Source organism: Alosa pseudoharengus, unplaced genomic scaffold, assembly GCF_046254945.1.
Source record: "Alosa pseudoharengus isolate Yale_2024_CS ecotype anadromous, Long Island Sound unplaced genomic scaffold, YU_APseudo_1.1 YU_APseudo_1.1_scf_19, whole genome shotgun sequence".
Classification (NCBI taxonomy): Eukaryota; Metazoa; Chordata; class Actinopteri; order Clupeiformes; family Clupeidae; genus Alosa; species Alosa pseudoharengus.
The window spans coordinates 7,578,343-7,644,332 of NW_027468657.1; the positions used below are offsets into that span (position 1 = coordinate 7,578,343).

Sequence of the window (65,990 nt, forward strand, 5' to 3'; positions counted from 1 at the left end):
TGTATATTCACTCCAAGTTGGCCTACCATAACTTACCAACTCTGCACTGTAGACCCTAACTGGCTATTTATATTTTTCTGTGAAATAAGCAAATGTATTTGTTCAACTTTATGAAGCAGAATTACGCATAGGCTACTTGGAACATAACACATTTGACAAAGGACAGATGTATGTTGCTAGTGACAAAATATTAACTTTCAGTGTTTTACGATGTCTTTGTCATGAGGAAGTGTTTTCCCCCATGCATTTATTCTAGGCTACTGTCAGTGACTGCCGTGAGAGAAGCGGGTTCTGTGTTTCGTTCATGTCAGTGACTGACGCGAGAGAAGCGGGGTCTGTGTTGCGTTGCGTTAATTTATTTTCAATTGGGCATGCCGTGTCGTGTCGTCCATAGCTCAGTTCTGACCAAGCCGAATGTACTCCTTTTGAAACAATGAGTGCCCGCGTTTGTATGGTTATATTGCTTGACGGGGGGGATCCCAAGCAGCTTTCAGCCATAAGGCTACTTTGAGAACATTTCCTAATTCACCCGACACTAATATTCAAAATGTTAAACTATTTCGACCACCTGATTCACGTTGACTGGGGGGCAGGGGGGGCCATCAGACATTTGTGCCCAGTTAATCTGGCCCTGCCCCCAACAAACCACACCTTCCCACCAGCTGTGACAGCTCAAAAGAAGTCAAGAGGACTCCTAACTCACAGACCTATTCACAAACCGGTTTTGTGGCATTTCGCCTGTTTTGAAATCCTATGCGGCTACAGGAGCTTCCAATCGTGAGGAAGCAATTTTCCATTGTAGGCATGCAATAACACCACCAACAACAACCAAAACTAGGCTACTCATTGTCAACATGTAAATTAAATGTAACATTATTGTGAATCAAATTAAAATGTTCTCTTTTGCAAACGTAGGCATAGGCATAGTAACAGATTAATTTAATAATGTTACAAAGATACTACATCAATCCGTATGTTTCATTAGGCCACTAGGCTATTTGTTTTGCCTTACTCTTGATTCATTTAGGCTAGGCCTTTTTATTCCGTTATTCATCATCTTCTGTCCTTATAGCGCACGCATTCTCAGACCTATCACCTGCCACTCATCATAAGGGAGGTGTTTGGAATCATTCCCGTGTTACAATCATCAGCCAATCAAGGTGGTCACTTCAGTCAAGCTCGTGCATGAGTAATAACGTCATCCATAGCAACAAAGACTCACTCAATCTTAGACTGTTAGTCAAAGATTCTAGAGCGCTCAGCTCCAGAATCTGTTCAGGAGTTTTCATTTTCCCTTACTAAGAGTAGCCTAGGTCTGAAAGGCTTTGTGAATAACTTAAGAGAAACTCCTATAGCTAAAATATTTTATTGCTATTTAGGAGTAGCCTACTCCTAGTGGTAAGATAAAAGGCTTTGTGAATATGGCCCCTGGTGTCTAACCCAATGCATAGCCCATTTACACAAAATAATGGTCGAATATTAGGCTACTGAAGATCATTTTTATTTAAGAACATGCAGAGCACCAAAAACATCTTGCTCGTAAAAAATCATCATACCGCACATTGTGGCGGGTCTGTTATTTAACCTACTTACTGTAGGCTGCGCAAACCAGAGGCCTTTATTTTGGGCAAGACTGCATTCGAGGCAGGCCTTCTGTTGAAGAATTTTATATAAAGCCTGCGCTAACAGTAATCCTCCTGCCCCCGATACCACAGCTGTGGATAGTGTGGAATGCAAGTAATAACACAATCCAATGTGTCTCAATTGTCCCCCGCTGACCACCTCACACATTTCTCTAGATTTTGCAACGACCTTACATGACACAATGCCATAAAATGCCAGTGTTTAGGACACCGAATAATGTTTGTAATGATACCAGTTAAGCCTATGTTCAACACAGTGGCGATTGCTGCTCTTTGGAACAGGGGAAGCTCTGATAAAAAATGGTAAATTATTAAATTCATATTATTAAGGTGCTATATTGTTCTTTGAGGGCAAAAAGTATCCCAAACAGTAGGCTATAGAGTTGGCATGGCAGACATGGCATGTAGCCTACACACGCTACCTAATTTAGCCTAAATACACAACTGGAACAAAAGCAAGTCACAAACTCTGTAACTTCACATTACGGTTTTATTTACAGTATGCTATTTAAGACAAATAGAAACCGACTGTATTGCTCCCAAATTATGAGAATTTGAGCTGTAACTTGCCTTGTCTCTCGGCTTCACCTGCCAACACTAACGTTAACGCATCCCTGCCTTGAACTTGAACCACTTCCTGTCAGATCGCGACATATGCTGTCAATCAAAAAGAGTCCAGCCTCTATAACGGTTCCTCCAATCATCATACAGAAGCTCGGCGTCCGGGCCATCCCACTGTCCCATTCACTCCCAGAGACGCCGGGTTTCCCTGGAAATGACGATTTTGTGGCGCTTGTCCAATAAACGTGTAGCTTTTCTGCACTGAGATCAGCCCACTCTGTAGTGCCATTGAAAGCCAGTGAAGCCGAGCGTCTATGGGTTTTTTGCATGGTTTTTTGATAGATCGTGTTGTTACAGCAATGTATTACGGGTGCGAAATCACGATAAATGACCGGCAAAACCTTATTGCTGAACAAACTAGCCATGAAGTTGAACATTTTTTCAGCATGTTCTAGTTGGAATAGTAGGCTAGAAGCTAATGTAATAGTGTTATTTGATGCGATTTTCCGTGATATTTTAGAGGAGGCTGAGCTTCCCCTGTAGTCTTAGAGCAATCGCCTCTGGTTCAACAGTAACATAAGTGTAATGAGCTATTCATTGTCGAAGGTGCATGGTGAAGTGAAATTCTTACTTTGGAAAACAAACATTTGCCGATATCATTGGATAGGGAATAGGCCTACTTGTTTATTTTTTACGTAGCCTACAATGGCCAGTTCAGACAAAGCCGAAATTACTCATTTTGAAACATTTGTATGGTTATATTGCTTGACTTAAATCCCAGAGAGTAGGCTAGGCTACCGCACCCCACAGTGATGGGCCTAGCGGTCTTACGCGTTCAGTGTGGGGTATAAACAAGCTGAGAATTTAGCGGTGTCACGTCTGCCTGTCACATACGTGGGGAGCTGAAGCTTGGGATACAGTTACTATAGTAACAGTATTTTATTTTACTTCTTATGGAATATATATTTTTTCACTTTTATAAAGGCTTTGTTTGAATGCTGTTGGAACAAATAGTAGTTGATTATAAAGGCAACTTTCTGTTGCAATATTCTGTGTGTTTTGGACTGCAGGTAACTTGTTAAGCCAGTGGTTCTCAAACTTTTTCTTTCATTCCCCACTTTGATCAAGGAGGCATTGACTGATGATAGTGGAGATAACGTGTTATCCCGAGGCCTTTGCAAGTCAGCATATCTGACGGTAGTCTACCCTATTAAAAATATAAGTTTTCGATGTCCCAAACGGAGAGCCATACTTTATTGTTTTAACGATCTCTATGCTACTCACCAAAATGTAGGCATGGGAACATGATGAAGTATCCAACTGTCGTGTGTTAAATTATTGTGATTACGAGCCAGTGGTTTTCAAACATTATGCATGACTCAGACATCTATGCAACAGACTCATATCGTCCTCGCATTCGCAAAATGAGGACATACAGACTGCTCAGATAACAGGTGTACCTCCAGTTATGCACGGTTTTAGTCAAGTCATTTAAATGTGCTGGTGAAACAGTTGTGTGTTCTGGGCACAGTTCTTCCAGAGCTTCGTGCCAAGTAATAAGCGTTGAGTCGAGATGTTTGTGTGAATGAAACGAAGCGTATAGGCCATAGTGTGACATGCGTAAACCAATGGTGTAGAGATGACGCCACAGGGTTTTATTTTAGAGAGCCTACGTTTGTATGTAGGCAATTTATATTCACAATACTTAGGCCTACTAAAATAAATAGTATTTTATTTGTATTGGTTGTTTAGAGTAAAAAAAAATCGGTCGGTCTTAACGCAAGTTTACAACCGGCAAGTCGGTCGGACTAAAAGGGGAAAAATATATATATATTTGGGTCTGTTCTAAATTGACAGGGTCGGTCAGGTTACGGCAAACGAAAATATTTTTAAGGATAGCCTGGCAGTGTTTTTTTGCGCGTCTGCAGAAGTCAGCCAAATATTAATGTAATTCTGCGGCATAAAGCAGATGTATTTGTTTATTGTACAGAAAAATAAAAATGACATGTCAAGCAGTCAATTGACTACATTGCAGTCAAGAAGTAGGGCAAATTAATTTACGAAACCAAAACGTGGGTCATAGTTGTCTAAGCCTCTATTGCGTAGCCTGTTAAAAACGTCGCCAGATAGTATTAAATCGACAACATTGTTTTCTGCAGAAGCCTACCCAAGGCTACAGATTAATTCTGAACAATTATTTCTCTACTGGCTCAATTATCACACCACTGTTTTGATTTACGTAGCTGTGTTACCCCCAACACTGACAATAATGTGGACAGCAGATTTCGATTTTCGTTACCACCGTGTAGTCAAGCCTTAAGACATACCCAAGTAGCCTAAATCGAGGTAATGTTTAATTATGCATGATTTATTTTGTTATTGAATTCGTAGGCTGGGATTACTCTCGGCAAGTCCCCTGCTTTTTCAGTAGGGGCGGCAGGCAGATCGATGTACAGTGGCAGAGCGACGCACAGTGGCTGAAAGTGGTACTAAAGCTTCACGCAGCTTCACGCTTCGTAATGCGCGACTGAAGTGGTCATTTGAAAGCGATGCCCACTGTAGGGTTAGTCAGATTTATTTTTTTTTTTTTTCTTTTTCGCATGGCTAAATTTCCGTCAAGGATTCCCGGGACACTGAAAGACCGGGGTACACGAAACTTGGTGGGCATGTAACCCCACATGGATAGCATGGAACCATTGTTTTTCGTTTTGATCTGTAGCCCCCCCACTGGACTGGACCCCCCGAAAGGAGGGTAGGGCAGACAGTTTTCTGTGAATATCTCGAGAACCGTAGGGTTTAGGAGGACAACCTTTTTTTTGTATGTTGTTCTCAAGGGGCCATGTCAACCCATTCCATAACCACTCATTTCATGTATAGCGCCACCTAGTTAAACACAAAAAAGTAAAAATAAGGTGTTGTAATCGCAGGTGTCTGTGACCTAACAAAGTCAAAACTGCACGAAATTGGAAGTGTAGGATCATTATGACACCCTCTGAATGCACCGTTCATGGGGGGCCACACAATAAATTAATTTATGTTACTATACACCAGCGTTTCTCGAACTGTGGGTCGCGACCCACTACTGGGTCGCGGAGACATGCCAGGTGGGGCGCGAACTGACGTGAAAAACAGGAGTTTGTAGCCTAGGCCCAGGTAGCACCCGATGCGCAATGGACGCACTGTGTTATTCATAGGGAAGCGCTCGTGTCAAGGCAGCTTAGTTAGTCCCGACCTACATGAGATTTTGAACGTTGTTGTGAGTGATGAATTTCATCAAAACCCGGCCCTTAAAAGCGCGTCTATTCTCCGCACTTTGCGAAGAGATGGTAGCTGACCAAAAGGCTGTACTGTTTCACAGCAAGGCAAGGTGGCTTTCCCGAGGTAAAGTGCTGTCGCGCGTGTTTGAGCTCCGAGTCGCCTCTTCTTGGAGGAAGAGCACATGTTTGAATCTGCAAGCACATTCACTAATGAACATTTCTTGACGAAGCTGGCCTATCTTAGCGATATATTTGACATATCTTAGCGATACATGAGTTAAATGTCCAGTTACAAGGCAAAGACAAGCACCTACCTCACCTAGCAAATAAGATTACTGCATTCACCAAAAAAACTTGAGGTATGGGACAGGCGCCTCGATCGCGAAAGTATTATGCCTTTGAGATTTCTGAGCGAAATCGCTGAAACGTCTGATTCGGGAGCCACTCTCGTGATCCCATGTGTTAAACAGTAGGCCTACATCACATCCCTGCAAAGTTTATTTCAAAAATATTTCCCAACCAGCAGTGCTCAGTATGACTGGATTATGGATCCATTTAATGCAGCATGTTGGTATTTCATTGAATATATTTTACAATGCTGTAAAATGGCCTATGCTTCCTAATATGTAGCTGGAAAACAGAAATATGTGTGTTGTTATGTATTTATTAATTTATTATTATATCTGCAGCACCAGCTGATTTTAACTCTGTTGAAGAGGATATATTTAGAACGTGTCTGTTACACCCGAGGGTTCACCCTGCGACCCACAAACGCAAATTCCGCGAATGCCAAAGTCAAACGCGAAAACCAAAAGCCAGCCTACCTAATTTACCAAGATAGCTCGTTAGTCTAGGGGGGTTAAACAATAGCTAGCTAAATTAAGCCCTCAGTGCAACTTGCCCTGCGTGTGTGTGGTAACTTGAGTTGGGAGTCTATATCAGTGGTGTGGGTGAAGATGTTGGTATGTAAAGACTAAAGACTGCAAGAGGAACCAGCTTACCGACTTCCCAGGCGAGCGTGCGTACCGGGCCAGCACAGGTCTTGCTCTTTCCCGAGAGCGGCCAGCTCTCTTGCGGTTGTTCGGTTTTGGGAGTTCAAGTTTTGATTAGTAAGGTCCGGGTGCCAAGCGAAAACGTTGTATAAGCATAAACAGAAATCACAATAGTCTGAAGAGACATCGGAGAGACAGGTAATCCTAGACAGCGTTGGCGAGTAGCGTGCACACTTTCAAGTTCCTGCGCGAGACTGGCGTTTTCGCGCTTCTCCAGGTATCCACCTGTAATCAATTTTTAAAACATCGCGCCTGCCACGCCCAGCAGTCAGCTGGTCCTAAGGCAGCCATTAATCAGTGTGTGTTATCCCTCAACCTGACCGTAACATTCCTTCCCCCCTCAGACAAAAAAAAAAAAAAATTTTTTTTTTTAAAGTTACAACCTTTTCTCTTTTTTTATTTTTTTTATTATTTTTTTTTTTTTTTTAACCATGGCACCGTCTAACAAAATTATCTATTGGACTTATACATATATATACACAGTATTCTTCCAATTTATCATATTAAAACTACCATTTCCAGTTCTGCAATCCCTGACACAGGGGCAAACTTATAAAGTCATAATCTCTCCAGTATTTTTAGGCTCGTGACAGGGTGTCTGCAATGATGTTATCCTTGCCAGCTATATGCTGAACAACTAGACTGTAGGGTTGAAGCACAAGACTCCACCGGAAGACTCGAGCATTGGAAGTCTTAAACTTTGCAACAAAGGTCAGGGGATTGTGGTCTGTAAGTACCAACAACTCCCCACCTGAGCTTGAGACATAAACCTCAAAGTGACGCAGCGCTAACACCAGTGCTAGCGCTTCCTTCTCAATCGTAGAGTAGGCTCGCTGATGTTTATTGAGCTTCTTTGAGAAATATGCAACCGGTCTATCAAAACCCTGATCATCTACTTGCAGCAAAACGGCACCGACTCCCACCTCGCACGCATCTACTGCAAGTTTAAAGGGGGTGGCAAAGTCAGGCGCCCTCAATACTGGCTCACAAGACAAAATAGCCTTAACCCTGTCAAATGCCACCTGGCATGTGTCAGACCACCTGAACTTCACATCCTTGCGGAGCAAATTTGTTAATGGCTCAGTGACTGCAGCAAAATTCGGGACAAACCTTCTATAAAAACCACACATCCCAAGCACTCTCATAAGCTCTCTGCGAGTCCTTGGGACAGGAAGATCCAAGATAGCCTGGATCTTGGCCTGTCTAGGAAGCACCAAACCCTGTCCCACCTGATGTCCCAAGTAGGTCACCTGACCCCTGCCGATCTCACACTTCAGCAAGTTCACTACTAACTGGGCCTGCTGCAACCTCCCAAACAGCCCTCTCAAATGTCCCATATGCTCAACCCATGACTCACTGAATGCCACCAGGTCATCGATATAAGTGACCACATTGGTCAGCCCTGCCGTGACCGTATTCATTGCCCTCTGGAAGGAAGCTGGCGCATTTTTCATCCCAAATGGGAGTACTTGACACTGATAGAGGCCAAAAAGGAGTGACAAAGGCTGACACCTGTTGGGCTCGAGGTGTTAGAGGCACTTGCCAGTAGCCCTTCAAGAGATCTAATTTGGACACATACTGGGCCCTACCAATACGGTCAATACAGTCTTCTAGACGCGGGATGGGAAACGCATCTGCCTTTGTGACCTGATTAACCTTCCGGTAATCAATGCAGAACCGTGTTGTACCATCTGCTTTCGGGACCAGTACCACAGGTGAACTCCACTCGCTATGACTAGGCTGGACCACTCCAATCCTAGTCATATATTCAATTTCTTCCTGTACCCGCTTGAGTTTGGCTGGACCCAACCTATAAGGGTGTTGCTTTATAGGCAGGGCCTCACCAGTGTCTACATCGTGCACTGCCAGATTTGTGCGACCAGGCACGTCACGAAACAAGTCAGGATAGTCCCCAACCAAAACTCTCAGGTCAAATTGCTGACTCTCACTCAGGTGACCGAGATGTTTATCAAATGTTCGCAAAGCCTCATGACCGAAGACCAATTCAAAGGGAGTAAACCCAGTAGACTCGTTCACCGCATCTCGGAGTGCAAACAACAGGAAAGGGAGAGCCACATCCCAATCCCCAGGGTGTTGAACAGAGTACGTCTTAATCGCAGTCTTCAGAGTTTGATGGTACCGCTCAATTGCCCCCTGAGACTGAGGATGGTAAGCTGACGAAGTAATCTGCTCAATCCCTAGGTCACACATCACCTCCTGAAACACACTGGACACGAAATTAGTGCCCCGGTCAGACTGAATTTGCCTTGGGAGGCCAAAACGAGAGAAGAAACCAATTAAAGAGTCAAGAATAGCCTTTGCCTTAATACCTCTCAGAGGCAAAGCCTCGGGAAAGCGAGTAGTAACATCCATGATGGTTAACAAATACTGGTTACCTTTTTTCGTCTTTGGTAATGGCCCAACACAGTCAATAAGGACCCGTGAGAAAGGTTCGTCAACAACTGGAAGAGGACACAAAGGTGCACGGGGAATTTTCTGATTGGGCTTCCCCACCATTTGACACGAATGACAAGACCTGCACACAGCCACCACATCCTGATGCAACCGAGGCCAGAAAAAATGTCGGAGGATTTTTGCCTGAGTTTTCCGAATGCCCAAATGGCCAGCCAAAGGTGTTTCATGGGCCAAACGCAAAACCTCAGAACGGAAACTCTCGGGCAGCACCACCTGCTCTACCGCACTCCAGACCTCATTGGCTGGTCGATCAGAAGGCCTCCACTTTCGCATCAACACATCGTCCCGTATATAAAACCCCTCAGCCATATCTCTGCTTTCTTCGGAGCTAACAGCACTCTCTCTTATTGATGCTAACACAGGGTCCTCCTTCTGACCAGCAATAAGCGCTTCCCGGCTATACTGCTGAGCATCCGGCAGACCATCCAATGCCGCAAGGAATGTATCAGACAAAGCTACTGGCTCGACTTCTGCATGTGTTTTACTCAGTGTTTTCTTCACCTGAGAGCGGGTAACAACACACGCTGGGAAAACCCCAGGACACTCTCTTTCCAGGGCTAAAGTCTCTGGCGACTCACAAGGCTCCAAACTTACTAGAGGAGTCAGACACACTTGGCTGCCAGCCAAGTCATTACCTAAGAGCAAACCAACACCATCTATGGGTAGGGACTGTACTACACCCACGGTAACATAGCCAGTGACTAGATTGGATTTCAAAAACACTCTGTGTAAAGGGACAGCACCATACTCACCTCCCAGACCTTTAAGCAGGACAGAGGCTTTCAGGGAAGTTTTATCTGTCCAAGACATTAACCCAGCTAACAAAAGGGACTGAGCTGCCCCTGTGTCCCGTAACACACTCACTGGTACCTCAGGTTCTCCTTCCGAGGGCGCAACTGACCCCTGAGAGACAAAGCCTTTATAGACCTCAGATGTTACTCCTATGGGTGTATTCACTGGGGATGGCGGTTCCTCAGAGACATTAATGTTATCGTTCTCAGCAATCACACAAGCTACAGGTCGTTGAACATAATCATAACGGCCCCTCTTTTCCAGCAACCGGCAACGAGACTTCATGTGACCAGGTTTCTTACAGTAGTGACAAATGAGCTCACCTGACTGGACAGATTGACGAAAAGGCTTGGAACTAGGGACTGGCCTACTGCTAGCACCAGCTCTGATCTGACTCTGCTGATCCACCTCCTTACTACTCTCGAATCCCTGTTTCCTCACCATTCCTGACGACCTACCTTTCCAAGGATCTTGGTGAACCAAGACATAATTGTCAACCATTTCAGCAGCCTTTCTCGGCTCAGTCACCTGCTGTTCATTCAAATGCACCTCTATATGACGAGGCACACTCGATTTAAACTGCTCTAAAAGAAGCAATTGTTTCAGGTCCTGAAACGTGTGAACCTCACAAGCCCGCAGCCACTTGTCGAACGCCAGCTCCTGCTGTCTAGCAAGATCGACATATGTCTGCTCGGACTTTAACTTTAAGGTACGGAATTCCAGCCGATAAGCTTCAGGAACCCGTTCATAAGCCCTGAGTACAGCTTTTTTAACCACCCCATATTCACCACTATCTGCAAACCCGAGAGCAATGTACGCTTCCTGCGCCTTACCTGTGAATTCTCTTCTAACCAACGTCACCCATTCCGCCTGAGGCCAAGACCTCTCAGTTGCAATGCGCTCAAATGTCTCGAAAAAAATCTCTGGAGATTCTGCACAAAACCGTGGCATGATCTTCAAACACCTACCGATATCAAAGCGGCCCTCATGATCCCGCTGACGCTGATTATCTTGGCTCTCTCTCTTTGTCTGTTCCAGCTTTGTGCTAGCTACCTGCAGTTCAAGTTGTAAATCACGCTCTCTTTTCTCACGCTGTTCTTCTTCATACAGCCTGTCTTTCTCTCTGCGTATTTCTCTAGTGCGCTCATCTGTTAGCCCAAGCTGCAAAGCTAATTTATCCACAAGCCTGATTTTCTTCATGTCCTCTGTATGCTCAATCTCCATGAAATCAAACAGCTGCACTATCTGTGCCTTAGTGAGCTTTATGAGCCGACATCGAGTTACCTCCTCTGCCATAAACTCCTCCGCATTAAACTCCATTTTTACCAGGAGGCAAGACGTTACCAAAAGTCAATTCAAAAGTAGTCAAAAATGTCAGGCCAAACCAAAATGTATTCAAAATGCAACCTAGTTGCCAAAATTGCTCCACACAGAATATATTAACACTCGTCAATGCACAGAATGTCCCAGTATACCATTGACTGAACAAACATCAGGACGTTGGGTATCTCAAGCGTATAATGCAGGCAAACAAACACCTTAATTAGCCGGTCACCAACACAATAATATCACTCACGCACGAGATGGCGCTACAAAGCCTACCATTTAAACACAGAAGTTTCACAGTGTATCCGACTTGGCAAACAAAATAATTAGGCCTACTCCAAACAGGCACGTCTAAACACAGACCATATAACAGAACAATTTCACCCGAGCAAATTACACAAATCTGTTGGTTACCACCAACACTTCACAAACTGCAGAGCGAAAGCAAACAAAACGCCTCCGTTGCTTTTGTAAAGCCACACAAATAATGTCACAGTATGAAATCCAGTATGAAATCGCTAACAAATGTTTACAAAGCCTTACAACGAACACGGCTATACAAAACACACTTCGTAACCGAACTACTTACCACAATACACTACAAGGAACAAACCATTGATCCCGGACGAGCCCCCACTTGTTACACCCGAGGGTTCACCCTGAGACCCACAAACGCAAATTCCGCGAATTTCAAAGTCAAACGCGAAAACCAAAAGCCAGCCTACCTAATTTACCAAGATAGCTCGTTAGTCTAGGGGGGTTAAACAATAGCTAGCTAAATTAAGCCCTCAGTGCAACTTGCCCTGCGTGTGTGTGGTAACTTGAGTTGGGAGTCTATATCAGTGGTGTGGGTGAAGATGTTGGTATGTAAAGACTAAAGACTGCAAGAGGAACCAGCTTACCGACTTCCCAGGCGAGCGTGCGTACCGGGCCAGCACAGGTCTTGCTCTTTCCCGAGAGCGGCCAGCTCTCTTGCGGTTGTTCGGTTTTGGGAGTTCAAGTTTTGATTATTAAGGTCCGGGTGCCAAGCGAAAACGTTGTATAAGCATAAACAGAAATCACAATAGTCTGAAGAGACGTCGGAGAGACAGGTAATCCTAGTCAGCGTTGGCGAGTAGCGTGCACACTTTCAAGTTCCTGCGCGAGACTGGCGTTTTCGCGCTTCTCCAGGTATCCACCTGTAATCAATTTTTAAAACATCGCGCCTGCCACGCCCAGCAGTCAGCTGGTCCTAAGGCAGCCATTAATCAGTGTGTGTTATCCCTCAACCTGACCGTAACAGTGTCATTATTTCAATAAATTTGACAATTTTAAGCTTGACCTACCACTTTCTTAGAGCGATGAGGGACAGGTGGAGCTCGAGAATGCCCCCTTGATCAAAGTGGGGAATGAAAGAAAACGTTTGAGAACCACCGCTCTAAGGAGTGACTCAAAAAGTAGCTGTCTGACTCCCAGGGTACTAAGCTACATAATAACATAAAATTTGTTGTCTATCTCATTGGTTCCTTATACCTTATATAGCTTAGGAAAGCTAACAGCTTTCTATAGGATCTAGTTTGTTAACTACCACAGTCACGAGTGGGTCGCGATAGTCTGTCATTTTTAAAAAGTGGGTCCCCAGAAAAAAAGTTTGAGAAACACTGCTATACACCAACTGGCCTGTAGGTGGCTGGAGACAATTTTCTGTGAATATCTCGAGAACCGTAGGGCCTAGGAGGACCACCTTTTTTTTGTATGTTGGTCTTAAGGGGCCATATCAACCCATCCCATTACCACTTTTTTCATGTATAGCGCCACCTAGTTAAAAATTAAAAAGCAAAAAATTAGGTGTTTTCATCACAATATCTCTGGCTGACATGGTCAAAACTGCACGAAATTGAAAGTGTAGGATCATTATGACACCCTCCGAATGCATGCCAAGTTTCTTGAACTTTTGTTCATGGGGGGCCTTACAATAAAACAATTTATGTGTACATTTAGTGCCCATACACCAACAGAGTTTTCTGTGAATATCTTGAGAACCGTAGGGCCTAGGATGACCAATTTTTTGCGTATGTTTGCCTCCAGGGGTCATGTTAACCCATTCCATATGCACACATGTGCATAAACAGATACACACGCACACACATACATTCACAGTAATCATATGTATGAAACATACTCACACAGTAGACATATGTACGCATGCATGTACATGCACACACACAGGCACATACACAGGCACACACAGCCACACACATAAACATAAACATGTACACGCAGACATGCACACAATTCAAGAATTTCTCAGAATTATGAACAGGCAAGATGGGGGTGGGGTTGTATAAAATTGATTTTACATGTGAAATCTATGAACTAATCATGTTTTGGTACTTGTTGTCTAGCAGATGCCAGTGAGAATTGAGTGTGCATAATGCAATTTAGTGAGACAGTTAGAATCATATATGCCTTTCAGTGTGATTTATTTTTGTGGAAAAAATGTGCTGGACTGGGCGGCGGTCATATTTTATATTATCTAGTTTACAAAGACATCGTGCCACACTGAAAGCTAATATTTTGTCACTAGCAATTTACATCTGCCCTCTGTCAAACACAATTGCATTTTCAGCTCTGAACAAAACCGTTCACGTTCAAAAGAGCATTTTGTTTCATTCGTCCTTTCTGGCTGACGGGACCTATAAAGTAGGAATGGGGGACGAGAGACTGAAACGTTCAAAGCAATTATGCCGGAATTGTTTCAAGGCAAACCCTGAAGTGTAGCATTCGAGTTATGCTCGCATAGCACACCAATTCAAAAGTAGCCTATGTGTTTTCTGTCGGCTACGTGTCCAGCTACTATAGTCCTATAAATGAACAGAATATCAAACCGTTTTCAGTAGCCTACCACTGTTGCAGATATCACATAGATATCCCTTACGTACAATGTTGCATATTCCAACATAAGGAAGCAGTTAAACTTCTAACTCCCTGTCTTAAACCAACGTGATATCAGCTTCAAACAAGCGGCAGCAGCCATGGTTGATTTTTTTTTTTTTTTTTAACTCCGGCTTCTTCAACAGGGTGCGGTATCGTCATTGTGTAAAGCCCGCCTCAAGGGTTCTGATTGGTGCCTCGATCTAGGAAAATTGGAAATGGGCTAGAATGGGTTCTTGGCCAGACGGGCTTTCAGAGCGAATCTCAAATTTGCCAGAAGTACATCTGGGTTTTTCCCAGGCTAAACTTTCCCAGTAATGCCTTATAAATAATGCCTTAGTAATTAGTTTCCCAGTAATGCCTTATAAGTAATGCCTTAACAAAAAGGAGGCAGTGCCTTTCCCTCCTATCATAGAGGGAAGACCATCCTACATTTTGGTATAATTTACAGTGATGAGTTTTAAACTCATCTCTAGTTATAAAACATAGTGAACTGTGGTAAACTGCATCAAGTGATTTCAGAGTGGAAGGGGCTGAATGCATATACACAATGTCACCATAGTCTAGGACTGACATTATAGTTGCTTGAATAATGGTCATTCTGCTTTCTAAAGAGAAGCAAGACCTAATCCTGTAAAGTGGACCTAATTTAATTTTTACCTTTTTTGTGAGATCAAGCACGTGTTCTAAATGATAGTTTGTTATCTAGCCCAGCGGTCCCCAACAACCGGGCCGTGGGACATTCCTAACCAGGCCGTAGCCTACGACATGAGTTTAAAAAAAATGCATGCAAACTAAACTCAATTTAATTCGCAATAATGTCACGTTTTTACATGGCATAGGCCTATATGCAGTTGTTTAAATGCACGCATGTTTGCATTTTGCAAGGTCTATTTTCTTATGTCTGTCTGTCCCGCCTTCAACACTTTACATATTGGCTTCAGCGCTGTGCAGCCTCAGGTCAGCTCACTTCACTTGATTAGTTCTTGGCGAACGGTAGTGTCACACGAAGTTAGCTAAACTGCTAGAATGAGCAACAAAAAACAAGCATCTTTAGCAGGTCACTGGCCAGAGTGTTGGAGAGCCGCTGCAGAGATTTCTTACAGAAAAAAGTCACCGTTAGCTGCACATTTTAGTGATGAGGACTGGGTGTCAAAACTTGCTTGTGTGACATTCGGTTGCTTAATGACCTCAACCTGTCACTCCAGGGGAGAATGACGACTGTCTTTAACCTGGCAGATAAAGTCGCTGCATTTAAAGCCAAGCTTGATTTGTGGGGATGAATGGGTGTATTTGATATGTTCCAAACAGTAGTGGGGGTTTTGGGAGAGACTGAAGCAGGGCCCTTTCTCTCGCAGCTGGTGCGCGATCACCTTGTGAACATCACATGGAACCCTGAACCCTCTCCCCAACCCCCCCCCTCCCCGGTCCGTGAAAAAAAATGGGAATCAAACCGGTCCATGGTACATAAAAGGTTGGGGACCCCTGGTCTAGCCAAATGCCCAGATATTTGTATTGAGAAACTTATTTAGGGAACAAATGTTATAGGCATCAACGTCGCACTTTCTCGATCTAGTAAAGATCACATATTTTGTTTTTGCTTCATTTAGAACCAGTTTCAGATCTTTCAAGGATTTCTGCACACAATCAAATGCACATTGAAGATATGACTCTGCTTGCTCTACAGATGGTGCATAGCCATAAAGGATTGTGTCATATATATATATATATATATATATATATATATCATTCACTAGAAAATGTAATGTTATTACCATATTGGAAACTGAAATCACAGGTGCAGCTCAGCTCCATGGGCATAGGCAATAGGAGCATCATTACTCATTGCGAGAGTCACTCGCTGAGCAAATTCAAATTGTGCTCTCGCGAGAACTCCAGGGTAGACTGTCTCCAGAACACCTCTGCGAAATTACCATATCTATTCAGTCATGGCTCACTAAAGGCCATTTCCAGAGCTGCCAACCCTCACGCATTGGATAGGCGGGAGAGCGCGTGGAGCCAATCAAACATGGGCGGATTATGAACTTTCGGGCCCCTGGGCCCAGGTGTATTAAGGGCCCCCCACTTATTGTCGTATATGTGGGAAGGGGGGTTTGGGGGTCCTCCCACAGAAAATTTTTAATTAGTTTGATTATATTTCCTGTATTCTGGTGCATTTTCGGGATGGCCAATACTAAATTCAATCAGATTCATAGCCTACATCCTGATTTGTTGATATTGAGGCAATGATTCCATGCAAAGGCTTGGGCTTCAGGGCCCCCTGACCCCTTGGGCCCCTGGGCCTGGGCCCGGTAGGCCCGTGCAGTAATCCATCCCTGCAATCAAATGAATGAATCTCACGGTCAATGCGTGAGTTGTCAGCTCTACATTTCTTTTCCATTTCATGCCATTTCCTACCGCTCTAAACAAATGACAGTATCTGACTCAAGTAGTAGCTGAACTTAGTGGGCTGCATTGGTTGTTGAGGGATGTTGTACTGGAAGATTCCTCTCTAAACAAATAAGAACACAAAAAAACACACAAAATAAATAAGGCAAGGCAAGACACCATTGAAGCAAGAGGCAATGCAATGGCGGATGCGGCGTCAAGAACAGCCGCAAGAAAAAGAGGGAGGGGATAACGAAGCGACTAACAAGAATGGACACGGAAATGGAAACACGGACGGATCTAACGGTAACAGGAACATTTTTGAAAATGACGACGAGAAATGCATTATGAGAGTGACCAAGAAGGTCAAGGAAACATCTGAAGAGGGAAAACGGGAACGTTTGGCCAACATCATAGACATGCAGAACAGCTCAAGCCGAGAAGAAAAGTGGATTTGGATGTGAAAGTGTTGTGAATCAGCCTCATTTCTGTAAATGTACATACTGCCTACTTCATCACTTTAAATCCTACCTGTTGCCTTTCACCGTCCACTTATTTAACTGCTGTTGCATCCCTTGACATGCCATCTCCTTTTCCCTCTTTCTTTTTCTATTTTTAGTCATCAACAGCTTTTTTTTGCTGTATCCATCTTTTTCCATAGACGGCAACTCTACTCGTAGGCCTATCTGCTCGCCCAGCGCTCACGGCGCCCCCACTCCCTCTTCTATGTCAAAATTCTATAATGGAATCTTATGAGATAGGGCGCCTACTCTAGCCTGTTAGTCCTCTAAAATTTTATAGAACATTGAGAAAAAGTTGAAATGATTTAGAAACGGACAGCAGTAGCTACATATAGAAAATACCAAATATATATATATATATATATATTTTTTTTTTTTTTTTTTACCATTGCTTTGGCGCCCCTATGGAGCTGCGCCCCTATGCGCCGCATATAGCGCATACCCACTTTTTGCGCCACTGGTTGGTATATGATACTGATATGTATATGATATGATTCTTCAAATTGATAAAAGTACAACTAGTTAGAAATTGGATTGATAATGCAACTTTTTAAATGATGGAGACTTATGATGGATGATCAGGATACAAGTAATATTTGCCCCATCTGCAAAGATGGAGTTTTCTATGTTCAGTGTAACTAACATGATGAGTTTGTCTTGTCTTGTCTGTCATGCAACTTTTTAAATGATGGAGACTTATGATGGATGATCAGGATTCAAGTAATATTTGCCCCATCTGCAAAGATCGAGTTTTCTATGTTCAGTGTAACTAACATGATGAGTTTGTCTTGTCTTGTCTGTCATGCAACTTTTTAAATGATGGAGACTTATGATGGATGATCAGGATTCAAGTAATATTTGCCCCATCTGCAAAGATAGAGTTTTCTATGTTCAGTGTAACTAACATGATGAGTTTGTCTTGTCTTGTCTGTCTTGTCACTGCTATTGTCAACATGGGCCCTGAATTAATGAATGAATGAATGTGTGAGTGTATGTGCTGGCCAGCATGTGTGAATGTGGAAACTTAATTTCAATGGTAATAGCTTTGTACCAAAGGGAACTTTTTATAAATGTAACACAGATTTAATTTCTTTGGTGATCTACAATCACGGTCCTGTTTTTATAATGTTTTGAATATTGTTTTATGAATTTCTGCCATGTCAGAGTGGCTTTGTTGTTTGCTTTTTTTACCTTTGTCTTCCACACTACATGATTGCAAGTCTCTTACTCTTTGCTTTCTTAATATGCTTAAGACAAACTGATTTCCAGGTTGGCTGGTGATTTCTTTAATGGTGAGCTAATGTGTAATGCAATCAAGACTGACAGTTGTTGTTGTTGTTGTTTATTTGTTTTCATGTCTGGCATTCTGACCAGGGCAAGTCCAGATTACTGTTACTTTCCTTATCTTACTGTATTTTATTTCTATGGTTTATATGGGGAACACAATGGTAAACATTTGCAATGAGCATGTATCTAGTGTTATTGTCTGTTCCTTTACACACTTCCTTTTCCCCTCTGTAATACTAAGTTTGACTCATGATTACTTAGTTTATTTTTTCTCTAGTCACTTAAAGCTGAAGATAATAAGTTATGTATTGGTTTTTGTTGTATGCTCCAGTCTAAGAGCACTCTAAGTTTTTTTTGTTGCTTTAAAGCACCTAGGCTATACAGATGCTGGTAGTAACTAATATCATTTCTATTTCTTTGATTTTATTTTCTGTTGCACCTTTATTTCTTTATGTTACGGTTTATTTCATTAGGGCCCGAGCACCGAAGGGCGCAAGGCCCTATTGTTTTTGTAAGGATTATTATTATTCACCTATTATTGTTATTCCACTTTTTTGCTTTCCTGTTTTTGAGGTGGTTAACATGGTCGAAAACTCTTGAAATTTGGCACACACGTCAGGTGTCACGCATCGCAGTTAGGTACAAGAGCTTGACCCCGGGCGTGGCCCAGGGACTCGCTAGCGCCCCCTTAGGTGACTGATCCCGTGGTTGGCAAATATTTTGAGGTGGTTAACATAATCGAAAAGTCTTGAAATTTGGCACACACATCAGGTGCCACACAAAGCAGCTAGGTAAAAAAGCTTGGCCCCGGGTATGGCCCAGAGACTCGCTAGCGCCCCCTTACGCCCCCTTAGATGACTGATCCCGTGGTGGGCATATACTTTCAGCTACACACACCAAATTTGGTAGGTGTCTGTATCTCCCCAAGATGAACAACTTTCGTATGTACAATGCATTAGCCACGCCCAACAGAAAGTGAGGTATTTGGGATTTTGTGCAGACTAATATGTGAAGAAATATGTGATGAATCATGATGCCAAAAGAGGTGCTTCCCATGGGTGAAAACGCATGAAATTTGGCACACACATCAAGTGATGCAGTGAATAGACAGGGATAAAAGCTTGGCACCGGGCGTTGCCCAGGAACTCCATAGCGCCCCCTAATGTCACTGTGACTTGTGGTTGGCATATAGTTTTAGATACACACACCAAATTTGGTGGGTGTATGTAACTCCCAAAACCAAACAACTTTTGTATTAACATGCCATTAGCCACGCCCACAGGAAGTGAGGAAATTGAGATTTTGTGCGTTGTGGACATGATCAATTTTAACGTACTCCTCCTAGACGGTTGATCCGATTCATGTCAAAGTTGGTAAACATGACGCCGAGATGTTCCTGATTATAAATTGTGAAGCCTTTTTTTGATATGTTGTAATTTGACGAAATGGCGAAATTATTAATTTTAATACCCTTCCACATGAACATTAAATGTGTCATAATTCACCATGCATGGCTTGAAATGTTTTAAATTTCACAGGTCATTAAAGACCATGTTAATGATAATATTCACATGCCCATAATGCATGTTTGGCATAGCGCCACCACCTGGCAACAGAAAGAATGACAATTATACTGATTTCACATGATCAATTTGAACATACTCCTCCTAGACGGTTTGTCAGATTCATTTGAAATTTGGCAAACATTATGCCAAGATGTCGCTGATGTTAAACTGTGAAGGGATTTTTGAATGTTGTAATATATTTGATATGATTTTAATATCTCACCACATAAACAGGAAATGTGTCATAAATCATAGTGCATTGAATGAATGGTCTGAAACTTCTCAGGTTAATAGATATCATGATTATGATGATATCCAGACAACCAATGGGCCTGCCTGGCATAGCGCCACCACCTGGCCAAGCAGGAAATGTGCCAGAAATGGAGGATGCCTTAAGTGATTGATCTGAAACTTTATAAAATATTGGATATCATTACTGTGATTAATTTCACATGCATAATTCACAGGCCTAGCATAGCACCACCATCTGGCCAAGCAGGAAATGTGCCAGAAATTCTCTATGCTTTGAATAAATGGGCTGAAACTTCTCTGGTTAATAGATATTATGATTATGATGATATCCAGACACCCAATGGGCCTGCCTGGCATAGCGCCACCACCTGGTCAAGCAGGAAATGTGCCAGAAATGGACAATGCCTTAAGTGATTGATCTGAACGTTTACAAACATTTTGGATATCATTATTGTGATGATATTCGCATGTGTAATTTAAATGCCTAACATAGCGCCACCATCTGGCCAACCAAAAAGTGTGTCAGAAATGTTCTTTGCTTAAAATGATCTGAAATTTCTCAGGTTAATATATATTATGATTATGATGACACTCAATGGGCCTGCCTTGCATTACGCCCCCCAAGTGAGTAAATGTGGCAGAAAATAAAATACAAAAGCAAATAGCACACGCATCAAATATGTACATTTCACACACGCACCACGTCGGTGCTTTGTTGGATTCCGACATGTCACAGGTTGCGGCCCGCAGGTGCTCGGGCCCGCCATTGCCGCTTGCGGCTATATTTTGATTTCCTTTTCAGTTTGTCCTGACTAGGAATACTTGTTGCTCAGATGATATGGTTAAAGATTTCCCAATTCCATTATAGGTGCTAAGATAACAGAAGGATATGTTTTATATAATCCCCATTTGAGCCTTTCCTGGCTGTTATTACATTTTTTTCCTTGTTCTCGTTGGTTTATTTTTCTGATGGTCTGTGTGCTTGCTTTCACTGATGATATATTTTAATTTCATTAGAAAGCGGGTTGAAGTTTCATTTTTTATGTTGTTTGTTTGTTTTGTAATGATTTATTTCATACATTCACAAGCTTTGCTCCTAGCCACCCATCACCGGATGATATTTGATGTCTACAAGCAGAACCTTACCATGTTATTTCATACAATGACGTCTTCCTGTAGTTTGTTTTGTTATCAGTTTCGGAGGCGGATCTGGTGGACAAGGGTGTGCCACCGATCCGGAGGGGGATGGTTGGGAACAATGGATGGTTGACAACAATGGTGATGTGTGTAGATAGCATGTTACATTATAGGTTGAGGACTTGGGCTCCTCAAGAAACTTTACTTCTCAAGAACACTGTTTAATAGATTTGGACGAGATGTTTTGTTACCACCGTCATAAGAAATGTTTACATTATTACTAGGAATTCTGTTCTGAGGCATCACAAGCCTCAAAGTTCATGTACTGTATTGTTTGCGTGTTTGGAGGTATAACTGAGAGGTCAAGACAGACCTGACTGCAGCTGACGTCATCTTTGAAAAATGTTGAACTCCACTGAATGATCATTTGCTTATTAGTACTGGAATGACAGCTAAAACTTCTTGCTCCAAGACATGTATTTTCCAGATCTGTTAAAGACTCTGAAGTCGCAGACCCAGAGACATCCTAACGACGCATGTCTCACTTCCCCCGCTGGCTTCTCATGGTTGGGACAGAAGTGTGATGGTGGAAGACAGCTTATCGAAAGGAGGACAGCCCTTTGATCTGATATCCAACACCACCCATGAAGACCCCAGCAGCACAGTGTTCCTGGGAGAGCAGCATTTGGAAGCCTTGTGTACCATCCCACAAAAGGACCTTGGTCAGAACATCATGAGAAAGATTGGATCAATTTAGAATAGTGGACCTGCTGTGGGCAGAATAACCCCCAAAAACAGCAAGGATCCGAAGGTTCCAGGTAGTCGACCCTGACCTTCAGACTAGAGAATTTTTATTTTGTTGGTATACTTTAACTGGAGAAGGAAACATTGAAGAAAAAGAAGAGGAACACAGGGTGTGGGGGAACGCCCCCTATTAATAGAGCCAAGCGCCGCCCTAAGCACATTTTGCACACACATACACATTCTAAACATTGTGCACCACATGAAAGCAACCCACCTGTGATTTTATTCTATTGCATTGTGCACCACAAGAAGAATGGAAACTGGCTTTGGTTGCATTTTCTTAGCTGTTTCTATGGTAGATGATGTCAGTCTTTCTACTGTTGTTATTTTTATTCTCCCATGATCTGTAACCTCCTTCCACACCCTAAAAGTCCTCTGTTTGTTATAAGCTGATTCATATTTTATGTGAAGAGTTTAATGATTCAAGTCTTGAAAAGGGGGATGACTTGAAAAGGGGGATTTGAAAGTGTTGTGAATCAGTCTCATTTCTGTAAATGTACATACTGCCTACTTCTTATGGTCATCTGTGATTTTTGTACCCATGTGTACCCTGTGTGGGTCTTTGGTCTGTATGCAAGCATCCTTTGTTTATCCTTGAATTCAATAAAAGCTTGTCTAGAGGCCTTTTGCCTATCACCAGGTGTGAAATGTTAATGTTTGTAGAACAGCATGTGTCCAGGCCTCTGAAGGACTTCCCAGGAAAGTGGGTAGTTTTAATTAAAAGACAATAGAAGATGGCCAAAAGGCCACATCCCCCACACACCACACCTTTACCTTGCATATTCATACTAGTAGGTCACTCCTTCTCTGTGTGTAACTTAAATTTGGTAGACTGTTTCTGTGTAGTCAGAGAAGTCGGAGAATACTGAGATACAGGTGAAATCCATGATGGGGTGAAACAAACATGTACTTCTCTCCCTTGAGGGCCACTGGCCCCTCATTGAAAAGAATAAAGCCTGGATCCTGATCTTGCATCGTCCTGATTGAGTCTTTAGAGAAATATGGTAATAAAAATATACTATCAGATGGAAAATGCGGCGAAGCTCCATGATGACAACAGGTTTGGAACACTAACAGTGGCTCCAGAAAGTCTTCTACCATATCTGACGGCACAAATTCATTTCGCTTGGACACGTGGGAGTGGAGAAGATGAACAGATTCATACAGGTCTGGTGGTCACCGAAGTTCACAGCAACGGCCAAAGACATCATCAAGCGGTGTGTCACCTGTCGGCAAAACAAATCACGACAAGAAGGTTAAGTTGTCCATGCTGAAGACACCAGCTCCACCAGGACCGTTCTCCAAATAGATTACATCACTTTTCCCAAGTACAAAGGCTACCGAGATGTTCTGGTTGTCCTGTGCAAGTTCTCCAGGTGGATTGAGGCATTCCCTGCACGATCTGGAACTGCACTACACACTGCCAAAGCCCTCGTGAAAGACATCATTCCCCGATTCGGATTGCCGAAACAGATCTGCTCAGACAACGGAACACACTTCACTGGAGCAGTCTGCGCCGAGGTGGCCCGCATGCTGAGTGTGCACTGGTCCCTGAACTGCCCATACCATCTAGAATCGTTGTGACAGGTGGAGAGCGAACCGGACTTTGAAGGAACGGCTGGCCAAGAAACATCAAGAAGGCATTCCCTGGGTTGACGCCTTACTAGCGGTCTTGTGTAGCATGCGAGCTATAAGCAACAGAGACACTGGACTCATTCGAGATTGTGACTGGCAGGTCTTTCTCGGCACCAGGAATGATTGATTTGAGGAGAGACGACATCCACCTGACATCGGATGCGATGCTGACTTACTGTGTGCAATTGACGAAGGCGGTCCAAACAGCGGCTAACCAGGAAGAGGCCTGGGGAGACCCTCAGGAAGGAGGCCACTCTCTAGTGCTAGGACAATGGGTGATGATTCACAAGCCCCAAAGGTTAGCGCCAGGGGCAAAGTACGATGGGCCATATCAGATTTTGATAACAGTTGGCAGTGAAGGTCCAGGGTGAGAGAAAAGTGTATAGATGCGAGCCATTGCAAACTAATAGAACCGCCTGAAACATGACGCACTTGGGTAGGGTACAAATTCTATCTGATTTTCCGCCGATCTTCTTTTAGGGGTGAGGTGTGAACTACAGGGGGGGAAGATTCACGGGAGACTTTCATTATGACAGGGAATTTATGACGTCAGGAGAAATGAAAGGTTAGGGATCCGAGAGTAGAATCTTTTTTTGAGAACCTGAGCATGCTCAGAGTGTTGTGGTAGTTGACTCTTCTTGACACAAACTCATGCTATGAAAAAATGATAGTTAGATAAGTCTTATAATTGATTTTGATGATTAAATATGGGTGATCACTGATATGTGAAATGTTTAATCTGAGGATACAATTACAATTGCTGATTTTTGAGAATGATTACAATTAGATAGATCAAGAGGGGGGAGTAATCCTGTAGTCCTGGTTCTAAAGGTGGGTTTCTAAAGGTGGGTTTCTGACACCCGTAAGGGAGCTGAACACGCAGCAACGGGTTAACCGAGGACTCACTGGGGGACCAGGGTTGGGAGGTTGCTACACCCCTATAATAGATGATTATATATACTATTGTTTTCATGACTATCCTTCAACTGATACTGCTCTTTCTTTTCACTCCACATGAGGTTGCCGGGAGCCACAGACAACATCTGGGACAGAGACTTTGCCTTTGAACTGAACTGTTGCCGGACGCTTTCCTGAACTTCCAAAATACTTTGTTTTCCTTTTTCTTTTGACCCTTAGAATGTGAGATAATCATCAGCAACATAATCAGTTTATAAGGTTTCTTTCAAGGTGCCTGCACTTTCTTTTCTTTTCCTTAAAGTGCCTGAGAAGTAATGCTTGGTTTTATTATTTTTTCTATTTTTTGTTAGGACACAGACTCTGTTTTGTTTGATCTAGAAAAAATCTGTTTTTTGATTGATCAAGAGGGGGGACTGTAGAATTCTGGGGTATTCTCACTGTATTCTGATGTGTTCATATGTTACATCTGTGTGTAGTATACAACGGGGAGAGGTCCATATTATTGTACATAACTGTGCCTTAGGCCTGTGTACCAGCAGGAAGGACATACAATCAAATGAATGAATCTCACGATCAATGCGTGAGAGTTGTCAGCTCTGCATTTCTTTTCCATTTCATGCCATTTCCTACCGCTCTAAACAAATGACAGTATCTACGACTCAAGTAGTAGCTGAACTTAGTGGGCTGCATTGGTTGTTGAGGGATGTTGTACTGGAGTGGTGTAATGTAACGAAGTACAAATACTTCGTTACTGTACTTAAGTAAATATTCCACGTATTTGTACTTTATTTAAGTAGAATTTATAGTGCATACTTTTGACTTTTACTTCGTTACATTTTACAGCAATTATCTGTACTTTTACTCCGCTACATTTCTACAACACCATCGTTCCTTTTTACGATACATTTTATGATCAGATTTTTTTTCTCTCTGACAAACAAGTTTGTTTTACCAGGGGGCGGGGTTGCTACCACAGATTCTGGAGCGCTACGTGCCCAGCTTCTAAATCTTTGAAACATAAGCTTTTAGTCTAGACCAGGCAAAGCGTGAGCTTGTAGCCATCTGCATTCGGTAGGCTATATTCACCAGACCCATGGCTACAGTGGACATGCAACTGTGTTCTGTGCCTTTCTCTGTCTGTTATTTGCAGTGTTAGGGCCTCCTCTCCGATGAGATTGCTATCCGCGGATCAGCGAAGTTACAGGCTATGCCCATGCTTCTGTCACACGTCTGATCATTTGCGGCACAAATGAATGGTAGACTATTATAGAACCGCTGGCCGAAAAAAACGTAGCATTTTCCAGATTAGGAAATATTTCTTAATTGTGTGTGATCAAATAAAGAGGCATAGCCTACAATTGGGGGGGTAGAAATGTGAGCACTCATTCAATGTCTATGTGCGTCTGCGCAAGTGAAACTGAACCTAATCATAAAGACACCTTTCTCAGCAACTTTTCTGTTCAATCAGCAGAATTGGCATTACGATCCACCCGACGTTTCCCTGGTCTACCCCGTTAAACTTCAGGCTCTCGTGTTTTGCTGAATGATATACTCAGCAGATCACCCTAGTAGATAACAAGAATTACAGTCTCTAGAATTGTAGGTTAGAATGTAAACTGGGCCACAGATGGTAAGCACAATTGCATTAGCTTAAAACTATCTAGTCGAATATAGCCTAACCTAAAACTAGCTTAATTAAAATGCCACAGCCCATACTATTTTTTCTTTTAGAATATAGATATTAAGAGAATAAATCATAATGCAAATACTTTTACTTTTAATACTTAAAGTACATTTAAAAGCAGGTACTTTTTACTTTTACTTAAGTAGGGTTGTCATTGTGGTACTTTTACTTTTACTAAAGTAAATATTTCTCTGTGTATTTGTACTTTTACTTAAGTACTGAGATTCAGTACTTCCTCCACCACTGAAGATTCCTCTCTAAACAAATAAGAACACAAAAAAAAACACACAAAATAAATATAGCTGCAAGCAGCAATGAGGGGGGTCAAGCAGATAGGCTGGAGTTGCAATGGCAACTCAATGCTGTTACATCAGATATATGGCCGTAAGCTGTCAGAGCACGTTACATGTTTAGCGACCAAAGATTGCCTGAGATATATGGTCTCTTCCAGTTTGGTGGCTTCGCAGCGGATTTCGATTGGCTGTGTTGGACGAACACTTTTGAATATTGCTTCAAAAATCAAAACATCTAAGACTCAGTTGAGGATCATCTGTGCCAGGTTTAGTGACAAATGGACCGACATGGTACCGACATGGAACTTAGTGAAATTAATCATGGGACTGTTCCAAATCAGTGTGCCAAACTTTTTACCAGATGGTTCTATGGGCTGCCATAGACTCCCATGGCGGAAGAATAATAACAGGAAAATGTAGAAACACAATGGGGCTTCGCAGCTTCGCCCCCCAAAAAACACCTTTCACAAGCTCAAGTCTCATCCATAACAGCTAACTTGACATGGTGTAGTCAAGTCTTTATGCCTCTCCAATAAAATGGCAGAACAGATTCTCTAACCTCAGGTGGGGAGCCATATGGAGTGTGATGAGGAAAGTAAAGTAAAGTAAGCTCCCATATAAGCTCCAATCCTGGCTGACTTAATGTGGACAACTTTGATATGCATCGAGCATAAACTGGGAAAATGTACATTTTGTGTCTAATCATTTTTCTTTAAATAGCTTTGTGGTGATATGCATTTCACAATATAACCTAGATAAGGATATAACCATTAAAGCCAGAGCACATATTTATAATACTTGCCAACACATGAGTAATATCTTCCCTAATACCCGCAGGGTGCAGTATATAATTACAGGTAAGCAGCGCGCTGAATAGGGATCAGCTTCAGCATGCAGGATTAACAGGACTCTCTCATAATGGGAGGGAGGGAACTGTGCCTTGCGGACAGCCGAGTGTGTTACAGCGTGTCCAACAGCCTTCTCATTCTCCTGCTGGAAATTGGTCCAGCATTAAGACTTTCACCCGGGGGTTCGCCTCTCGCTCGCTTGTTCGCCGGGCCTCTATGGGGCTTCTGTGTCGACGGCCAAGCGAACTCCCCGTTTTGGGTGCCGAGGAATGTGCATTAGCCCCGTCCCGCGTGAGAGTCAAATTTACCTCAGGTGCTCTACCCCACCGAAAACGCCTAATCCTGAAAGATAAGGGTCTGTTTTCACAGCCCTTTCTCCCGTGCTGAATGAGGTGCAGAGGGAGGAGAGGTTAGGTGTCGTCCTCGGTTCTTATCGCACCAAATTGGTGGCAATTTAGGAGGAGCCTTTCAGCGGCGGCGGCATGTCTTGGCTTGGGGTGAGGAGGCTCACAGTTTCTTCAAAAGGGACACAATAGAGGAATCCCAAGAGATTCATCTAGCTCTTTGGAGTGGAAGAACCAGGCCCACCCGATTCCCGGCTCCTTTTAACATTCAAAGCCCATAGACAGACAGTTCATGACGCCACTTTGACCAGCATGACCTGATGACTCTTCTATTGAATTTAAATTTGTTCAAAATGAAGAAGCAAATGTGGTGGTTCTAACAGAACATTTATTTTTGTTACTAAAAACATTTCATGAGGGGGATTTTTGGAAAAATAGGTCTCTGACAGAATCATTCATGGGCAATGTCACTGAATGCCTACTTCACAAGTCTGACTTTGTCTTTCACAACCTTGAACTTGGGATTGCCGTTGATTTTCTTGTTGAACAGGGAGAAGATCTCTTCCTCTGATCTGAAGTTCCCATTACCACTGAATGAGTAATATGCAGCCAGAACCTGAAAGAGTGGAACAGGTACAGAAATGGAATGAGCAAATCAAGTAGTCACAATTTGGCTTCAACTTGTTCTTCAGAATGTCAAACTCTTCTGTATTGACCGTTCGCAAAACCCCACCCATCGAACGCAGATGAGCCAATGGCAGTCCAGTAGCTCCGTGCAGGCAGACATGGCCCGTCAACTTCACCTTACGGCTCCATAGAAATGTATTGGGAGCCTTGATATTTGTCCGGTTTTATGGGATTTTATAGTGATGTTGAGTGAGTTGAAAAGGACAGTCAAATGACATATGTGGGATTAACACAACACCGATACACAGAAAAATGCCTTTCAATCTTGATTACGTTTTCTGTAATTATGTTAAATTAGATTAAATTCTCTGGTCCCAGATCTCCACTATTTTAAAGCAAAGGGTTACTCCTTAGCAAACCATAACGAAACAGTGCTCCACCACATCTTTGTGTGGTGGTAGTGGTGTGTGTGAGTGTGTGTGTGTGTGTCATAGAGGGGAAATCAATTGTGCTCTGTGGTTTGGTTGTTAGGTTACGGGGACGCTGGCGAGACACGCCGCTCCGTCTGGCGTCATGTTTTTGTTTGTTTTTATGTAATGTTCGTAATTTTATGTAATGTCATGTTTATTTTTTGTATTGGTTTGTCTAGTTAAATGTTTTCCCTATTTATTTACGTTTTTTTTTTTAATATAGTTTTCGTGTTATTCTTAGTCCTTTTTACTGCTTCTAAGTCAGCTGATGTCGTTGACGTTTGTCCATTGGGAGCTTGCTATGGCTAGCTTTTGCCCTAGCTGGGCATCGGACATCCTTACATCCATCCGTGAGCGGTGCTGCACTTCACTGTCTGGTCGAGGGGATCTCTCGGGACAGCTGGACCTAGGCTACTCTGCGAAAAGATCTGCCGTGACCGCCGAGCTGTTGCTGACCTGTGAGCTGCCATGCCAACTGCAGACTAACGTTAACGGTGAAGAGCTACAATCTCACGGAGCAACAAACGGTCGCTGTTAAAAGTCCATCTGCACGATCGCCCACTACTTCAGACTGTGCTTCCAGTGATCTCCAGACTGCAGTCTACAAGGCCTAACGTTAACGTTATCTCCAGACTGCCAGTGAATTCACCGGGTTGGTCAGTTGCATGTGAAGACACAGCTCTGTGCGCAGTTTTCACGGATCATTATTGCCCTTGGACATTTTTCAGCTGGTTTGGAAATTGGACTAATTTAAGTACTTTACTTTTCCCACTTTTTAAATAAATATATATATATATATATATATATATATATATTTGTTTTACTTTTTATTTGTTTATTTGTTTTGTTGTCTGTCTTGTATGTCTTGGTGTCACGGGTACGCTGGCGACTACTCCGCTCCGTCCAGCATTTTTTGTATTTGTTATTTTTTAAATGTATTTATCATGTCTTGAGGTCATGGGCACGCTGGCGACTACGCCGCTCCATCCGGCATCTTTTGTCTTGTTATGTGTGTTGTTTGTGGAGCGCTTTGGGTTGCGCACTGTGCATGTTTAAATGTGCTTTGAAAATAAAACTGACTTGACTTGACATCTGTGGATTAAGCCACATAGTCAACTCAATGTAAGTCAGATAAATAAGGATGTTAATTGTTTTCAGCATTGCCAGGCAGCATTGTATATGATTGTCACTTGGAGGAGACTTGTAGATAACTAACGTTAGCATAGTTAGCTAACCGCTGCTAATAACGTGCTAGCTTCGTCACGTCAGAGAAGCATGGGGTACAGTAGTGTAACATTTATTCACCATATAATAATAAAGTTGAAGTGGCTCTGCAATGTAGGCTATGTTTCCGTTTTTTGGCAGCACCATGTTCCTTACATGACATGACATGGCCCAGTGTCCTTGTAACATGCATGCAAGTCTATCTAGCACTGCTAGAAGCTAATATTAATATCAGTGAATCACACTCGCCTCCCGTTTAAGTTTGTCACCCAACAAAGCTAGATATGAGTTTTTATACATGCGTCTCCATGTCATACTGCAGTCTTTCAACGGATTGTAAATGATTGTAAATTAATTTAGGTCCATGGCTCTCTAAAAGAGCCTCTTGTGCTGTAACTTTTACAGTCTTAACAGCTACTGTACCATTGAATTTCTCAGGGATTAAAGTGAAAATCGTTTGACTGAACTTTTTTCAGGCCATAAGTCATACGTTGTTCATATCTACCTATAGAGATAGCACCGCTTTTGCGGTCGCGACCTATTGGTTTTTAATGTACAAAAAGATGCAAACAGCAAAGTAAAGGGAGTATTCGCCTTATTCACACGGCGGCCATTGTTTAAACCAAAACGAGGCTACAGGGTACACTTACTATATAATTAATGCCACCTACAGGTGAATGCATAGAACATAACAATCCTATGGTTTGTGTACCCTGTAGCCTCGTTTTAGCCGCCAATGGCCGCCATGTGAATAAGGCGAATTGAGTGTTCTTGATTGAGATTGAGTTTTCCTGATGAACAAAAATATATTTTAGTACCATCCCTGACCATTGCTGATTAGCCATTGCTGTTCTTTTCTACTGCAGCAATATTGTAGAAAGGCTTTAACACACTCTTATTTAATTACTTCAGGCCAAAAGTGTTTAAAGGGGAGATTTTTTTCTTGTTAATATGCAATTCAACACCAAGTAAAATCTATAAAATCAAGTTTGCAAGACTTCCCATTTCCTCATCAAAGTAACGAATCAGAACATTCTAGATATTGTTCATATTTCCATTTGTTGCCTCATCCGCATTTAATGAAAACATGGTAATTTTGAGTTTTACAGACAACTCAGTTTTCCAATGAGCAGTCTCTCAGTCTGTGTGTGCTCATGCAGGAGGTCTGCGCATTTGATAACGACAATCTGGAGACGGTGCTTTTGTCTTCAGCAACAGATTGTATAAGGTTGACAAGAGGTTGCGATATGGTGAGGGACAGGTCGTGTTGCGCTATGAAAGAACATGCGTAGCCTACTTTCTAAACGTGAAAAAACGGTCAGCCATAGATAAACGTAGCCTACCTCTGTCGTGGTGGCTAGTTGCACCAGGTAGGGAAGATGTCCTGAAGTGCACGAACGTTAACCTTATGGCGGTCTTCTGATTGGTGGCGTGCTAAAACGTTTTCTATTGCATCCATAAACAATTTTCTTGCAGCGAACCGCGCAAAAGCAAACCCCTGGCACTTTAATTTATTTACACCATGGCTTGTTAGTTCTCCCCCGTTTCCAACAGCTGCCCATTTATTTTTTAACTTTTGACACCTGCCTTGCCTTCCTTTAGCAACAACGCATCCATGACAGCTAGTGGCCTTGCCAAATAGATGCACACAAATCATGACGCTATATGCGAGGTTCTGGTAGGCCTACTGGTTATGGTTTTGTGCTATAAATGAATAATATTTCATAGCAAAGTTTTAAGTTGACTATTTTAATTGTATGGTTATTTTTTGTCAACATACACTCACAACCTACTGTCGTTAAAAGTGAGGCCTAAGCAAAATAGGCTACAAGGCTGTATGTGCGTCACAAACAGACTGACCCCCTCACTCAACAGTTCGCGATGATGACAGAGATATTATTATTTTTTTTATGCTAACACGCTCAGTCAAAACCTTCCGTCGCAAATTGTGAAAAACATTGTTGTACATGTCATAACAGATGGGATAATAAATTACATAGGCTACGGTTCATATTGCGTTGCTTTACACATAATGTTAGTTGCATTGATTAAAAACTGTAACAATAATAGTAGCCTACATCGGGTGGCATAGCAGGCTATCTGTTCAAGTCATAGGTGACACCCAAAATGAATGACCTCCCCTGACAAGAGTTCGCGATAGTAAGAAATTGTCTACATTGATGCACGGAAAGAACACAGCCTACGCTTCTTCTCCGAATTCGCACATAGAGCTCACAATATCATATCCAAAAAAGGATTGGCCAACCTCATCAGCTGTCTCTAATGTGTCACTATAATCCAACTTTTAGACCGTTATAGTCCTCCATACGTGTTCTTTTTTTTTTTTAAGCAAACGCCCGAGACAAGTGTGTAGTTACAACATAAACAAAGCGAAACTCATGGCTGACGTAGGCTATCTTCTTGAGCGGTCACTGATTGAGACACAGAAAGTTCTCAAGAACACTATTAGGTCTTTAAACATTTACCATCACACACATTAATTCATCGGACCTAATATTTGTAGTTGCCTTAAAAAAGGAAAAGGAAAAGCAAAGGTGATCCCCCCCCCCCCTCCTATTTTTTTTTCTAATCGGATCTGCATCGATCTCAAATATGACATTTCTAAAATCAAATTGACGGAAATCCGTCCTAGGACGGAGAACTTTAATCCTTGATTTCTAGACAACTCCGTTCTGAGTTTGACGGGCGTAGTAACAATAACTAGGGGGCGTGGCTTTTGCGAACGGTCAATTGGAACCATATAAATGGAAATGTATTGTTGTGGCTAAAGTTCTGACTGCAAAGACACAAACTCTGTACAAATATTCTTTACAAAAAATACAATTACTATCCAATGCCCCTGATCCTTTCAAAAATATCCACACAGATGGTGAGTTACCTTCTTTCTGAGCTTTTTGACAGCAATGCCTTCATCTGGTGATTGTCTCAATACTGCTTTAATCGTCCCTTTCCAGTTGAATTTGCCTGCAAAGAGAAGAAGTCATCAATATTGCACAGCAAAAGTGAACAAGACATAAGCCAACATCTGGCACCACACCAACATATCACCTGCATGTAATTCCTTCTTTTAAGATTCACTCATCATGTCTGCCATCTATAATGGCTAAAACATATTTGGCTTTAGTACATAAAACCCAACATGATATCAATATGTAGACTGATTCAGCAGAGAACATTTTGCTGACATGCTTATCACAGGAAAGTGACTCAGCACCCCCATATAAACACAACACTGCGCCCTAGTGGTCTCCAGCTGCCGCTGCACCAAACCCATGCTGCTGTACAAAATCTTTTTTTCAAATACAGCACTTGAAAGATTGGTTGAGTGCACATAAAGCTAATGATTTTCTATCCAAGCAAGGCAAGTGTTACAAGACAGCTGATACTGTACCTTTGGCATTTGCTTCATTAGCTTCCTCCTCTGCATCATCTGCTACCTCGGAATTTTGCGTGTCTGGATGGTGGCAAATTCAAATAATTCAGAAATGTTCCTACTCAGTTGAATATTAAGTGAATGGCTTTCAAACTGTAACCTGTGCTCACCATCTAAATGGTCTTTTTTACTCTTCTTGGCTTTCCTCCCAGTATCTTCAGCAGTTTGTCCATTAGAAGTGCAGTCATCCTCCTCCACTTCCTCCATTTTCCTCTTCTTCTTCTTCCTCTTCTTCTTCTCAGAGGCTTCCACGCTGGGCTGTTGCTCCTCTTCCTCCTGGCCATTTGCGTCAGCGTGAGCTTTCTTCTGCTTCTTCTGCTGCTGCTGTCGCTCCTCTTTCCGCTCCCGTTTGTTCTTCTTCTTCTCTTTCAGAGGGGCCACCTCCTCCGATGCTTCTTGCGGTGCCGACCCATTCTCCTCAGCCTTACTGGTCCCATTGGTCTTATCTATAGGCGCTTCCTGATTACCTTGCTTCTCTGGACCCTTCAATGATCACAGAACAAATATTATGCCATCTTTCAATATTCCTCAACAGTGGTTAATAAAATTGCTGCTTTTGTTCCATTTTTGGCTAGTATGATATTGCTGAGAAGGCCTGAAAGGCTTGACAGTGGTTCACTTTAAAGTTTCCTTGCCACAAAAGGATATAATTAGTAACAAACAAAACCAAAGTAAACAAATAAAAAATATATCAGTATTGATATTGGTTATTGAACTAATCGTTATTTTAAACATTGGTACCGGCCCAGAATTTCACAATCTGTGCATGCCTAGACTAAACAGATTCTCAAATCACTTACATTGGTTGTGGCTGCAGAGAAGACTTCCCACACCTGGTCATGCAGGGAGGTATTGTGGATCCTCAGACTGTTCTGCATCCAGTTCTACACAACAGAAACAGTAAAACACACTTCAGAGACAAACTTTTAATTCATCCCAAGCGCAGAAACAAAATCATGCTGAAAATCTTCAATGCTGTAGGCCTATACCTGAAATTTTGCCTTCTTTCTTGGAACATTGTCATACGAACTGACTTGTTTGAGAATCTCCCTTAGCTTTGGAGTCACTCCTGGTTTGTCCATAGCTTCATGAATTCTCTGAGGGGGGAAAAGTGTCGTTTTTATCCTTACGTCTCACCGTGTCTTACATGCCATTTCATATATGATCTATAACCGAGCCACTTAATGAATAATGAATGATAAATGAATCAACTTACTTGAATCCATTGCTGTTGCTTGACATCACCTTTGTTGGACTTGGCCTCGTAGCCTTTGCCACCATATTTCTGGTCTTCGCTAATGCATTTGTTATGGTCCTTGTAGTCGTCTCCCCTGGATAACCATACAGGTTCAAATAAATTAGACATCTAGGGTGATAGCAAAGTCAGCTGATTTAACATAGCACATGCTCAGAACATTGCACAAAAATAACGACACCGAAACAGTCAAATGCCACGTACCAAAAGTCTTTTCCACAATCGATACACGAGAGTACTTCACAATTCCGACATTTCATTACATGTTTGTCCACCTGAGCTTTCTTCAACGACTCCCCGCACGCATTGCACGTGAAAAACACCATTGTTTCAAAGCAGTCAAGCTGTTTTCAACAGCAAAATAAACAATTTACCGCGTACGAACAATTATCTTCTTTATTTAATACAAACTCATGTACTCAAGTTTACCAAGTGAGCAAATGTTAGCCGCAACATTAGGATAAGTTAGTTACCCGACCGGTTAGTGCAAAAACTGAGATCTAAAGTAACTTAACGGGGCCAAACTACAATTACGTTAACACAAAACTCTAAGGCAAACTTCCTCACGATATAAAACACATTTTAAAAAGTTTCCGACCTAAATCTAACCAGTACACGATTACAGACTTTGAAAACGATTTTCTTTTCCTATCTCGTACTCATGCCGACTGTTCTCGTGTTGTGTAGGTTCCTGAATGCGCACCTACAATTCCCGCCGTGGGGAAACACTCACTAGAAAAGTTGTGTTCCTTTCCTTGTGCTTCCTCTTGCAGTAAAAGTCGGAGAGGGAGTTAAGTCATTTTCCGACGAATGACCGTCGCAGGAAGTTGCGTCCTATCAAAGGGACGCCAGACCCTCTTGTACTGGCATAGACATATACACTAGATGTCGCCTTGACTACTGCTGTTCATTGGAACGAATGCGTCAATCGAGACGCCATCTTGCTTCAGTGATCCACTCCTCTATAATGCATTAGCGTCAATCTGGGCAAAGATCTAGCGAAAATAAAATCACCATAAATCGTCAAAATCTCAAGCAATTATCTAGTTTTTTGGGTTGTTCCAACTGACAGGCATGTATTTATGGTTGAGTCTAGAGAAAACTAAGCTTAAGACGATCATAAAGATACATTTTACCCGTCTAGCCCCATAGACTCCCATTCATTCTGCACTAGCTAGCGGCGGCCCCTAGAGGAACAATGAGTAAACTGCAACCAGGTTCGATACAATGAAAATAAACAGGCTCTTCTAGACAGGCTCTGGTTGAGGCCACATACCCCTCGTCTCGTTTACTCATGTAAGTTGTAATCTCACCAGAAGTTGCTGTAGATCTGTAGAACATTTACCTCTGCTACTACATAGGCTACGCCAGTCGTTACTTTTATAATCATGGGTCAGTGCCATGGGCAAACGAGATGTAGCTGAATTCATAAATGACAAAGCCATGAGAAAGGTGATTTTCTTACGTTTCAACAACAAAGAAGCCGATCTGCCATCATTGTGAGAAGTTCCCAAATTTGTCGCTAATCGCTAAAAAGGTTTTCTATCGCTGGGGATGGCCAAACGTCGCTAAATAGGTAACGCTGACAATACAGGAGAACTAGTTTAGCGCTTCAGATCCCTGTACAAAGATGGCGGCGGTGTTGACGCATGCTGAGAAGCAGAAGGCGACATCTAGTGTATATATCTATGTTGTACTGGAAAGTCGGCTGCACCCATTTCCTGTTTGAATGTTCTTCTTCTTCTTCTTTCTTTTAATGACATATTACATCGTTTAATTGATGTATACCGCCACCTACTGTACAGGAGTGTGTAGAGTGATGCTATTGGAGGTTTTGGCTATTCAATCAGAAAGGTGTAAAAATAAATCTAGAGATAATAAATAATAACAAAACAGAAACCAACAAATAAACAACCAATCAAAACAAAAACAAAAATGAAATTATTTTCATTAACTCAGTGTTTTTCAGGAAAACAAATAAGGCTCTAATTCTATCTACTTGCATTCCTTGTTCCCCAAGAATATCATCTATGTTCTCATCCCATTCTTGCCATGTTTGCCTCTGTTCTCTGTACCTTCCACATCTAAACAAAACATGCCCCACATCTTCCAGTGTTTGGCACTCTATACATAATCCATCACCTTTTCCTATCAGTTTAAGTGTTGCATTTAGTCCTGTGTGTCCCATTCTTAATCTTGTGTACACTATTTCTTCTTTTCTATTTTGCATATTCATTCTTTTTCCTCCAATGTTTTTCTGATTGTTGTAATAGTGTCTAGCCTTAGGTTCAGCGTCCCATTCCTGTTGCCATCTCTTCATTATTTCAGATTTAATTTTAGTTTTTGCTTCTCCTTTCCCTATTGGAACATTCATTTCTATTTATTTATTTTTTAGTGCCTTTTTGGCTAATCCATCTGCCTTTTCATTTCCTCTAATTCCAATATGTGTTGGAACCCACTGTTTGAATGTTGAAAGTATTTTAGTAGTAGGCCCACATGTTTAGGTACTAAAAAGTATTTACCTGTATGTGCGTTTACTTATGAACGTAAATGAAAAGATTAATATTGTAATGATCCGAGCCTAGCTGTTTATGACTGTGCTCCCATGATGCTGTGCAGTGTGTGTATGTGTGTAATGTTCATGTGCTAAACCATGTGGGTTGACAACGTTGTATGTCCTGTCTGTTGTGTTTATGTTTGCAGCTGGTTACATTGTTCATAACTAGGGTTGATTGGTGTGTGTTTTAGATACAGCCTCAGATAGATGTTTAGTGCTGGAGCATAAGGGCCAGGTCTGGCCCGGAATTATGTGTTTGTGTGTTTTGGTGTGTAACCAATAAAAAACATTCTGAGACAACTATGTAGTTTGTTACATTGGTGTCAGAAGTGGGATGCCGACCCCTACTGGACGGGAGGAGAAAGCTGCGACCGATACTCCGGCGATGATGAGTTTCCTGGCAAGACGGCTCTTCGACAGCGCGCTCGCCCATGGCCACCTGCTGGGCCCAGCAGACGGAGCCAGCCTGCAGCGTGACCGTAACAAAGAAACTCGCCCCCGGCCACAGGAGGAGACGAACCGGGCTGATGGCAGCATCCCGCCACTGGAACCCGCTCCACGCGGGAGCGATGGAAATCGGCTGGTCCCCGGTGCGACGGCGGCAGAAGGGCGCTCCAACGCCAAATTGCCCCGCTACAATGGTGGAAGCCGCTGGCGACATACCTGGTGCAGGTCCGGCTGGCAGCCGAGCTGAATGGCTGGTCGGCGGAGAGAACGGGCGTACAGGTGGTGTTGGCTCTGGAGGGGGAAGCGCTACAAGTATTAGAAGACCTGCCACCGGCAGAGCAAGCAACCTGGACCGCAAGCGAAGCCGCTCTGCAACGACGATTCGGCCAGAGAATCTTCACCAGCGATGCTCGAGAACAACTCGCTTCCAGACGGTGACACAAGGGCGAGAGACTGGGCAAGTTCGCGGCTGACCTGCAGCTGTATGCCCGGCGGGGCTACCCAACGTACAGCCAGAGTCTACATGAAGAAATGGCACTGGAAGCGTTTGTGAGGCATCCACCCGGAGCGGCTGAGAGAACACCTTCGCCTGAGCGCCCCCAGTTCGCTGGGCGTGGCGCTCGTGGAGGCCAAACGGGTGGAAAACATCTTCCACACAACGGAGTCGAGGCATTGCGTACGCCAGACATCGATGGAGGAAGACGGGGAGGAGTTGGAGACGACGCGACAGACCACAGCACAGCCACCACAACGCCGCCCACGCGAGTGGAAGAGGCCGGCCAGCGGAGACAGATGGCACCGGTGTGGCGAGCCGGGGCACATCGCAAGGTACTGTCCCGCCCCAGCACCCCTCACGCGCGCGCCCCAGTCAAACTAGAGGGGGGTGGCATGGCAGGAGGGATGCCACCTTCAAGTTTCACTACCTCCCTGGCTATGGACTGCATACGACTGGGGCGGCTCGGCCAAACAAGAGGACTCTATGTGGACTGTACGCTAGACGGGACTCGGTGTCGCGCCTTGATTGATACTGGCTCCACCATCTCGCTTGTGCGCCCCGGTCTCTTACCCGGCACGCTGGTAGCCAGACCCAGAGGCTGGGAAGAGACAAAAACACGCATCACCACAGTTACCGGAGAGCGAGCGGAACTGTATGGACAAAAAGTGGTGTGCGTGTGCATCAATGGTGAGACGGCGAGCCGCCGGCTTTGGTTGGGTTGGGTCACCTTCATGGAAACGCGGACGCCCTGTCCAGGCATCCGTGTGCAGCAGACCAGTGCCAGCACTGCCACCGGAGGGAGGAGAGGAGCCTGGCCGCGGCTCAACCAGACCCCGCTCGTCGGCTACAGGCTGCATCACCGCTGGCAGAGAGAGAGAGAGTCGCTGTTTTCAACACTCGCCAGCGTCGCGCCAATGAGAGGGTCAACGCTCGCCTACAGCACACCAGTGAGGGAGCCAGCGCTCGCCAGCAGCACGCCAGCGAGAGACTCAACGCTCGCCAGCGCTGCGCCATCAAGAGAGCCACCGCTCGCCAGCTTCACGCCAGCGAGAGAGTCAACGCTCGCCAGCAGCACCCCGATGTCGTCTCGCCGCCTTCCGCTACCAGCTACAGTGATCGAGAGACCGGAGACAGCGCACCGCAGCCCAACACCACAACACAGCACTGCAGAGCGGCAGCTGGGGCCATGGACACGCAGTCGCCGGTGGATGTGATGTCGAGGGAGGAGATCCGGAAGGCGCATTCGGAGGACGCCACGCTCGGCCGAGTGTGGTCATGGATCGAAAGCCGGTCAGCGACCGCCATGGACTGACGTATCAGCACTCGATCCAGAGACCAAAGCGATTTATTCACAGTGGCCGGGAATAGTAGCACGTCAAGGACTGTTGTATAGACACTGGCGAGCTCCCGATAGACAATATGACATTTTCCAGTTGCTGGTTCCGGCTGGATTACGAGCCCGTGTACTGGAACATGTGCATGGGGCAGTGGGGGCAGCTCATGTCGGCTGAGAAGCCACTTCTATTGGCCGGGATGCAGGCTGGACGTTGAACTGCATGTTCACTGCTGTGACGCCTGCACAGCGAAGAAGGGCCCTACGCGACGCTCGCACGCTCCGCTGCAGCAATACGCAGTCGGGGCTCCCATGGAGCGGGTAGCCGTCGATATCATGGGCCCACTGCCAGTCACAGAGCGGGGAAATCGCTACGTGCTCGTAGCTATGGACTATTTCACTAAGTGGCCGGAGGAGTATGCAGTGCCAGATCAGAGCGCCCAGACGACAGCGGACAGACTGGTCACTGAGATGTTCTGCCGGTTCGGGGCACCGGAAGAGCTCCACAGCGACCCAGGACGGAATTTCGAGGCGGAGGTGTTTGCTGAGGTTTGCCAGCGCATGGGCATCCGGAAAACGAGAACGACACCTCTGCATCCACAAAGCGACGGGCTGGTGGAACGGTTTAACCGGACGCTAGCAGTGCAGCTGGCCATATTGGCCGACCGCCGACAAAAGGACTGGGACTTACACTTGCCCCTGGTGCTCTAGGCATATCGCACAGCGGTGCTAGAGTCAACGAAATGCACACCGGCAGCTCTGATGTTCGGGCGAGAGCTACGCACGCCGGTGGACTTGGTGTTCGGTTCGCCTCTGGAAGCGGAGATTGGAGGTAAGCCAGGGCTGGAATACTACAAGCAGCTACGCGAGAGACTGAAAGGAGTACACGAGTTGGCCCGGCAGGCTATGAGTGAAGCTGGAATACGTCAAAAGCGAGCTTACGATACGCGCTGTCGCGGCCAGACCGGCGATAAAGTTTGGGTGTTCTGCCCGGAGAGAAAGAAAGGCATTTCCCCGAAACTCACTAGCCAGTGGGTCGGGCCGTGCGATGTCTAAGAGAAGCTGTCTGACGTGGTCTATCGTGTGAGACTGATTAAGCGTCGGAGAGTTGTGGCTCTACACCGTGATCGACTGGCCCCGTATCGACCCCTGGCCTCAGCTGAGGGTCGTGGAGACTTTGACACTGACTCTGTGGAACTTGATGACAATGGAGCTGTGACTAAGTCTCAGGGGGCTGTATAATGATCTGAGCCTAGCTGTTGATGACTGTGCTCCCATGATGCTGTGCAGTGTGTGTATGTGTGTAATGTTCATGTGCTAAACCATGTGGGTTGACAACGTTGTATGTCCTGTCTGTTGTGTTTATGTTTGCAGCTGGTTACATTGTTCATAACTAGGGTTGATTGGTGTGTGTTTTAGATACAGCCTCAGATAGATGTTTAGTGCTGGAGCATAAGGGCCAGGTCTGGCCCGGAATTATGTGTTTGTGTGTTTTGGTGCGTAACCAATAAAAACCATTCTGAGACAACTGTGCAGTTTGTTACAATATGTTTTGTCATAAAGTGAGGTTAAAGGTAGGCCTAAACTATGCAGTATTGGCAATTTCCTTACTGTTTTCTCGGTTTTTGCTTCTTTTTCGCTGGCTCTGTCATGACGAATGTCTGAGAAACTCCATCGCTACCTTTTTCTAGCCGGTGCCTGGCGTGTATGTGTATTCGAATGCAGTAAAGCAATTCATTATACTTCCTGACACTGAGGCCGTCGGCCCGCAGTTGCAAGGGTGTTTTTTCCGCTCACAGGCGCTAGGGGGAAGCGAGACGGCCACCATTCAACCCGAAAAAAGTCATATAACCATTCCAATGACTCTGAAGCTGTTAAATGAAGGTAAATTAAGCTAAAAAACTTGCATATTAAGCTAAAAAACCTGCATAGTGTGCCTTTAACAGCATAATTGTGATTAGAATGATTTTAAACATGGACACTGGGTAAGCCTGCATAATATTATACCAAGGTGTATATGATATAATTAAAACTTCTCTGATAAGGCACACTGCAGTGAAATATGCAAGGTTTGGTCATTATAAGTGAGCACAAGATGGCAGCAAATATCTCAGATTCAAATGTGTGCTATGCAGGCTGCAGGGCTAGGCCAACATCAACTATAGAATAATTTCAGAAGCCAGTGAGGTAGGTGAAATATTTCATTTTAATGTAGATACAGTGTCAGTTCCAGACTGACTTTTTGTTAGTTATGTAGTTTGCTATCTTTTCCCCATTTGCCAGCAACATGAGCTTACGTTTGTGGTCATTGGTAGGCTGAGTCAATTTTATTTCTATTTATAACAATTTGATTATCCTTTCGCTCTCACTCACTCTTTTTAGCATAGTGAACATCTGTCTTTGGATTTGAGTTTGAATAACAAAAGTATCACAATGTGTTGGACTACCACAGCAAAAAATAAGACCCCACATTGTTCCAAGACCACTATGTCAAAAAGCAAAAATAGGCCTATCATGTTCTGCCTAACCCTGAGAACAAGACTAAATGTAAGTCTAAACACATTGATCTCCCTTTTGCATTTAAAAGCACACTGTTGCCTAGAATGGCAACCCGTTTGTTCACTAGATTACTGGCCCGAAGCTTGGGCCAGAGGTCACTTGGCTGCCTAGTGTTGGGTCTGCCGAGCCCGGCGCTGTGATTCCCGTCGGCGGTTGAGGGCTTTGGTGGTGGTGCGGAGTTTGCGCAGGCGTAGCTGCCGTAGTCTCAGCATCAAGTCCTTGGGGATCTTGCCACCCTTGGCGATTATCTCACGCAGCCGCTCCTTGGGGGTCTTGGTAAGGCGGAAGTCGCAGATGGTGGGGTAGTGGTCGTACATCACACGGCACTGCCGCTTGGAGGGGTAGTAACCCTCAGCAGTGACGGTGATGTCATATTCGCCAGGGTTCAAGAGTCGCCAGTAATCTCCATCAGGTGCTATAACAAGAGAAAAATAAACAACTCTAACTTCCTCTTACTTACTTTGTGTGGGTGGGTTAGTTTTTTGTTCAAGTCTGTTTATTTCCAATCCCATGAGTCAGTGTTGTACATACTGTACATCTTTGACACTGCACTAACAATCACCAAAACCTCACAAGTGTCCTCAAAAATTACCATACAACCACAAGACTGAGTGTGTGCTGGTAGTTCACCTGATCTGATGTGGTGATCAATGTCATCTACTTGGATGACTGCATCCGGTATTCCAGCTTCTGTGTCTTTATCTCTCACTACGCCTTTGAGTCCTCTGTGTACCTGTGTAGAAAGAATCCAAGACAAACGAGTCACAAGATGACTCACATATCTGAGAAAATGTGTTTTAAACCCTTAAAGGAGTACAAATGAACGTTCTAAAGAATATCTGGGTTCATTGAATTTAACAGAGAATTTTAGAACCTTTAATTGTTGTGGAACTTAGAATGTTAAAAAACCTACACCTTTAAGGGGTTAACTACGCATAAAAGGCAATGTACAGAAAGAGAAACCCCATTCAAGCTGCAGTGCAGAGTAATACTGCACCAGCCAACTCTTTAACAGCAGCATAAGAGTGCAGACTAGGTTATAAGTACTAGTCAAAGTGCGGTAGGTGGAGATAATGGTAGAAGGAGGTAGAGGAGGGAAGAGAGGGTAGTGCATGGTAAGGCCTGAGCTATAGAGAGGAGAGGGTAGTGCATGGTAAGGCCTGAGCTATAGAGGAGGGTAGTGCATGGTAAGGCCTGAGCTATAGAGGAGGGTAGTGCATGGTAAGGCCTGAGCTATATAGAGGAGAGGGTAGTGCATGGTAAGGCCTGAGCTATAGAGGAGGAGAGGGTAGTGCATGGTAAGGCCTGAGCTATAGAGGAGGGAAGTGAGCATGGTAAGGCCTCAGCTATATAGAGGAGGGAAGTGAGCATGGTAAGGCCTCAGCTATATAGAGGAGGGAAGTGAGCATGGTAAGGCCTCAGCTATATAGAGGAGGGAAGTGAGCATGGTAAGGCCTGAGCTATAGAGGAGGGAAGTGAGCATGGTAAGGCCTGAGCTATAGAGGAGGGAAGTGAGCATGGTAAGGCCTCAGCTATATAGAGGAGGGAAGTGAGCATGGTAAGGCCTCAGCTATATAGAGGAGGGAAGTGAGCATGGTAAGGCCTCAGCTATATAGAGGAGGGAAGTGAGCATGGTAAGGCCTGAGCTATAGAGGAGGGAAGTGAGCATGGTAAGGCCTGAGCTATAGAGGAGGGAAGAGAGCATGGTAAGGCCTCAGCTATATAGAGGAGGGAAGAGAGGGAAGAGAGCATGGTAAGGCCTCAGCTATAGAGGAGGGAAGTGAGCATGGTAAGGCCTCAGCTGTATAGAGGAGGGAAGTGAGGGAAGAGAGCATGGTAAGGCCCAAGCTATAGAGGGTCCGCAACTGAAGCACTCTATTTGCGTGTGTGTAAAAATAATTTTAGAAAACTGATCTAATGTTTTCGATTGTGTGCGCCGCAATCACGTCTGGTGTAGCCAGTTCCACTGATTATAGTGGCAGCTAATTGTTGCTGCAGACACTCCGCGAACGGGATGCTTCAGTTATATGTGCCCGCCTGTTACCTCCCTTTATCACCCGGAGAGAAGAAATACTCTTTTCTGATTGGCTGGTGGGGTGGCTATTAATTCTGAATAACAGGACACCGTTCCATATCAATGCTTATGAATGGTAACTATAACAGCCATAGTAGGACGACGGCAAAGAGTAGAAGTAACTCTTTGACGACGGTTGCAGCGCTCTAGAATCTTTGGTTGCAGGCTTCGCAACAATGGAATCAACTGTAAACAAGCTAACTGGGCCAACAAAAGTTGTACAACAAGCTGAACTAGTAAGCTTCTTTTTAAACGGAACCGCGTGTTTCCTTTGCTTTACAGTGGCAACCGGGTGATAAGCGGAATAACGGCCTTCGAGGTGTGTCCAGTTATACGGAATTAATGGACTTGCGCGGAGTCCCTTCAGGGCAGAACAAGACCCCTCCGCTGTGCGTCGGGGTCTGGTTCGCCCTGTCGGGACTTATTTTCCCCATAATGACCGGCGTTCTATACATTATCCCTTACGTAAGTGTGTGTGTTAGGTTAGTCTTGTATAGGACTAGTAATGTTTGTAGCTGATGACCTGCTCCATGTAGACCAGTAGAGATTCTTTGTTGTTCTCCCACTCCCTGGGAAGCTCGCCGGCATGGGGAAACTTGTCACAGGACAACTCCACAGTGACCTCAAAGCAGTTGGTATGTAAATAGCTGAAATCATTCATGCCTAGAAGAGTAAAGTCAAGTCAGCCATTATGAAACATCAACCCTAAATGATGTAAAAGGCATAAAGCCATTGAGAGTATTGTGAATCAGCCTTATACCATTTGTTTATACTTCAATTGTTAGAATTCAATAGGAGCCTGTCTAGAGGCCTTTTGCTTATTACCAGCTTTTACCGATTTTCCATCGTCCTGACTGAGTCTTCAGATAAATATGGTAGTAAAAATAATACTATCACCATCCTCCATCATTCTAACTCATTCAGTCAAGCTGGTATTGCTAATGTTGGTGTTGTGATATCTTCTAATAACCAGAAATGTCAGGACAACAAAGAGATCAACGCACTGCCTGGGACTGTGTGCCAATTGGCTCCATTGATGATGTTGTTGAAGCGCAGGAAGTCCTCGTTGTGACAGGGGCGGCGGTCTGGATCGGACATGACACGGTTGGTGCTGGCGTACACCGTGGCCAGCCAGCGGAAGAAGCTGTCATCTGCCGTGGGGGTCTGCTCGCGTGGAGCCCAGTCCTTGGTCATGTCGAAAGGGTAGGTGACCACTAGCTCCCCCCCGTGCAGGTTGGCACTGAGGACGAAGGGGATGTTCTGCATCCAGTTAATGACTGCGCGGGTTTCAGACGCCACCTAAGGCAAGTCAAACAAGAGAAGCACAAACTGAGTAACAAAAGGCTTGCGTTGGCTTAGAAATCACTATGAGATGGAGGGAGAGTGTACTGTACTGACAAAGGCTTCCTCGGAGGTGTACTGCTCTGGGATGGGGAAGTAGTGGTTGATGAGTTTTGACTTGTCCGTCTCTAGCTCCAGGGCTTTCCACATAACGGTGTTCAGGTCAGCAAAGTTGTGGTTCATATCAATGCCTTCGTAGCTATAGCGCCCCAGTGCCCAGCCAGCTAACTCAGAACCCTGTTGAAAAAAGAGGCAAGAAGTTGGTATGCTGTGCTTTATTCACCATTATACAAATCCGATATGTATATATATATATATATATATTGTATATGTGAAAACAATGTGTGAGTATTTGAGATGTCAATTGTAAGGTGCAATTATTTATTAAATGTGTTTAAGTTAAATTATTAAGAAATGTAACTTTGAGGACACATCAAACAGGATAACAGAACAGGTGTAACCTTCTTGTAAGCCATTTCGTAGCCATCTGGGTTCATAGATGGTAGCAGGTGTATGCGTGTCTCTTTGACCAGCCTCACAATGCGTTGGTCGCCCTGTTTGTACAGCTGACACATGTACTGCATGAGGTTGAGCAGCAGCTCACGGCCCACAACCTCATTCCCATGCATGCCAGCCACGTAGCGAAACTCCGGCTCACCTGCAGGGGGCGCCCATGAATAAGATGTATTATTTGTACACTGACGTCACCTTAATTGGTAAAACATACATGGACAAGAAATGCAAATACCACATGTGCCAATGGACCACCAATCCCCCCCCAAAACATGAGCTTGGAACATAAAGAATGTAAACACACCAGATGTTGGTACTTAAATGTTACTCAACAAACATACTTGGCTATTAAACCACAATTGTGATTGTGATTCTGATATTTAGGCCAACTTTATTCCACTGGTTTTAAAGTCTGCCATCATATTTATTTCTATTTTGTTTCCAGGCAGTTTTTAGTGTCCAGTGGTCAGTGTTTGTACACATTCATTGTGAAAAGGCATCAGGCAGCTCAGCCTTGACAGAGCTCCAGGTCTCGACTTGGTAGTAGCCTATGCGCTAGCAGAGGGGTCTGAAATCTGGCACCCTCCTTCTAACAGCTCCAAAAGCATTTTCATGGCGAGTTTCTAGAAATTTCCGCCTTTGCCATTGCAGCTCCACAAGGTTGGCCCTTGCCTCCCTTCCCAACCCCATCGTTAAAGCTGGTCAAGATGGCTTCCCCGAGTTCCTTGAGATGATAAACAGTCACAGTTTTGTTAGTTGGACCAGCAGGCTCCAGAGGCACTAAGAAGGTTCATCCATTTACCAACACAGGATGTAATCGCACCATCATTGGCCTGACTCAGACATAGACATGCTCCCACATGCCTCTCTACCCATAGATCTCCAGATGCCTGCTCACTCGCGCTCCCCCATGCTTAGCTCCACAGAAAGTATTCATACATTCACGGTAGGGATTTTCATCAACTTGCAACGTACAAGTCTGTTCAAGCAAGATCGACTTTATTTACGTAAATATTTACATGGCATGATGAGCGGTTTTCACGCTGGCGAGTTCAGCTGCGACACAAGTTCTATCTGTTCCCACCCAGAAAGGACCCTCTTTAGGTTCGCCTCCTGTGAATGTTACGCAACCCCCCCGCCCCACCCACCCACCCCCCTTTTTAGTTGGTTTTCTGGCAAGCACACCATTTATTCAGACCCAGAGTTTTCAGTGAAAGCTGGGTCTAGTTAGCCTTCCCACCACCAGCTATTCTCTGGGGTGGAGCGTAGACACTGTTACCAAAACAGTTAGAGGCTGAACTTTGACCCTTTCCTCGGACCACAGAATCAATGCATTTCTGATGAGCACTGATGACAAACACATGTGGTCCCTAGACAATTGCAACAATGCGCCTCAGATTCGAACGACTGGACCGTGAAACCACAGGTATGAGATGAGCTTGGGCCAGCACTATCTTCAGCGAAACACACCCTTGCGAAACAGTTCTGCTGTCTTCTCAACACTTCTGGCCTTTTCAGGGAAGCTTTGGTGAATTTTCTACCAGGAAGACTTGTGGGCTAAGTGTTTATAACAAAAAGTCTGGTTGGAGTATATTTTTAAATGTCCCTAATATGTAACAGAATGGGGCTCAGGCTCAACCTCAAGAAAACTTTGACAATGGTTATATCAAAGAAATGGCAAAAACCAAAATGTAAACATTAACCAGAAAAAACACACTCAATAAATACATCAGAAATGTAGTTTATACGGAGAGTGCAGATAATACAATACAGTGACACATGGTGAAGCTGGAAAGAGCTGGAGTGAAGAGCTGGAGTGAAGAGCAGTCTGTCACACAGCGTCTGCAAAAGACAAGGAATCTTCTTCGAGCGTGCCATGAGGCAGCAAGGTTTGGAAAGACAGAAAGACCAACTGCAAAACTTGAAGAGACGAGAATCCAAGGTAGAAAAAATCCTGGACAGCCTCGCTACCAGGCTTTGGAGTGACGCGACCAGTGTAATAATGAGTATGGGCGAAGACAGGCAGGAAATCAATGATCACCGGTGTTATTAGGCATGGCACTCAATGAGGAGGATGATGATGATAAATAGGTATCGTGTTTGTTTGATGCTTTCAGTGAGCCGTCATTTTTGGTTTTACAGCAGCCCTCAGAAATAGGTTTTGGTCCTTTTTGGTGTATAATGATAATTAATATTATATATATTAAAATGTATAATTTCCCTTAGATATCTGTTGTGATCTATCAACAGAATGGAGAAGCATGTTCAAGGGCTTAATGGCCGATCACCAGGCAGGCTCCCATGATGCCAAATAATCTCTCTGTAGTCAAGACAAAGACAGTCTTTGCATGTATCCCGAACTCCTGAAAGCCTTTTGGCACTAGGATATGAAAACAATAACTGAAAATGGAACAGGTACTTTGCTATTTCATGAATGAAGACAGAGTAACACACATCCACATGTTTATTTTTTTTTTCTGTATTTCTGCAAAACACACTAAACTAGGGATGCATGAACTTGGCTTCTGTCTGAAATCTTGCTTTCATGTATGATATGCATGAAAATAATCAGGAAAAATGTAATGTTTCCAAGAACGTTTGGTATGCCTAGAGCTGTTTTGTACTGAGGCGGCCAGACTATTATTCACGTGGAGAAGTCAAACAGCCGAATATCAGTAAACGGAGAGGTGGTTCATTCATTCTACATGACACTGTAAAGGATGATGAAATGGACTGAGTCTCTGAGTCCACAAAATACTTGGATCCCCTCTAAAGACATCAGAATTCACTCCTTGCCCAGACTGTTAACACTGGCTGAGACCAGTGTTCAGACTGAGATAAAAAAAAAAACCTGGAGATTCCACGGAAGCTTCAACTTCCAGCAATCACTCCACGACGAGAACAGTATCACAAACAGATGGGACTTTTAAGCGCTTCATAAAAAGGCAGTATTGCTTCATTCCAAGCTGCATGGCCCACAATCTGACACTCGGTGTGCCATTTTTAGGTGTTTTTTTTGCTGTTTCCAGGCACTTTGCCCTGCCGCTGCAGTGCATCACTATCCGGGGGACCCGAGCGCCTTTTGAGTTCTGGCGTTAGAGGTCCTCAGAGCTGCCTGCCAGCGCTGGCCGGGCAAAGCATGCCGACGCGGCGGCCAAAGCAAACACCTCGACACTCCAGGGTCAACCGGCCGAACCAATCACAGCGCTTTCTCATGAGGCACATAAGATATACTGTACCCACTTCCCCGCCTTAAGCTTAAAGAGAGAGAGAGAGAGAGAGAGAGAGAGGGAGAGAGTGAGAGAGATAGAGTTTTATTTAAGTGCATTAATAAGTTTCCTTTTTTATCATAGCTCAATTTTGACATACACATTTTTTCATCTTGATATTACCAAAAATATGGTGAATCTTAGTTACTAGTTTCATTTTATGTATGAATTAATTTATTAATAAAATAATAGTGTTATTGTTGAAGTTTAGCAGTCATAAGTTTACTTTTCTAAGTTGCTGTTTTTGTTTGTGTGTCTGCTTTGGTAACACTATACAAAATGGTCATACCAATAAAGCTCTTTTTGAATTTGAATTTGAGAGAAAGAGAGAGAGAGAGAGAGAGAGAGAGAGAGAGAGAGAGAGAGAGACAGACAGACAGACAGACAGGCAGAGAGAGAGAGAGAGAGAGAGAGAGAGAGAGAGATAGAGAGAGAGAGGAGGGTAAATCAGTGCAGTTCCCCTCCGGCTCCAGACATTGGTGCTTTCATATATGTAATCTGGGCTCTGTGAGTGTTTATGAGCTGCAGGACCAGTTTTAGAGTTAACAGAGCTGCTGACTTAATGAATGAGGCCCAGCATGTGAACCCCACGACTCCTGAAGATGAAGTGAGTAAACAGTGTTTAAACACACACACACACACACACACACACACACACACACACACACACACACAAGCACGCACACTCACACTAACACATACGCAGAGAGAAAGACCACTGAAGCATTGTTCTCATAAACTGCATTTAAGAGTCCAGGTGTGACTCACTGGCTACCAGTTCACCAAACTTCTCATACATACATACGTTTCTTTTCATCTCCACATGACAGACATTAAAACCTGCTGTGTTCCCTCTCACACGCTTTCCCACAATGCCAAGCTCCTCTTTAACTGTGGGACTGTTACAGCGCCGGCTCACTCTCTCACCTAGCTCGTGTTTGCCTGGGTTGTCGGAGATTTCCATGACGTACAGCTTGAGGCCCGTGTAGCTCTTCCCGATGCTGTAGATGCGGGTGATGTCCGGACACGCCTCGTGGACTGACCTCATGAGCTGGGCAGAGAGAGACACATAAACAAGAGTGGTCTGTCCCTAGGGTCCAGTAGTCTTGGTGTTTTCGATGTTTCTTTTTAGTAATTAATTTACTTATTATTTTATTTATTATTATGTCAATTATATTATATTATATTATATTATATCAATTTACTAATACTTTTAGGCTGGCAATGCACTGGACACCATTCAGGGGAGCATAGGGTCCTTTATCTGTGTACAGAATCTGCCATCAAACTTGTATAATGTGTTAATTGGTGTTGAGTAGGTTAAAGATTCTTTCCCAAACATTTGTCACTTTGTATCTAAAGATAGTAAAATCGTATATGTGGTAGCTTGTGTAAAATACTACTTCACATACTACTTCTAACTTTCTTGGAATAAATTCTTGGAATTTGTTGATGCAATTTTTTATTAAATGTAATAAAATGAAATGTACATTTTCGTATTTTCCGGACTATAAGTCGCACTTTTTTTCATAGTCTGGCCGACCCTGTGACTCAGGTGCAACATACTGTATATATATTTATATATATGTTTTTTTCCTCTTCATGAAACATTTTTTGACTGGTGCGACTTATACTCCGGTGCCACTTATAGTCCGGAAAATACGGTATATATTTTATTTAATGTTATGTACAAAATGAGCTACATTAATTTTCAGATAGAACGAAAAGATAAAAACAGTGCTGACACTGGTGGCTGAAAGGAGGACTCAACTGCCTTGTGTGTGAGTGTGTGCGTGTGTGTGTGTGTGTGTGTGTGTTAATGTACTCAGTGTTACGCAATGATGGTCAAGCTCACCACAGAGCCGCCCGCTGCAGTAGCACTGGCCTAGCTTGGAAGGGAAAAAAAGGACAGAGCTGGAATAATATTTGTTCACTGGAAAGACTGTGGAGCCTCAGACCACAGGCCTGGGCTGAGAGGGTGCCACTGCCAATCACAAAGACGGGCATGCTGGGAGGGGGAGAAGGAGGATGCTGGGAGCTTTGGTTACCTTCGCCACGAGTTTACTGGCTTTTAAAGTAACACGATGGAAGAATTGGTATTTGTACCCCTTGATGTCAATCTTCAACACCAAGGTGCTAGCCAGTGCCTCTAAAACCAATAAAAAAGTGCAATGTTACCTAGTGCAATGCCTGGAATTCTGGAGTCTCGTCAGAGATTTCATTCTTCATATTTTAAGGCACACTATGCAGGTTTTTTAGCTTAATATGCAAGTTTTTTAGCTTAATTTACCTTTATTTAACAGCAGAGTCATTGGAATGGTTATATGACTTTTTTCGGGTTGAATGGTGGCCGTCTCGCTTCCCCCTAGCGCCTGTGAGCGGAAAAACCACCCTTGCAACTGTGGGCCGGCGGGCCGACGGCCTCAGTGTCAAGAAGTATAACGAGGGTAACGAATTGCTTTACTGCATTCAAATACACATACACGCCAGGCACCGGCTAGAAAAAGGTAGCGATGGAGTTTCTCAGACATTCGTCATGACAGAGCCAGCGAAAAAGAAGCAAAAACCGAGAAAACAGTAAGGAAATTGCCAATACTGCATAGTTTACAGTGTAGCATCAGAATGAGTTTGAAGCGTAATTTCAAAAGAACTGCACTGTGTTGCTTCAACAAGATTCTCAGCGATCTTGGCATTGCTGTGGTGTTTTTTTCTTTTCTTTTTTTTTTCTGTATTAGTCAGCAACTGTGCAAGTGTGCAACAGCCTGTCTGAGATATGGAATCAATGGACAAGATGGAGGCCAAGAACTCCACGACTTAAAGCTGTCGAGGAGTGGAGCTTTCTGTGCCAAGTTAACAATGTGACCGTCTGACTGGTACATTTCCTTTCCATGTGAGTCTGCTTTTTAGAAGAACACCTAAATCTCAAAATGGGTTGAGTCCTGGATTCTTAGAAAGCAGAATTTGAGACTTTTTGTAACTTAACTGAAAATGGCTTAAAGTGCAGTTTTCACATTTCACGCATGTCTTCCTCACTCACTGTTGTTTTTAAGATGTGCCAAACAGTCTCTCTCATCCGTGAAGTACTTAGAGACATACTATCTGTTTAAAATACCTACATCAAACACAGCTGCTGCATGCAGTGAACGCAAATGAGAAAAAGATGTGTTCTCAAGACACGCTTGGCATTGAGACTAAAACATATGCCATGATGTCATGGAAACCTGTGACCTGTGCTCTAGTCAAGCTAGTGAGTGACAACATTGCAAAAGGTATGGGGTACAATTTCTCTAAAACTGGTCAAATAAGGTACCGCTGATTTCAGCCTTAACTGTAGTACAATACAGCATTTCTCAAGACAACCATCCTACCTTTCTCATCTCTTTGTAGTTGTGATGTCTGAAGTCCAGCTTGTCCCTAGAGCCCTCCTCTTCCTGCCACATGTAGATGTTGTTTGGGTCTGAGGATGGTATTCACACAGTGTTAAGTCTAGACCTGCATGGTGATTCATGGACATAGTAATCAATCATCTGCATAAAGACACAGATGCACACAATCTGTATTTCAACCATTGTGTAACCATGTGAATGTTCTTACGTGTGTCATTTGTGATTAAGATCTTAAGAAGTTTGTTGGTGTTGCTGAGGGTTGATTTCTTGACAGACCGCATTATTAGGGGGTTAAATGGGTGATTGTAGGACATGCAGTCATACCTGGAATAGGACATCCCAGAATCTCAGCCCGCAGGCATATGGTGCCATTTTCATACCAGGTCTGAGGGTTGATGCGGATGTAGCGGGCCACCATTGATTCTGGGAAAACGGCCAAGACTGGGGTATAGGTGTCCACATTTCCTTCAAAAACCTACGTTTATCACACACATTACAGACCATTAAGCTAACAACAAAACCAGATTTTACTATGCTCAGAACTCTACAGTTCAGGTCATGGAGTTCAGACAGCAGGAATCACATTCCACTTTCTGTACTGCCCATTAGATTTTGTGTGTGTGTGTGTGTGTGTGTGTGTGTGTGTGTGTGTGTGTGTGTGTGTGTACACCAGCCGGCTTTCCCTTGGCACGGCCTGGCACAAAAAAAAAGGACTGCAACAGGCAGGCCAGGCTTTCCAAAATAGCCACTTAACTCTGTGCCCAAATGCCAACGACAACCATGCCCGTTAGTGCCCTGGCTAGTCCCTGTGCCCCGGGAAAAGAGTGTGGAAGGAGAAATGATCCACTAATACAGTATGATGCTATGAGGCTAACGATGAAGAATGAATAACCAACTAGCCAGGTCTCTGTGGGCTGTGTGATTCTGTGACAGCACAATCTTTGTGATTTGTGACCTCGTTCTAGAAATGTGGGTCCCTCCCCATGGAACAGTCCAGTTTCTGACATTGAAAAATGCATTACATAACATAGTGGTGTGAACGTGGCCACAGTGTATCAGGACTGGTTATGCTCACCGCCTCATCTGTCCCATTCATGCACGGCTTCCATGTGATTGAGTCGTTGCTGAGCTGAACCTTGTAAGTCTCCACAAAGTCCCAACTGGAAAAGAACACATCTACTGTAACTATTTACTTAGCTTTACATTCACCTGTGTATTTTATATAGTTAGTTTTTGTTTTGTTATTTCAGCATAGATTTAAGTCTAGTTGAAACAAAAAGCTAAAAACTCAGTTCAGTTTGGTGAATAAAATGATTATCTGAACCCACTGGATTTAACCCTTAGCTACAGTATGTCACAGATTATGTCCCAGAATGCATACTTAGCCCTCACAAATGAGCATAGAGCCATTCTCATTAACTATAATATGCCAATGCAATGTGTACGACTGGAGTTAATAGTTGTGTGTTTAATCTGTGCAGACCATGGAGAGGGACACTGACCTCCAGATGGACATGCGGCCCTGCAGAACGACCCCAGTGAAGCGGGTGAGCCTGCGCGCGTCCACCTGCAGCCACTGCCTCTTATCCTCGTACTGGGCACACCAGGCCCCGTCGTAGATGTCTCCGTCCGCAATACCAGACTACAGAGGAGGCATGCATACACACACACACACACACAGACAGACACACACACACACACACACACACACACACATACAGACACACACACACGCACACACACAGACAGACACACACACACACACGCACACACACACACACAGACAGACAGACACACACACACACACAGAGACATACACACACACACAGAGACATACACACATACACACACACACACAGAGACACACACACACACACACACACACACAGACAGAGAGACAGACACACACACACACACACACACACACACACACACACACACAATTTATTTCCCCCCCATGTTATGTTATTATTGTTGTTGTACCATTGTCATTGTTTTATGTTTGTTTGTAAGCACTTTGGTTCAACTCAGTTGTTTTTAAATGTGCTATAGAAATAAAGTTGACTTGACTTGACTTGACACACACACACACACACACACAGACAAATACTTATTTCACAGTAAACAACCTAGCAGAGCAGTACATATAGCACAAGGAGCAGATGGAACAGATGTATTGGCAGACCACAGCACAGACAATGGAAAGAGAGGATAGCCAATGCTCTTCAGAGTATAGACAGTCCAATGTAGTGTTCTCTCCAAGCATGGTACCAGCCAATAACGGTTAGCAATGAAAAGTGTTTTGCAAACATACACAGATGAAGATTTGCAGTCTTCAGAATGTTACGACTACATAAGATAACAGTTTTGAGTCCTAAGAAAAGACACAGATTACAATCCGCAATGTGAGGATTTCTAGCGGTAAAAGTAAGACATTAGAAACTACTGTTCTCTTGTCATTTGTTCCTCATTTGAATCACAGAAAATAAACTGCCAGGAATATTCATACTCCATGTCTGAAGAGTTACTGCTTCATAGTTACCGGTACTTACTCCAAAGTCAACAGTACAGCATACAGTTCATGTGGAAATGTTATGATGTTACATTTTCCTCCACATCAATTGTGCATGCTCATTGTCATTGCTGTTCAGGCCCACCTGGATGTTGAGCCTGCCCCGATGCGGTCCCAGCCCTGTACGCTGGTAGGACGATGCGGTCAGCTGTGTGTCCTTCACCCGCAGAGACTTCAGACCGAGAGGAGGGCATTCTGGGAGAAGAGAGAGTCATTCAGACCATTCAGAACATGACTGTAAGTTGATAAGTATGACAAATGTAAACACCATGTTATTGTAAATTGCTCACTGAATTGCAATAGAAAGCAAGTCGACATACGAGTTGCTCTATTTAAGAGCACAGAATGCAGGTCCTTGGTGCACTCCTGCATTCTGATATGTCAGGTCTAAAGGGCCGATCACACCAAGAACAATAACTATAACGATAACTATAACCACAAAGATAACGATAACGATAAAGGCGTCCATACTGACCAACAATAAGCAAGTCTCTCCTTGTGTTAATGAATGTGATGGATAAAATGTGATGGGTTCTGATGTGTTAATGAATGTGATGGATAAAATGTGATGGGTTCTGATGTGTTGTTACATTTTTATCGTTCTCAAAATCGCTCTGAAAGTGATCCCCAAAGATATCGTTCTTCATGTCGTTATCGTTATAGTTTATGTGTGAACGTCGATATTCATATGAACGAGAACGATATTTTTGTGTTATCGTTGTTGTTGTGAACGGCCCTTAACCCAGGAAAGCACTGACACCTCAAGCACATGCTTTTCTCTATGACAATCACTGAACAGTGGCCAGTATTATATACATAGAGTCCATGTGCATTCTATAGCATAGTAAGTACTCATGTGTGTGTATGACTGAGTGAGTGAGAGACAGTGAGAGAAGGATGGAAAGAAAATGAAAAGAAAGAAAATCTCAACAAAAGAGAGGGAAAAAAGAAGTCCCACAATTACCATCTCTCCAACTGAGAGGGCAGACAGACTTCCATTGTTTGAGAAGTTCATCTGGGTCCACCAGCCATCTAAACATACACAAACCCCAAAGCCAAGGCCTTTTTTTGTCAGTTCAGTGTTTGTATAAAACCTGAATACCCTCTTTTGCCTTTGAAGCCTGCTGGATCTCTCAGCTGACTGCATTGTCACGGATCAAGAGTGCAAACTTATCAGTGTTTGTTGGTTCTGGCTCCACATGTCCCTCCTCCCACTCCGTAGTACCCTCTTACTACCCTGAGGGACTGTGAGCAATCAACTTTTGGCTTAAAAGATAAGCCTCTAATATGCAATAAAAGCGCAGGCGGTTTCACGGTGCAGTAAAGCAGAGGGTCTTATCACTGCATGAGCTGCCCAAAACTAATGATTGGCGGTCTTAAGACCCTTGGTTGACTTTGTGTTGACACAATGCTGGAGACCATAAAACATCTCTCCGACTGAAAGAAGCACTGAGGCATGCAGTGCAAGGCCAGCATCCATCTTTGCCGCTATCTGGACTGCTCCAGAGCTTAGGATAACATCCCCCGGAATGGGACATTTGAATGTTAGGGTATGGAATACGGGTTAAACTAACAGAACAAGCTGAGGGGATCATGCGAGCGAGACCTTCTCACTGGCCTTTGGGGCACACACACACACACACACACACACACACACACACACACGCACACACACGCACACACACACGCACACACACACGCACACGCACACGCACACGCACACGCACACACACACAACCCTTTATTGTTTCCCCGTGGTTCTCGTTTTTGTGGATTCCAGAAAAAGGGGCCTTACACCCCCACATTCAGGCCTCGAGTTCCTCAGAGGAAGTCTCCCAGAGAGCAGGGTCACCAACTGAAGTTGGGAGCCAAACTCGCCATGAGAGCCATGCAGTACACACAGGGGAAAAACAGACTAAAAACTCCCCTCCATGGATATCAGGGAGAAAGAGGGAGGGAGATGGAGAGAGAGAGAGAGGGAGAGAGACAGGGAGAGGGAGAGCAGGAGAAACAGACCAGGGAAGATGGGGAGGAAATTCTGCAGATGGCTAGCCCAGACTCTGCAAGGCAAAACGTAGGGACTTTTTTACTTTCAACAGGAAGTCTCAGCATACGGAATGTCTGTTCTCTTTGAGTTCTGTTGAAAAATAGTTTGGGGCAAACCAGATAAGTTGAACCTTGTCAAACATTTTTAAGTAAAGGTTATGTAAGAGAGGAACAAATAAACAAAACAAACAATTTCCTCACATCTTATCAGTGTAAATTCCATGACAAATGATTTCCACTAAACCCCAAGCTTCTGGCCAAACTACAAATAAAACACATTTTCAGAGGCATTGTAGGTCATGTTGTAGTGTTCACAAACTCTCAATGCTATGATAAGAGATACTGTGTATCTGTATATCTCTGTATCTATAGCCGAAACCTTTCAAACACAATGCACATTACCAACGATCTTATTCCTATCTCCATGAACTGTGTGTAGAGCTACATATTGACACTACATTAAGGAACATTAATCAGCCTCTTGTGAAATGGCTAGCCTGCCCTCAGACACTGCTGAACACCACATTGTTTTGAGTCATGTTCAGTCGGCCAGTCACACTCCCCAGATGTTGTCATATGATACTTCTCAAAAACAAGAGCAGACCATAACACTCGCTGCACTAATAGGCTAGCAGATTGACTGACACTTTATTTGGATAGCCTGATTGAAACACTCTATAAACAGTCAGTAAATCCTGTAGAAGCTATGCGTTTCCTTATAACTAGCCTAATTTCTCAAATTTCTGTCAACTATATATCCATTAATGTCAACCGAAAACTTGACAATATCTGGCACTTAACTGTTAGTCTACCCTTTACTTATTCATATTCCTCACGATCAGAAGAGTGTCAGCAAATTGTCCGTGAACAGCTATAAAAAAAAAGTGAAATGATTAAGGTGTGTTATATAGCTGAGAAGACAAATGACTAGTGAAAGAGTACTTTATCTACTAAAGCAAATGTAAGCACACAGTTCTAGGCAGCAACTGCAGGCTGGCAGACCACGAGAGAAGCTGTCAGCTTGATACTGAAGCTTGCAGAGAAGCACAACGTCTCCCCGTCTGAAGCACGATAAACGTTGCAGCACCAGCCTTCAGTTCTACACAGTATGATAACATACTTATGTCCATGTTATGCATACCACATACACCTCTATGCTAATTAGAAGCTGCATACATACGCATCACTGGTTTCTCTGTTTTCACTGGTTTCTTTGGCATTTCTTTGGTTTCTTTGGCCTTTGGCTTCACGGGGGCTGGCGTAGACTTCCCAACAGTGGTGGCTTTTTTAGTGGGCTTTGGGTTTTTGGGCACAACTTTGGGCTTCTTTACCATGGTGTTATGCCCCTTCCCTACCTTTGCGCTCCTCGCGATCCTACAGAACAACTTGGCTGCAAAAAATGGCAAAAGCGAGCTCATGAAACTGAGAAAACAAGTTTTGTTTTGTGGACGAAAAATGAATGAAAGAATGACAACAAGTCACAAATTGGTTCTACACCCTTGCTTCTAGGGAGGGAGGAAGAGTCTTGAGTTCCTAACTTGGAAGAGACAGCAGGATTAACTGTGGTTTGCCTGCAGGGCAGTGAGTGAGTCAGACAGAGAGGCAGACCGAGTCTGAAGTGGAGCAGAAGAGCTGACTCAGCATCTCCTCACTTGTACTCCACTTGGGTTTGGGGGGGGGGGGGGGATCTCCAAGCTATTATGGGATGTTTGGGTTGACCCAGATTTTTGACCCAGTGTAAGGCCAAATGTGCATACAAATGGAAGCACTCACATTTACAAGGTCTGAGCTGATGTATTTACATTCTGCTTTGCCAGGTTTCAGAATATCATTTCAACTGTCAGGGTTACAATGGTTCTCTCTATGAGACTTTTGGAAACAATTATGTGTTTGAACTCAATTTGAATGTTACACAACCAGTTTCCTGGGAGGAAAAGAAAAAAATGAAGAACAGATAATGGCAGCACATTGGCTTTTGTTTTAAACTGATATACTTTTGATTTCTTTCAGTGGTGATAATACATTGCTCTGAATTTCCTTCATGGTTAAGTGCAGCACACTAGAACTCTCCTGCATGCACAACACACGCACACACACACACACACACACACACACACACATACACATATATATATATATATATATATATATGTGTGATATATATATATATACACACAGGCGAAAAGAGAATAGAATGAGTGTGCCTGTTGCACACTGGTGCATCTGGTTTCCATCAGTGACTGATAAACTAAGAAATATTAGCCCTCCCTTACGCGCGCGCGCACACATACCACACACACACGCACGCACGCACACACACACACACACACACCCCTTTGACCCATTTCTTGTACATTGTACATTTTAGACAGAAACATCTAGCCTACTGTAACTCGGCTTCCTGACAATTTCATGCAATGCTTCATTTTCCGTGTTTCAGTGATCATATGGAAATATTAAAGTTCATTAAAAGCATCACCACAATAACAACAACACAAGGCAATACATACAGTTCGACCTCAGATGGAATCTTAAGTGTGAAATCTCTATGACAGCTGGCAATTAAAGGAGCACGCAACCTGGTCTGCCTGCAGAATTATGTAACTGCGCGCGATGTTTAAAAACAGACAACATGGGTCAACATGCATCATGCACTTCCACTTTAACAAATTACTTATGGAATAGGTCAGTTAATAACAGCGTCAATACAAATAAACCACATCTATTCAAATACATTTTGACATTGTGTTTGAAGGACCGTTAGCCTAAATTTAGCTCACAGGCAGAAAGCCTAATTCATTTCTCACCTAACTCAGGTGGCTCATTGTCTTCGGCTTTGTTCCATACTCTCCTTTCCACGTTTTTGTCGATTTTCTCATTCAAGTCTTCGGTGGTAAAATGCACAGTACTGGACGTGTTGCTCTTTGTTTCAGTCTTTGCAGTAGTAGTAGTAGTTTTTGCATTTGACCATTTGGAACCTCCTATAGTTGTCGTTTCTGTTTTAACTGCGGTGACTATTTTAGTATCATCGGTTGGCTTGGTAGTTGGGATGAAGGTGGTCGTCAATACAGGAGCCAAGGTAGTAGGTCTACTACTGTTGTTTGATATGCCGGTGCCGTTTGTGCGGTCCTGGCTTTCCGAATAGACCAATGAAACATTACCACAACTAGATAATCGCGTAATGCATATAAGAGCAAAAGTAGAAAATAACACAAAAGCCATGTCTCATTCGTGCAAAATCAGAACGAAAATCTGACTATTGTGCAGATTCTCAAGTCCTCATAATTGGCCAAACCCCGTAATTCGTCGATAGCATGCGCAGACAAGTTTAGGGAGTAGACTACGGACAAACTTTTGCCGTAATACCCAGAACAGATGGAACGCTGGTAAATGTTAAAACATTTCATTATATGTAGGCTAATATGAAAGCATGTGTGTTTTTCTATTTCTTTTCTATTGTGTGATTTGTCTATTTCTATTTGTTTAAAGGGCTTAATAATGTAATCTTATTTCTAAACAATATTTTGGATCTATGCGCCTGGTTACCGCACAACCGGACAGACACAACAATAAGTACTGAAAGTGCACCCTCTGCTGGAGACGATAGTGTGCAATGTACTACAGCCTACAACCAAATATACTGAGAAAAACAGATTAAAATGTTGTCTGAACAACAGTTAAAATAGAGAAAAGTAAGACCCACAATCCGTAGGCCTAGTTGCATCTTGCGAGAAAATATTTAGCAAGTTATTACAGGGCTACATTTTACCAAAAAGAATTATAGGAATCGTATAGTGGCCTACTAGGCTATTTTAAGATCAAGTAGCCTAATCTTGTAGGAATACTATACTATAGTATTTTGGGATACACTATAGAAGTAGGATTAGCCTACTATAAGACTGTAGCCTACAATCGGAACACAAGACAGGGTAGCCTAAGGATAGTACAGATGTAGGCCTATTACACTCTACCATATTACTACTGTGTTTTTAGACATTTCATTTTTTCTGTTTATTATTTTTTATATGTAAAGCACTTTGTTTAGAAAAGCGCTCTATAAACAATTATTATTATTATTATTAATATTTGTATTATTATTACCATAGAACTAGAAGTAGCCTAGGGGAACTCATGTCATGAAGACGTTGAAGTTCAAGTTAAGACTAATGAAGAACATCTCATATCATAGGCCCCTTTGCTTAAAAGAACACGACCTTTGCGTTTCAGTTAACCTTTAATTCCCCATCTATAACGTTGAAAGCTGAACGGCTTCTTCTGTTTCATATTATGTTCAATAGCCTAAGCCTAGGCCACAGAAGTAAATGAAAGAGTCCTCACTTAGGCTAATTTATCATTGTTAATTTGTTACCCATGCAACTGGAAACGTGTATGGGTGTTGATGTTAAACAAGTTAACTCACGTCTGTCCAGTAAAGTATGTAAAATGGCAGTTTTTTTATGTTAGTGTAGCCTATTTTCAGATGACACTAGATGGCGCCTAAAGACAAGCTTACAGATATGAACACACTGCATGCGATGGCCGCAACTAAGTAGCTTACTGTGCATACGTGTATGGTATTCTTTTTCCTAAAGTGAACTGACATGTTTTTGTTTGTTTGTTTGTTTGTTATTAGTCATACTGTTCTGCTTTATATTGTTCTTCATGAATAAGCAGGGCTTGTAAGACCATGGATAGCCTACTGTCAAAAGACAAACACCTCTTTAAAGGCAACACACTATCATTCTTCTCTAAGATAAACCTCAAATTCATTGAAAAAAACAATCATAAAATTTATTTAAAAATCAAACTTATTCTTTAATTTATATGAGGTAAATATAAAACCAACATTTTGAAAATAAAAATATAAAACAATTAAATGATCTAGCTAAAGTAAACACTTTTATTTAACAACTAACCATTGTTTCTTTGAAAAACCCGATCTTTAGATTTGTATACTTCAATTAGCCTGTAGTCCAGGTGTTATTATAAATTGATGACTTCACTTTGCATAATGCAGATAAGTTTTGATAAGGTAAAGTGCATACAGGCTACTATAATCTCATGTAAAGCCTTAATTCATGCCTGCTATTCAAATAGGGCCATTGTAAGATGTTCTGTTTTGAAGGCACTCTCAGGCGTGTAGCCTGTCTTGTGGGAGATGGAGAATACAGCACTCTGAGGTAAGAAGGTCACAGCAGTTTAGTCATTCTGTGTGGTTGCTGCTTTCATTTACAGAAACACAACAAAGACCCTTTCAGAACATTACACAAGTTACAAAAACATATTTGTATTAGTGTGTGTGTGTGTGTGTGTGTGCGTGTGTGTGTGTGTGTGTGTGTGTACTGTATGCATTGCCCACATATGCATATATGTGTTATGCTTGATGTTTAGCAAACAGCTCGTGCACTGGATAGACTTTCATCCAGCAATGAAATAATCCATGCTGTTAGTTCCAAAATACCACCGGCTTGACAGGAAAAATAACATTAATCTTTTTTAAAAGATCACATTTTTACAGCATGTTCAGTAACAGACAGTTCCATACGCCACACTGTTATCCATTTCAAACAAATACAAATTCATTATCCTCTTACAAGTTGAATTTGAATACTGAACGATAGAATGTTGTGAGAAAGCACAGGGCTATGGACCAGGGCGGTTGGCCTTTGCCCTCTTATGCAACATCAATAGTTTCATCTGTAACATAAACCAGGAAGGAAAAGTCTTCAGGGTAACAGTTGCTCCCTCCGGTCTGATTGAGTATAATAGTTCTCTTGAATATACTTCCATAAATTGAATTGCTAATTCTGATCGGATCTCACAGATACATTAAACATGACCCTCCTGGTTTTACATTGCATCATAAAAATTAGCTTGGCGTTGTAAATTTGAGCAATTCCGCCAACAGTGCCGGACTGTTTTGCTCGCAGAGGCCAGCAGATATGTTTTAGAGATACAGCGCAGCATGATGTCATTTTACATTTCAACCACAGTATCCTGTGTAGGTGAGAGTGCTGCATAAGCTCCAACCTAGCGGAATCAGTGGATTTGCTTGCATATTAAGGAACAGAGCCGATGGGGTCTTCCTCCCCATTGCAGCTTCTGTTGTTATTTCAAGTGGAAGGAGCCATCAGTGAGTGCCACGATCATTAGTCTTAGGTTTTCGGCTGCTTATTTGAGATGCTTACTCACACTGAGTGTGTGTGTGTGTGTGTGTGTGTGTGTGTGTGTTTGTGTGTGTGTGTGTGTGTGTGGTGGGGGTCTAATATATTGTGATTGTTGTGATGAGCGTTCGTTTGTGTGTGAGACGTCCGAATGTACAGTATGTCCGAATGTGAGTTCAGAGGTTCATGTGTGTCTGTGTGTCTGTGTGTCTGTGTGTGTTCCACAGGTCCAAGCTTGTGTGTGCGTGACTGTGTTAATGTGCTCTTGTGTGTTCTTGTGTGTGTGTGTGTGTGTGTGTGTGTGTAAGTGAGTGTGTGTACTCACAGCGGAGGTCTGAGGTAGAGCAGCACGCCGCTCCTTTAATGACCTCTGAGAGGGACAGGCCCAGGCCATGCACAGGGAACCTGAGAACCTGCTGGGTAACTTCTGTTGATCTAAGCCAGGTGAGGGGCCCCACTCACTGGTCTGCAAATGCTATGTGTGTGTGTGTGTGTGTGTGTGTGTGTGTGTGCATATGCATATGTGTTTATTCATACATGCTTATATATGTCAAGTCCATACATTGCATTGCATAGCTGTGCATTTAAGTTAACAGCCTAATTTCAATATGTACTTACGGCAACATTTGTACATGTAGGCCATGTCTAATTCTGACCTTGTGTGCCTAGCGTGTGTGCCTAGCGCACGTGCGTGTGTGTGTGTGTGTGTGTGTGTGTGTGTGTGTATGTGTGTTTGTGTGTGTGTGTGTGTGTATTCAGTGAGCACATCTGTATGTGTGGCTGTACTGATGGAAGCCAGCTGAAAAAGGGGGAGTCTGCGTTTAGCCCCGTAAACCCTCGTACGGCCACGGGACTCTCGTTTCACTGCACCTTGTGTGTGTGTGTGTGTGTGTGTGTGTGTGTGTGTGTGTGTGTGTGTGTGTGTGTCTGTGTGTGTGTGTGTGTGTGTGTGTGTGAGTGAGAGACAAGTGTATCCTTCACGACAGGGGGAAAGGGGAGATTTAGAGTAAACGCCGGAGTGCTCGGCCGCGCGCTCTCACCTTTCCGTGCGCCGTGAAAGGCAAATAAACCCCGCGCTCGCCCCCTCTCAGCAGGTGGACGCGGCCCACACTGCTCCCGCACGGCAGGGCCACGCTCATTTCTAGCCGTTTGTAGCTCCAGGCGATACGAGCCAAAGTGAGAGAATGACATCTGGACACCACTGACCAAGAAGTTCACTTCTAGTCTCGCACTCACACACTTCCTCATATGAAAGGTGCTGTGGGAGAAGGAGGGGGAGGCAAGAAAGAGGATTGTGATCATACAAAATAATGAGATATCTTTAGAAGGTTTTGACAAGTGAAAACCGGAGAGCAGTGAAAACAATATTTTTGGTCATGATGAAATTCTATACAGTTTCCTGAGCACACCATAATATTATGAAAATATGATTTTAAAGATTTCGGTTGTATTTTACAAAGTTAGTGCATCGTGAAGGGGCAATAACTGTCTAATTGAACTTCCTGACCTAGTGTGTGAAATCTAATATGGCTAAATTGGAAATTATTTACGAAAGCATCTATATTGACTGTAAACCCAATTAAATACAAATCTGTTTTTTTTTCCATACACCGGGCTCTCTCCAGAAGTATATGTTTATATATATATATATATATATATATATATATATATATATATATATATATAGAGAGAGAGAGAGAGAGAGAGAGAGAGAGAGAGAGAGAGATAAATTTGAGTACATACTGTATGAGAGTATTTACTTGCCTTTGAAAATAATTAAAACTTATATTGTCCAACACCTCTTATTTGACCCCATCCTAATTTCTTGCACATAAGCACATAAATTAAATTTACCAAACCAAATGCACTTTGTCTATAAAACAATAAAAAATGTAATACATGTCTCCGGGCAGAGAACCATAATACAAATACAATATTGTTTGTTATTGAGGATTTAAAGAAAATGTATGTGGTCTACATATTTTATCATATATCCAACATTCCTTTATTAAGTTTTGTGCAGCTTTTCACAATGAATAATTCACTAGTAACAAAGCTACAAACGTATTAATAAAGCAACAGGCCAATTAGAGTTCAGTAAACATTCAGGGAGAAATGGATGGAAATGGAGAATGATTTATTAAACAGGTTTATTTACCTTCCTATCTCACTGTGTGATATGATCATGGAGCATTCCTGCTCTAAGAGATATTTAATAACTAATTGCATTAATCTATAACAATGAATTATTTTTGTTGATAATACAATACAGAAATTCCTTATAGATTTTTTTATTATTTAAAGCTTATTAAGTGGCAAGATGTGTTTTTACATTTACAGTATATGTAGTTCCGATATTATCTAAGAAAAGGCTCAGAATGCATACAGAAGATCTTTTAGTCAGAAAAACTTTCATCCATACTTTTCATTCCTGAAAATGTTCTCTCCTCCAGAACAGAAGGAGGAGCCTGCACATCCCAGGACGGTCCGGTTCCTCAGTGCTGCATG

General features: G+C 43.2%; 2 protein-coding genes across 2 annotated transcripts; both read right to left on the reverse strand.

Annotated features, from left to right (window-relative positions):
* Positions 1–28,063: 28,063 nt before the first annotated feature.
* lyar (Ly1 antibody reactive homolog (mouse)) lies at positions 28,064–35,411 on the reverse strand. Its single transcript, XM_076292838.1, has 8 exons — positions 34,930–35,411; positions 34,687–34,801; positions 34,460–34,567; positions 34,271–34,354; positions 33,581–33,953; positions 33,429–33,491; positions 32,916–33,001; positions 28,064–28,311 (listed from the first exon to the last, which is right to left on the reverse strand). Exons 1-8 carry the CDS (start codon positions 35,049–35,051, stop codon positions 28,174–28,176), a joined length of 1,089 nt encoding a protein of 362 aa, XP_076148953.1. The 5' UTR covers positions 35,052–35,411; the 3' UTR covers positions 28,064–28,173.
* A 6,334-nt stretch (positions 35,412–41,745) lies between these two features.
* Positions 41,746–60,606, reverse strand: cpxm1b (carboxypeptidase X (M14 family), member 1b). Its single transcript, XM_076291589.1, has 13 exons — positions 60,126–60,606; positions 55,358–55,467; positions 54,203–54,342; positions 53,776–53,860; positions 53,025–53,175; positions 52,683–52,771; positions 50,242–50,365; positions 45,994–46,190; positions 45,590–45,769; positions 45,196–45,490; positions 44,715–44,854; positions 42,748–42,850; positions 41,746–42,532 (listed from the first exon to the last, which is right to left on the reverse strand). The coding sequence occupies exons 1-13, from the start codon at positions 60,538–60,540 to the stop codon at positions 42,225–42,227; spliced, it is 2,337 nt and encodes a 778-aa protein (XP_076147704.1). The 5' UTR covers positions 60,541–60,606; the 3' UTR covers positions 41,746–42,224.
* Positions 60,607–65,990: the final 5,384 nt, after the last annotated feature.

Coding starts and splice junctions, on each gene's coding strand:
- cpxm1b (XM_076291589.1), bottom strand. CDS start 60,540: ATGGCTTTTGTGTTATTTTCTACTTTTGCTCTTATATGCATTACGCGA. Junction 50,366..52,682: donor ACTACAAAGAGATGAGAAAG/GTAGGATGGTTG, acceptor CTCTCTGCCCAG/CTCATGAGGTCAGTCCACGA. Junction 42,533..42,747: donor TGATCACCACATCAGATCAG/GTGAACTACCAG, acceptor CTCTTGTTATAG/CACCTGATGGAGATTACTGG.
- lyar (XM_076292838.1), bottom strand. CDS start 35,051: ATGGTGTTTTTCACGTGCAATGCGTGCGGGGAGTCGTTGAAGAAAGCT. Junction 34,568..34,686: donor AGCAACAGCAATGGATTCAA/GTAAGTTGATTC, acceptor TTCCCCCCTCAG/AGAATTCATGAAGCTATGGA. Junction 33,954..34,270: donor TCTCTGCAGCCACAACCAAT/GTAAGTGATTTG, acceptor TGATCATTGAAG/GGTCCAGAGAAGCAAGGTAA.